Genomic DNA, 72,089 nt, shown 5'->3' with positions numbered 1-72,089 from the left:
TTCCTGGTTCTCCCTTAACTGTCATAGAGAGGGACAACTGATGTCTGGTCTGACACATGGTTCTCCCTTAACTGTCATAGAGAGGAACAACTGATGTCTGGTCTGACACATGGTTCTCCCTTAACTATCATAGAGAGGGACAACTGATGTCTGGTCTGACACCTTCCTGGTTCTCCCTTAACTGTCATAGAGAGGGACAACTGATGTCTGATCTGACACATGGTTCTCCCATAACTATCATAGAGAGGGACAACTGATGTCTGGTCTGACACATGGTTCTCCCTTAACTGTCGTAGAGAGGAACAACTGATGTCTGGTCTGACACATGGTTCTCCCTTAACTATCATAGTGAGGGACAGCTGATGTCTGGTCTGACACCTTCCTGGTTCTCCCTTAACTGTCATAGAGAGGGACAACTGAAGTCTTATCTGACACCTTCCTGGTTCTCCCTTAACTATCATAGAGAGGGACAACTGATGTCTGATCTGACACCTTCCTGGTTCTCCCTTAACTGTCATAGAGAGGGACAACTGATGTCTGATCTGACACCTTCCTGGTTCTCCCTTAACTATCATAGAGAGGGACAACTGATGTCTGGTCTGACACCTTCCTGGTTCTCCCTTAACTATCATAGCGAGGGACAACTGATGTCTGGTCTGACACCTTCCTGGTTCTCCCTTAACTGTCATAGAGAGGGACAACTGATGTCTGGTCTGACACATGGTTCTCCCTTAACTGTCATAGAGAGGGACAACTGATGTCTGATCTGACACATGGTTCTCCCTTAACTGTCATAGAGAGGGAAAACTGATGTCTGATCTGACACCTTCCTGGTTCTCCCTTAACTGTCATAGAGAGGGACAACTGATGTCTGGTCTGACACATGGTTCTCCCTTAACTGTCATAGAGAGGAACAACTGATGTCTGGTCTGACACATGGTTCTCCCTTAACTATCATAGAGAGGGACAACTGATGTCTGGTCTGACACCTTCCTGGTTCTCCCTTAACTGTCATAGAGAGGGACAACTGATGTCTGATCTGACACATGGTTCTCCCATAACTATCATAGAGAGGGACAACTGATGTCTGATCTGACACCTTCCTGGTTCTCCCTTAACTGTCATAGAGAGGGACAACTGATGTCTGATCTGACACATGGTTCTCCCTTAACTATCATAGAGAGGGACAACTGATGTCTGGTCTGACACATGGTTCTCCCTTAACTGTCATAGAGAGGGACAACTGATGTCTGATCTGACACCTTCCTGGTTCTCCCTTAACTGTCATAGAGAGGGACAACTGATGTCTGGTCTGACACATGGTTCTCCCTTAACTATCATAGAGAGGGACAACTGATGTCTGATCTGACACCTTCCTGGTTCTCCCTTAACTGTCATAGAGAGGGACAACTGATGTCTGATCTGACACATGGTTCTCCCTTAACTGTCATAGAGAGGGACAACTGATGTCTGGTCTGACACCTTCCTGGTTGTCCCTTAACTGTCATAGAGAGGGACAACTGATGTCTGATCTGACACCTTCCTGGTTCTCCCTTAACTATCATAGAGAGGGACAACTGATGTCTGGTCTGACACCTTCCTGGTTCTCCCTTAACTATCATAGAGAGGGACAACTGATGTCTGGTCTGACACCTTCCTGGTTCTCGCTTAACTGTCATAGAGAGGGACAACTGATGTCTGGTCTGACACATGGTTCTCCCTTAACTGTCATAGAGAGGGACAACTGATGTCTGATCTGACACCTTCCTGGTTCTCCCTTAACTATCATAGAGAGGGACAACTGATGTCTGGTCTGACACCTTCCTGGTTGTCCCTTAACTGTCATAGAGAGGGACAACTGATGTCTGATCTGACACCTTCCTGGTTCTCCCTTAACTGTCATAGAGAGGGACAACTGATGTCTGATCTGACACATGGTTCTCCCTTAACTGTCATAGAGAGGGACAACTGATGTCTGATCTGACACCTTCCTGGTTCTCGCTTAACTGTCATAGAGAGGGACAACTGATGTCTGGTCTGACACATGGTTCTCCCTTAACTGTCATAGAGAGGGACAACTGATGTCTGATCTGACACCTTCCTGGTTCTCCCTTAACTATCATAGAGAGGGACAACTGATGTCTGGTCTGACACCTTCCTGGTTCTCCCTTAACTATCATAGAGAGGGATAACTGATGTCTGGTCTGACATATGGTTCTCCCATAACTATCATAGAGAGGGACAACTGATGTCTGGTCTGACACCTTCCTGGTTCTCCCTTAACTATCATAGAGAGGGACAACTGATGTCTGATCTGACACCTTCCTGGTTCTCCCTTAACTATCCTAGAGAGGGACAACTGATGTCTGGTCTGACACCTTCCTGGTTCTCCCTTAACTATCATAGAGAGGGACAACTGATGTCTGGTCTGACACCTTCCTGGTTCTCCCTTAACTGTCATAGAGAGGGACAACTGATGTCTGGTCTGACACATGGTTCTCCCTTAACTGTCATAGAGAGGGACAACTGATGTCTGATCTGACACCTTCCTGGTTCTCCCTTAACTGTCATAGAGAGGGACAACTGATGTCTGGTCTGACACATGGTTCTCCCTTAACTGTCATAGAGAGGGACAACTGATGTCTGATCTGACACCTTCCTGGTTCTCCCTTAACTATCATATAGAGGGACAACTGATGTCTGGTCTGACACCTTCCTGGTTCTCCCTTAACTGTCATAGAGAGGGACAACTGATGTCTGATCTGACACATGGTTCTCCCTTAACTGTCATAGAGAGGGACAACTGATGTCTGGTCTGACACCTTCCTGGTTCTCCCTTAACTGTCATAGAGAGGGACAACTGATGTCTGGTCTGACACATGGTTCTCCCTTAACTGTCATAGAGAGGGACAACTGATGTCTGATCTGACACCTTCCTGGTTCTCCCTTAACTGTCATAGAGAGGGACAACTGATGTCTGGTCTGACATCTTCCTGGTTCTCCCTTAACTGTCATAGAGAGGGACAACTGATGTCTGGTCTGACACATGGTTCTCCCTTAACTATCATAGAGAGGGACAACTGATGTCTGGTCTGACACCTTCCTGGTTCTCCCTTAACTATCATAGAGAGGGACAACTGATGTCTGGTCTGACACCTTCCTGGTTCTCCCTTAACTGTCATAGAGAGGGACAACTGATGTCTGGTCTGACACATGGTTCTCCCTTAACTGTCATAGAGAGGGACAACTGATGTCTGATCTGACACCTTCCTGGTTCTCCCTTAACTGTCATAGAGAGGGACAACTGATTTCTGATCTGACACCTTCCTGGTTCTCCCTTAACTGTCATAGAGAGGGACAACTGATGTCTGGTCTGACACCTTCCTGGTTCTCCCTTAACTGTCATAGAGAGGGACAACTGATGTCTGGTCTGACACATGGTTCTCCCTTAACTGTCATAGAGAGGGACAACTGATGTCTGATCTGACACCTTCCTGGTTCTCCCTTAACTGTCATATAGAGGGACAACTGATGTCTGATCTGACACCTTCCTGGTTCTCCCTTAACTATCATAGAGAGGGACAACTGATGTCTGGTCTGACACCTTCCTGGTTCTCCCTTAACTGTCATAGAGAGGGACAACTGATGTCTGATCTGACACATGGTTCTCCCTTAACTGTCATAGAGAGGGACAACTGATGTCTGGTCTGACACCTTCCTGGTTCTCCCTTAACTGTCATAGAGAGGGACAACTGATGTCTGGTCTGACACATGGTTCTCCCTTAACTATCATAGAGAGGGACAACTGATGTCTGATCTGACACCTTCCTGGTTCTCCCTTAACTGTCATAGAGAGGGACAACTGATGTCTGATCTGACACATGGTTCTCCCTTAACTGTCATAGAGAGGGACAACTGATGTCTGATCTGACACATGGTTCTCCCTTAACTATCATAGAGAGGAACAACTGATGTCTGGTCTGACACCTTCCTGGTTCTCCCTTAACTATCATAGAGAGGGACAACTGATGTCTGGTCTGACACCTTCCTGGTTCTCCCTTAACTATCATAGAGAGGGACAACTGATGTCTGGTCTGACACCTTCCTGGTTCTCCCTTAACTGTCATAGAGAGGGACAACTGATGTCTGATCTGACACCTTCCTGGTTCTCCCTTAACTATCATAGAGAGGGACAACTGATGTCTGATCTGACACCTTCCTGGTTCTCCCTTAACTATCATAGAGAGGGACAACTGATGTCTGATCTGACACCTTCCTGGTTCTCCCTTAACTGTCATAGAGAGGGACAACTGATGTCTGGTCTGACACATGGTTCTCCCTTAACTATCATAGAGAGGGACAACTGATGTCTGATCTGACACCTTCCTGGTTCTCCCTTAACTGTCATAGAGAGGGACAACTGATGTCTGTTCTGACACCTTCCTGGTTCTCCCTTAACTGTCATAGAGAGGGACAACTGATGTCTGATCTGACACCTTACTGGTTCTCCCTTAACTGTCATAGAGAGGGACAACTGATGTCTGGTCTGACACCTTCCTGGTTCTCCCTTAACTGTCATAGAGAGGGACAACTGATGTCTGATCTGACACCTTCCTGGTTCTCCCTTAACTGTCATAGAGAGGGACAACTGATGTCTGGTCTGACACCTTCCTGGTTCTCCCTTAACTATCATAGAGAGGGACAACTGATGTCTGATCTGACACCTTCCTGGTTCTCCCTTAACTGTCATAGAGGGACAACTGATGTCTGATCTGACACCTTCCTGGTTCTCCCTTAACTGTCATAGAGAGGGACAACTGATGTCTGGTCTGACACCTTCCTGGTTCTCCCTTAACTGTCATAGAGAGGGACAACTGATGTCTGATCTGACACCTTCCTGGTTCTCCCTTAACTGTCATAGAGAGGGACAACTGATGTCTGGTCTGACACATGGTTCTCCCTTAACTGTCATAGAGAGGGACAACTGATGTCTGATCTGACACCTTCCTGGTTCTCCCTTAACTGTCATAGAGAGGGACAACTGATGTCTGGTCTGACACATGGTTCTCCCTTAACTATCATAGAGAGGGACAACTGATGTCTGATCTGACACCTTCCTGGTTCTCCCTTAACTGTCATAGAGAGGGACAACTGATGTCTGATCTGACACATGGTTCTCCCTTAACTATCATAGAGAGGGACAACTGATGTGTGGTCTGACACATGGTTCTCCCTTAACTGTCGTAGAGAGGAACAACTGATGTCTGGTCTGACACATGGTTCTCCCTTAACTATCATAGTGAGGGACAGCTGATGTCTGGTCTGACACCTTCCTGGTTCTCCCTTAACTGTCATAGAGAGGGACAACTGAAGTCTTATCTGACACCTTCCTGGTTCTCCCTTAACTATCATAGAGAGGGACAACTGATGTCTGGTCTGACACCTTCCTGGTTCTCCCTTAACTGTCATAGAGAGGGACAACTGATGTCTGATCTGACACCTTCCTGGTTCTCCCTTAACTGTCATAGAGAGGGACAACTGATGTCTGGTCTGACACCTTCCTGGTTCTCCCTTAGCTATCATAGAGAGGGACAACTGATGTCTGATCTGACACCTTCCTGGTTCTCCCTTAACTGTCATAGAGAGGGACAACTGAGGTCTGGTCTGACACATGGTTCTCCCTTAACTATCATAGAGAGGGACAACTGATGTCTGATCTGACACCTTCCTGGTTCTCCCTTAACTGTCATAGAGAGGGACAACTGATGTCTGGTCTGACACCTTCCGGGTTCTCCCTTAACTGTCATAGAGAGGGACAACTGATGTCTGGTCTGACACCTTCCTGGTTCTCCCTTAACTATCATAGAGAGGGACAACTGATGTCTGGTCTGACACCTTCCTGGTTCTCCCTTAACTATCATAGAGAGGGACAACTGATGTCTGATCTGACACCTTCCTGGTTCTCCCTTAACTGTCATAGAGAGGGACAACTGATGTCTGGTCTGACACCTTCCTGGTTCTCCCTTAACTATCATAGAGAGGGACAACTGATGTCTGATCTGACACCTTCCTGGTTCTCCATTAACTGTCATAGAGAGGGACAACTGATGTCTGATCTGACACATGGTTCTCCCTTAACTGTCATAGAGAGGGACAACTGATGTCTGGTCTGACACCTTCCTGGTTGTCCCTTAACTGTCATAGAGAGGGACAACTGATGTCTGATCTGACACCTTCCTGGTTCTCCCTTAACTATCATAGAGAGGGACAACTGATGTCTGATCTGACACCTTCCTGGTTCTCCCTTAACTGTCATAGAGAGGGACAACTGATGTCTGGTCTGACACATGGTTCTCCCTTAACTGTCATAGAGAGGGACAACTGATGACTGGTCTGACACCTTCCTGGTTCTCCCTTAACTATCATAGAGAGGGACAACTGATGTCTGATCTGACACCTTCCTGGTTCTCCCTTAACTGTCATAGAGAGGGACAACTGATGTCTGATCTGACACATGGTTCTCCCTTAACTGTCATAGAGAGGGACAACTGATGTCTGGTCTGACACCTTCCTGGTTCTCCCTTAACTGTCATAGAGAGGGACAACTGATGTCTGGTCTGACACCTTCCTGGTTCTCCCTTAACTATCATAGAGAGGACAACTGATGTCTGGTCTGACACCTTCCTGGTTGTCCCTTAACTGTCATAGAGAGGGACAACTGATGTCTGATCTGACACATGGTTCTCCCTTAACTGTCATAGAGAGGGACAACTGATGTCTGGTCTGACACCTTCCTGGTTCTCCCTTAACTGTCATAGAGAGGGACAACTGATGTCTGGTCTGACACCTTCCTGGTTCTCCCTTAACTGTCATAGAGAGGGACAACTGATGTCTGATCTGACACATGGTTCTCCCTTAACTGTCATAGAGAGGGACAACTGATGTCTGATCTGACACCTTCCTGGTTCTCCCTTAACTGTCATAGAGAGGGACAACTGATGTCTGGTCTGACACATGGTTCTCCCTTAACTGTCATAGAGAGGAACAACTGATGTCTGGTCTGACACATGGTTCTCCCTTAACTATCATAGAGAGGGACAACTGATGTCTGGTCTGACACCTTCCTGGTTCTCCCTTAACTGTCATAGAGAGGGACAACTGATGTCTGATCTGACACATGGTTCTCCCATAACTATCATAGAGAGGGACAACTGATGTCTGGTCTGACACATGGTTCTCCCTTAACTGTCATAGAGAGGGACAACTGATGTCTGATCTGACACATGGTTCTCCCTTAACTGTCATAGAGAGGGAAAACTGATGTCTGATCTGACACCTTCCTGGTTCTCCCTTAACTGTCATAGAGAGGGACAACTGATGTCTGGTCTGACACATGGTTCTCCCTTAACTGTCATAGAGAGGAACAACTGATGTCTGGTCTGACACATGGTTCTCCCTTAACTATCATAGAGAGGGACAACTGATGTCTGGTCTGACACCTTCCTGGTTCTCCCTTAACTGTCATAGAGAGGGACAACTGATGTCTGATCTGACACATGGTTCTCCCATAACTATCATAGAGAGGGACAACTGATGTCTGATCTGACACCTTCCTGGTTCTCCCTTAACTGTCATAGAGAGGGACAACTGATGTCTGATCTGACACATGGTTCTCCCTTAACTATCATAGAGAGGGACAACTGATGTCTGGTCTGACACATGGTTCTCCCTTAACTGTCATAGAGAGGGACAACTGATGTCTGATCTGACACCTTCCTGGTTCTCCCTTAACTGTCATAGAGAGGGACAACTGATGTCTGGTCTGACACATGGTTCTCCCTTAACTATCATAGAGAGGGACAACTGATGTCTGATCTGACACCTTCCTGGTTCTCCCTTAACTGTCATAGAGAGGGACAACTGATGTCTGATCTGACACATGGTTCTCCCTTAACTGTCATAGAGAGGGACAACTGATGTCTGGTCTGACACCTTCCTGGTTGTCCCTTAACTGTCATAGAGAGGGACAACTGATGTCTGATCTGACACCTTCCTGGTTCTCCCTTAACTATCATAGAGAGGGACAACTGATGTCTGGTCTGACACCTTCCTGGTTCTCCCTTAACTATCATAGAGAGGGACAACTGATGTCTGGTCTGACACCTTCCTGGTTCTCGCTTAACTGTCATAGAGAGGGACAACTGATGTCTGGTCTGACACATGGTTCTCCCTTAACTGTCATAGAGAGGGACAACTGATGTCTGATCTGACACCTTCCTGGTTCTCCCTTAACTATCATAGAGAGGGACAACTGATGTCTGGTCTGACACCTTCCTGGTTGTCCCTTAACTGTCATAGAGAGGGACAACTGATGTCTGATCTGACACCTTCCTGGTTCTCCCTTAACTGTCATAGAGAGGGACAACTGATGTCTGATCTGACACATGGTTCTCCCTTAACTGTCATAGAGAGGGACAACTGATGTCTGATCTGACACCTTCCTGGTTCTCGCTTAACTGTCATAGAGAGGGACAACTGATGTCTGGTCTGACACATGGTTCTCCCTTAACTGTCATAGAGAGGGACAACTGATGTCTGATCTGACACCTTCCTGGTTCTCCCTTAACTATCATAGAGAGGGACAACTGATGTCTGGTCTGACACCTTCCTGGTTCTCCCTTAACTATCATAGAGAGGGATAACTGATGTCTGGTCTGACATATGGTTCTCCCATAACTATCATAGAGAGGGACAACTGATGTCTGGTCTGACACCTTCCTGGTTCTCCCTTAACTATCATAGAGAGGGACAACTGATGTCTGATCTGACACCTTCCTGGTTCTCCCTTAACTATCATAGAGAGGGACAACTGATGTCTGATCTGACACCTTCCTGGTTCTCCCTTAACTATCCTAGAGAGGGACAACTGATGTCTGGTCTGACACCTTCCTGGTTCTCCCTTAACTATCATAGAGAGGGACAACTGATGTCTGGTCTGACACCTTCCTGGTTCTCCCTTAACTGTCATAGAGAGGGACAACTGATGTCTGGTCTGACACATGGTTCTCCCTTAACTGTCATAGAGAGGGACAACTGATGTCTGATCTGACACCTTCCTGGTTCTCCCTTAACTGTCATAGAGAGGGACAACTGATGTCTGGTCTGACACATGGTTCTCCCTTAACTGTCATAGAGAGGGACAACTGATGTCTGATCTGACACCTTCCTGGTTCTCCCTTAACTATCATATAGAGGGACAACTGATGTCTGGTCTGACACCTTCCTGGTTCTCCCTTAACTATCATAGAGAGGGACAACTGATGTCTGGTCTGACACCTTCCTGGTTCTCCCTTAACTGTCATATAGAGGGACAACTGATGTCTGATCTGACACCTTCCTGGTTCTCCCTTAACTATCATAGAGAGGGACAACTGATGTCTGGTCTGACACCTTCCTGGTTCTCCCTTAACTGTCATAGAGAGGGACAACTGATGTCTGATCTGACACATGGTTCTCCCTTAACTGTCATAGAGAGGGACAACTGATGTCTGGTCTGACACCTTCCTGGTTCTCCCTTAACTGTCATAGAGAGGGACAACTGATGTCTGGTCTGACACATGGTTCTCCCTTAACTGTCATAGAGAGGGACAACTGATGTCTGATCTGACACCTTCCTGGTTCTCCCTTAACTGTCATAGAGAGGGACAACTGATGTCTGGTCTGACATCTTCCTGGTTCTCCCTTAACTGTCATAGAGAGGGACAACTGATGTCTGGTCTGACACATGGTTCTCCCTTAACTATCATAGAGAGGGACAACTGATGTCTGGTCTGACACCTTCCTGGTTCTCCCTTAACTATCATAGAGAGGGACAACTGATGTCTGGTCTGACACCTTCCTGGTTCTATCTTAACTGTCATAGAGAGGGACAACTGATGTCTGGTCTGACACATGGTTCTCCCTTAACTGTCATAGAGAGGGACAACTGATGTCTGATCTGACACCTTCCTGGTTCTCCCTTAACTGTCATAGAGAGGGACAACTGATTTCTGATCTGACACCTTCCTGGTTCTCCCTTAACTGTCATAGAGAGGGACAACTGATGTCTGATCTGACACCTTCCTGGTTCTCCCTTAACTGTCATAGAGAGGGACAACTGATGTCTGGTCTGACACATGGTTCTCCCTTAACTATCATAGAGAGGGACAACTGATGTCTGATCTGACACCTTCCTGGTTCTCCCTTAACTGTCATAGAGAGGGACAACTGATGTCTGATCTGACACATGGTTCTCCCTTAACTGTCATAGAGAGGGACAACTGATGTCTGGTCTGACACCTTCCTGGTTGTCCCTTAACTGTCATAGAGAGGGACAACTGATGTCTGATCTGACACCTTCCTGGTTCTCCCTTAACTATCATAGAGAGGGACAACTGATGTCTGGTCTGACACCTTCCTGGTTCTCCCTTAACTATCATAGAGAGGGACAACTGATGTCTGGTCTGACACCTTCCTGGTTCTCGCTTAACTGTCATAGAGAGGGACAACTGATGTCTGGTCTGACACATGGTTCTCCCTTAACTGTCATAGAGAGGGACAACTGATGTCTGATCTGACACCTTCCTGGTTCTCCCTTAACTATCATAGAGAGGGACAACTGATGTCTGGTCTGACACCTTCCTGGTTGTCCCTTAACTGTCATAGAGAGGGACAACTGATGTCTGATCTGACACCTTCCTGGTTCTCCCTTAACTGTCATAGAGAGGGACAACTGATGTCTGATCTGACACATGGTTCTCCCTTAACTGTCATAGAGAGGGACAACTGATGTCTGATCTGACACCTTCCTGGTTCTCGCTTAACTGTCATAGAGAGGGACAACTGATGTCTGGTCTGACACATGGTTCTCCCTTAACTGTCATAGAGAGGGACAACTGATGTCTGATCTGACACCTTCCTGGTTCTCCCTTAACTATCATAGAGAGGGACAACTGATGTCTGGTCTGACACCTTCCTGGTTCTCCCTTAACTATCATAGAGAGGGATAACTGATGTCTGGTCTGACATATGGTTCTCCCATAACTATCATAGAGAGGGACAACTGATGTCTGGTCTGACACATTCCTGGTTCTCCCTTAACTATCATAGAGAGGGACAACTGATGTCTGATCTGACACCTTCCTGGTTCTCCCTTAACTATCATAGAGAGGGACAACTGATGTCTGATCTGACACCTTCCTGGTTCTCCCTTAACTATCCTAGAGAGGGACAACTGATGTCTGGTCTGACACCTTCCTGGTTCTCCCTTAACTATCATAGAGAGGGACAACTGATGTCTGGTCTGACACCTTCCTGGTTCTCCCTTAACTGTCATAGAGAGGGACAACTGATGTCTGGTCTGACACATGGTTCTCCCTTAACTGTCATAGAGAGGGACAACTGATGTCTGATCTGACACCTTCCTGGTTCTCCCTTAACTGTCATAGAGAGGGACAACTGATGTCTGATCTGACACCTTCCTGGTTCTCCCTTAACTATCATATAGAGGGACAACTGATGTCTGGTCTGACACCTTCCTGGTTCTCCCTTAACTATCATAGAGAGGGACAACTGATGTCTGGTCTGACACCTTCCTGGTTCTCCCTTAACTGTCATATAGAGGGACAACTGATGTCTGATCTGACACCTTCCTGGTTCTCCCTTAACTATCATAGAGAGGGACAACTGATGTCTGGTCTGACACCTTCCTGGTTCTCCCTTAACTGTCATAGAGAGGGACAACTGATGTCTGATCTGACACATGGTTCTCCCTTAACTGTCATAGAGAGGGACAACTGATGTCTGGTCTGACACCTTCCTGGTTCTCCCTTAACTGTCATAGAGAGGGACAACTGATGTCTGGTCTGACACATGGTTCTCCCTTAACTGTCATAGAGAGGGACAACTGATGTCTGATCTGACACCTTCCTGGTTCTCCCTTAACTGTCATAGAGAGGGACAACTGATGTCTGGTCTGACATCTTCCTGGTTCTCCCTTAACTGTCATAGAGAGGGACAACTGATGTCTGGTCTGACACATGGTTCTCCCTTAACTATCATAGAGAGGGACAACTGATGTCTGGTCTGACACCTTCCTGGTTCTCCCTTAACTATCATAGAGGGACAACTGATGTCTGGTCTGACACCTTCCTGGTTCTCCCTTAACTGTCATAGAGAGGGACAACTGATGTCTGGTCTGACACATGGTTCTCCCTTAACTGTCATAGAGAGGGACAACTGATGTCTGATCTGACACCTTCCTGGTTCTCCCTTAACTGTCATAGAGAGGGACAACTGATTTCTGATCTGACACCTTCCTGGTTCTCCCTTAACTGTCATAGAGAGGGACAACTGATGTCTGGTCTGACACATGGTTCTCCCTTAACTGTCATAGAGAGGGACAACTGATGTCTGATCTGACACCTTCCTGGTTCTCCCTTAACTGTCATATAGAGGGACAACTGATGTCTGATCTGACACCTTCCTGGTTCTCCCTTAACTATCATAGAGAGGGACAACTGATGTCTGGTCTGACACCTTCCTGGTTCTCCCTTAACTGTCATAGAGAGGGACAACTGATGTCTGATCTGACACATGGTTCTCCCTTAACTGTCATAGAGAGGGACAACTGAGGTCTGGTCTGACACATGGTTCTCCCTTAACTATCATAGAGAGGGACAACTGATGTCTGATCTGACACCTTCCTGGTTCTCCCTTAACTGTCATAGAGAGGGACAACTGATGTCTGGTCTGACACCTTCCGGGTTCTCCCTTAACTGTCATAGAGAGGGACAACTGATGTCTGGTCTGACACCTTCCTGGTTCTCCCTTAACTATCATAGAGAGGGACAACTGATGTCTGGTCTGACACCTTCCTGGTTCTCCCTTAACTATCATAGAGAGGGACAACTGATGTCTGGTCTGACACCTTCCTGGTTCTCCCTTAAATATCATAGAGAGGGACAACTGATGTCTGGTCTGACACCTTCCTGGTTCTCCCTTAACTATCATAGAGAGGGACAACTGATGTCTGGTCTGACACCTTCCTGGTTCTCCCTTAACTATCATAGAGAGGGACAACTGATGTCTAACTCTGTTGCCACTGCTTCAAGGCTCCTCGTCACATGTCCTCTGAAAAAGACCCGGAGTATCAGCATTTAATAACATTCAGATGAGACAGGTGTCTTCACACACTCAGCTGTGTGTCATCTCATCAAGCATCCACGTTGAGCGTGTGTGTGTGTGTGTGTGTGTGTGTGTGTGTGTGTGTGTGTGTGTGTGTGTGTGTGTGTGTGTGTGTGTGTGTGTGTGTGTGTGCGTGCGTGCGTGCGTGCGTGCGTGCGTGCGTGCGTGCGTGCGTGCGTGCGTGTGTGTGTGCGTGCGTGCGTGCGTGTGTGTGTGTGTCTGTTTGTACTGCATGTGTATGTATGTGTGTACTGTATGTGTGTGTGTATGTGTATGCATGTGTGTGTACTCTATGTGTATGTGTGTGTACTGTATGGGTGTATGTGTGTGTGTGTGTGCGTGTGTGTATGTATAAGCATGTGCCATCTCATCCAGTGGAAAGTGTGTGTTTTTGTGTGGGTGCTGTGATGGCGTAAATCATTGGAGATGAGTGGAAGGCTGGTGCAGCTCTCTCCATCTGTCTCTGTCTGCGGGGGTGAGGTATTTTACACTGGCGAAGGGTAGAGGGAGGAGGGAGAAAGTGAAGCATGCCTTTAGCTGCACGGGATGGGTGGAGGGAGGAAGGGAGTCTCTGAAAGATGAATGCTGTAGTATCAGTGGGCAGGGGCAGCATACTATTAGTACTAATGAGAACATAGTCTTTACCTCGTAGATTTATCCAGATCTAGATATGCAAATAAACAATGCCCCCTTGGCAACAGGCAGCCCACTCCGCCCCCATCATCTTCCCCCTCCCCTACTATGTAACATTAATGAATATGAATTGGGAGATGTGGTGTGATTTGGGTGGAAGCCAGCAGAGGAAGGAGATGTTTGGGGCCCTCAAGGCTCCATGCAGGAAAAGCTATAGCTAACTCCTGTCCTCCAGAGCAGTAGTGTCTGCTGGTTTCAGTTCTCATCTCCAGGCCAGGGACACCAGGTGGGAGCTCCCTCTGAGCAATTAGTGACATTAACAGACCAATTAAGAGCCAGAAGGAGCTGAGAAAACCAGCAGACCCTGCAGCCACCCAGGACTTCCCTCGTTCCCTAATGCCTTCCCCAGACATGTGATAGGTGATCCATCTCTTCTCTAATTTACCTTCACTTCATATCAGAGCATGTAATATGTGATTGGACAACCAGCAGAATCAGAAGCAGTGAAATCTGAGGTAAGCAGGTTGCAGCTATAGTCTCATACAGTAGCCCACCCTGAGACCTACAGTACAGGACTGGACCTCATCCACTACCAATGTGTAGCACCCAGCTAGGTCACTGACTCCATTCTGCAGCAGAAAGCAGTTCACCACATCACCATGGAGATGTGAGCAGAGAATCATACCAATTGACAAGCAGGGGAGAATTCCGCAACATTTGCCCCCCCCAAACCACAAAGGCTGAGAAAAACAATTAAAAAGTTGAATCCCGACCCACGTCTTGTTTTCAACATAGCAATAAGGATTATTGAGTATCTCAGGGACTGAATTGGAATGAAAGAGTCTTCTTTGGTCTGTCTTGCATGGCTTGGTTCTTTGATAAGGTTGCCTTAGCATGACGACTCTCCACGTAACTATTCCGGAACAGAACTTAGAATGACTGAGGAACAGAGGAACAGAACAGTGGAACGGGTGGGTAGAACCCTGCTAGATGTCAACATCACAAATATCTTTATGGGCCGGAAAGAGTTACATTTAGCAAATACAACATATTCCAAATGATCTCGGTACACATCGAGCAACACGGGGAAAAGAGACCGTCGGGACCATGTCATGTAACATTATTACTACAAAGACTGTTCAACATCTCCATCTCTGTCTTCTGTGTAGGATCGGTGTGTTTCCCTGCAGTCTCTCCAGTACAGTGATGTGTAGACAGATTCCTCAGAGCCTCTATCTAATCTGCTTGATCCTAACATCTGAACCTCTCAGCTCAGTCTGCTGTGAAGGTTGTGAGCTTCCTAGGAGGCCAACACTAGCTCCCTCTAAATATACATGCTGCAGGCATAAAAGAAACATGGCGGCGAGATAATTCCCCCCTCTATCGCTGTGTCTATACTGATGTCTGTACTGCGGAGTATGTTCTACATGTATAGGAACAGTGATCATAGAGTCGTACAATAAGGATGTAAATGAAATGTCCTGTGTCTATATTGATGGATTTACAACCCTAGGAGACTCGAGGCCTAAGGTCCGGTTTGCTCCTAGCAGAACTCGGCTACGCGAAGCGAATGTCTGTTCCTGGCAATAATCCCTTAAAAAGCAGGAATATTGCTGTTTGTTCCTCTTGAGATGGGCGGCAGGTAGCCTAGTGGTTAGAGCGTTGGACTAGTAAACGAAAGGTTGCAAGATCGAATGCCTGAGCTGACAAGGTAAAAATGTGTCATTCTGCCCCTGAACAAGGCAGTTAACCCACTGTTCCTAGACAAGTTAACCCACTGTTCCTAGACCAGTTAACCCACTGTTCCTAGACCAGTTAACCCACAGTTTTCCTAGACCAGTTAACCCACTGTTCCTAGACCAGTTAACCCACTGTTCCTAGACAAGTTAACCCACTGTTCCTAGACCAGTTAACCCACTGTTCCTAGACCAGTTAACCCACTGTTCCTAGGCCGTCATTGAATGTAAGAATTTGTTCTGAACTTAACTGAATAAAGGTTAAAAAAATATAAAAAATATAAAAAATAATGCCGTAGCAACAACATAGCCGGTATATGTCTTCAAAATAGTCCGAATTAATCTACGATAAATCAAGAAATCTGTAATTGTTTTTGACATTTTCGCAGAGGAGGTCTAACTAAGATGTTTGGTGCAATGTTTCTCAAGTGAACATAATGTGCATGGAAACTAGTAGTTTCTCGTTGAATGACAACAAACCCTTTATTGAAGAATCCCATCCATAGTTCCCACTCCTACTAGGGATAGTACTGTTGACCAATCACCAATAAAGGGGCGTAGACTTCGGCAGCTGAACTTCAACTTGCCTCAAGAAAATAATCTGCAGAACGACTGCAGAACAACAAAACAAACAAAAGCAGAACAAAATGTTATGATAATATATGTTGGGACTGTTTCGACTAGGAAGCATGCGACAGACATAGCACTTTCACCTCATGTACAGTGAGGGAAAAAAGTATTTGATTCCCTGCTGATTTTGTACGTTTGCAAACTGACAAAGAAATGATCCGTCTATAATATTAATGGTATGTTTATTTGAACAGTGAGAGACAGAATAACAACAAAAAAATCCATAAAAACACATGTCAAAAATGTTCTAAACTGATTTGCATTTTAATGAGGGAAATAAGTATTCTTATTAAGACATGCATTCTCTGTCTTCAGCTCCTCCACTGACTGTCCCTCTGTTCTCTGTCTTCAGCTCCTCCACTGACTGTCCCTCTGTTCTCTGTCTTCAGCTCCTCCACTGACTGTCCCTCTGTTCTCTGTCTTCAGCTCCTCCACTGACTGTCCCTCTGTTCTCTGTCTTCAGCTCCTCCACTGACTGTCCCTCTGTTCTCTGTCTTCAGCTTCTCCACTGACTGTCCCTCTGTTCTCTGTCTTCAGCTCCTCCACTGACTGTCCCTCTGTTCTCTGTCTTCAGCTCCTCCACTGACTGTCCCTCTGTTCTCTGTCTTCAGCTCCTCCACTGACTGTCCCTCTGTTCTCTGTCTTCAGCTCCTCCACTGACTGTCCCTCTGTTCTCTGTCTTCAGCTCCTCCACTGACTGTCCCTCTGTTCTCTGTCTTCAGCTCCTCCACTGACTGTCCCTCTGTTCTCTGTCTTCAGCTCCTCCACTGACTGTCCCTCTGTTCGCTGTCTTCAGCTCCTCCACTGACTGTCCCTCTGTTCTCTGTCTTCAGCTCCTCCACTGACTGTCCCTCTGGTCCCAAGTCCTAGGATATCATGTAACAATACAAATAAATAGTTGATGACTTCAACAAACCATGTCTTTGTTGATGAAAGTAATCAAATGACATGTAGCTGTCTTACTTTCCCTCTGTTCTCTGTCTTCAGCTCCTCCACCTGGCTCTCACTGGCTGTCCATCTGTTCTCTGTCTTCAGCTCCTCCACCAGGCTCTCACTGGCTGTCCATCTGTTCTCTGTCTTCAGCCCCTCCACCTGGCTCTCACTGGCTGTCCATCTGTTCTCTGTCTTCAGCTCCTCCACCTGGCTCTCACTGGCTGTCCATCTGTTCTCTGTCTTCAGCTCCTCCACCTGGCTCTCACTGGCTGTCCATCTGTTCTCTGTCTTCAGCTCCTCCACCTGGCTCTCACTGGCTGTCCAACTGTTCTCTGTCTTCAGCTCCTCCACCTGGCTCTCACTGGCTGTCCATCTGCCATCTAGTGCTAAAATGTCATGTAAAGAAAATGCAAATGAAGTGTTGATGAATTTAAACAGCTTCTTTCTACATCAAAGTAATAAGGCTAGAGGTAACTTCTGGGCTTTACCTGTCTTCTCTCTCCAGTTCCTCCACCTTGTTCTTGGAAGTGCAGTTCAGTCTTAGTGACTCATCTCCACTCTCTGGTTCACAACCTTTCTGCAGCTCCTCCACCTCTCCTCTCAGCTCCTCCACCTCTCCTTTCAGCTCCTCCACCTCTCCTCTCAGCTCCTCCACCTCTCCTTTCAGCTCCTCCACCTCTCCTTTCAGCTCCTCCACCTCTCCTTTCAGTCCCTCCATCTCTCTTTTCAGCTCCTCCACCTCTCCTTTCAGCTCCTCCACCTCTCCTTTTAGCTCCTCCATCTCTCCTTTCAGTTCCTTCACCTCTCCTTTCAGCTCCTCCACCTCTCCTTTCAGCTCCTCCATCTCTCCTTTAAGCTACTTCACCTCTCCTTTCAGCTCCTTCACCTGGCTCTCACTGGTGCTCAGTCTAGCCCCCATGGCTGATCGTTCAGCTGCGTGGACTGGAATTACAGGAAATGCTCTTTCGTGTTCAGATGCCAACACTTATATGGACCAGGTGAGAAAAATAAAATACCTTTACGCAGTAATTTAGTACAGCAACCTCACCTGCATACTCTCTCTTCAACCCCTCCACCTCTCCTTTCAATTTGTCCACCTGGCTGTCACTAGCTGTCAGTCTGGCTCCCATGTTCCTCAGCTCCTCTCTCTCTTCCATCACCATGTTCCTCAGCTCCACTCCCTGGTCCATCATCATGTTCCTCAGCTCCACTCTCTGTTCCACCACCATGTTCCTCAGCTCCACTCTCTGTTTCACCACCATGTTCCTCAGCTCCACTCTCTGTTCCACCACCATGTTCCTCAGCTCCACTCTCTGTTCCACCACCATGTTCCTCAGCTTCACTCTCTGTTCCACCACCATGTTCCTCAGCTTCACTCTCTGTTCCACCACCATGTTCCTCAGCTCCACTCTCTGTTCCACCACCATGTTCCTCAGCTCCACTCTCTGTTCCACCACCATGTTCCTCAGCTTCACTCTCTGTTCCACCACCATGTTCCTCAGCTTCACTCTCTGTTCCACCACCATGTTCCTCAGCTCCACTCTTTGGTCCACCACCATGTTCCTCAGCTCCACTCTCTGTTCCACCACCATGTTCCTCAGCTCCACTCTCTGTTCCACCACCATGTTCCTCAGCTTCACTCTCTGTTCCACCACCATGTTCCTCAGCTTCACTCTCTGTTCCACCACCATGTTCCTCAGCTTCACTCTCTGTTCCACCACCATGTTCCTCAGCTCCACTCTTTGGTCCACCACCATGTTCCTCAGCTCCACTCTCTGGTCCACCACCATGTTCCTCAGCTCCACTCTCTGTTCCACCACCATGTTCTTCAGCTCCACTCTGTTACACCACCATGTTCCTCAGCTCCTCTCTCTGTTCCACCACCATGTTCTTCAGCTCCACTCTGTTACACCACCATGTGCCTCAGCTTCACTCTCTGTTCCACCACCATGTTCCTCAGCTTCACTCTCTGTTCCACCACCATGTTCCTCAGCTCCACTCTTTGGTCCACCACCATGTTCCTCAGCTCCACTCTCTGTTCCACCACCATGTTCCTCAGCTCCACTCTCTGTTCCACCACCATGTTCCTCAGCTTCACTCTCTGTTCCACCACCATGTTCCTCGGCTTCACTCTCTGTTCCACCACCTTCTGTAGCTCAGTTGGTAGAGCATGGCGCTTGTAACGCCAGGGTAGTGGGTTCGATCCCCGGGACCACCCATACGTAGAATGTATGCACACATGACTGTAAGTCGCTTTGGATAAAAGCGTCTGCTAAATGGCATATATACCATGTTCCTCAGCTTCACTCTCTGTTCCACCACCATGTTCCTCAGCTCCACTCTTTGGTCCACCACCATGTTCCTCAGCTCCACTCTCTGGTCCACCACCATGTTCCTCAGCTCCACTCTCTGTTCCACCACCATGTTCTTCAGCTCCACTCTGTTACACCACCATGTTCCTCAGCTCCTCTCTCTGTTCCACCACCATGTTCTTCAGCTCCACTCTGTTACACCACCATGTTCCTCAGCTCCTCTCTCTGTTCCACCACCATGTTCCTCCGCTTCAGTTGGTTTTTCATAGCTGATCATTAAGAGTATCTCTACCACTTCTGGTGTCTCTAGAGAGTTGAAAACAGCAGGTCTGGGACAGGTAGCACGCCCGTTGAACAGGTCAGGATTCCATAGCTGCAGGCAGAACAGTTGAAACTGGAGCAGCAGCATGGCCAGGTGGACTGGGGACAGCAAGGAGTCATCATTCCAGGTAGTCCTGAGGCATGGTCCTAGGGCTCAGGTCCTCTGAGAGAAAGAGAGAAAGAGAGAATTAGAGAGAGCATACTTAGTTGCTAGTAGTTTGACAGTTTTGAACAATTGTATTTCTTCCAAAATGAAGGAGAAGCAAGAGGGAGAGAGAGAGAGATTTATTTTCTTTTTTTCACTTTGAGTTTCACTTACTTAACCTTTTTGGGATAGGGGGTAGCATTTTCACTTTTGGATGAATAGCGTGCCCAGAGTGAACTGCCTCCTACTCTGTCCCAGATGCTAATATATGCATATTAGTATTAGTATTGGATAGAAAACACTCTGAAGTTTCTAAAACTGTTTGAATTATGTGTGACTATTACATAACTCATATGGCAGGCGAAAACCTGAGAAAAATCCAACCAGGAAGTGGGAAATCTGAGGTTTGTAGTTTTTCAAAGCTTTGCCTACTGAATACACAGTGTCTATGGAGTCAAGTTACACGTCCTACGGCTTCCACTAGATCTCAACTGTCTAAGTGCTCACGCCTCATGAAGATGGATTACTGGGCTGAACACGCTAACAACAAGTGCCTATTTGGACATAAATTATGAACTTTATGGAACAAATCAGTCATTTATTGTCGAACTGGGATTCCTGGGAGTGTCTTCTGAAAAAAAAATTAAAGTAAGTGAATATTTATAGTGTTATTTCTAACTTCTGTTGACTCCAAAATGGTGGATATTTCTCTGGCTGGATTGGGCTCTGAGCGCCGTTCTTAGATTAGGCTTTTTCCGTAAAGTAAAAAAAAGATCCGATACAGTGGTTGCATTAACGAGAAGTCTATCTTTAATTCTGTGAATAACACTTGTGTCTTTTATCAATGTTTATTATGAGTATTTCCGCAAAATCACTGGATGTTTTGGAATCAAAACATTACTGCATGTAACGCACCAATTTAAACTGAGGTTTTTGGATATAAATATGCACATTATCGAACAAAACATACATGTATTGTGTAACATGATGTCCTATGAGTGTCATCTGATAAAGATCATCAAAGGTTAGTGATTAATTTGATCTATATTTCTATTTTTTGTGAAAAATTGAAAAAAATGGCTGTGTGTTTTTTTGACTTGGCGGTAATCTAACGTAATAATCATATGTTGTGCTTTCACTGTAAAGCATTTTTGAAATCGGACATGGTGGGTAGATTAACAAGAAGTTTATCTTTCATTTGCTGTGTTGGACTTGTTATTGTGTGAAAGCATATTTCAAAAAAATATATTTGAATTTTGTGTGCTGCCTTTTCAGTGGAATGTTGTAGAGGGGTTCCTCTAGTGGAACACCTGCGCCAGAAAGGCTAGATAATTTAGCTAGCTAGTTTAGCCTACTGAAACACCCTGCTCAAACAGAGAGATGCTATGTTAGCTAGCTGGCTATGACTATCCAACCCAACACTAGAACTCTTCCAAGTCAGGGTAAGCTTTTGGTTTTTGCCACTGGGGCCCACCGGTGTAAGTGCTAAACTCCTTACTGACTATACACTGTAACTTTACTGCATGACTGAAGTGGGTTTACTAACACATTAGTCATATTAGCTATGTTGACGATGACATTACTTTGGCTAATATGGTGACAACGATGTAGGCTGTGTGTAGCGGTTATGATATGGTTTGGCTTGGAAAGTTTTTTTTGCCTAGTTACATACAGCTGATGTGTTGTACAATGAAGTCCACAAGCGAAGGGAAAAGGTGCGAGGAGGAGAGCACATAGATGCGAGAAGGAATACAACGTGGCTGCTATGAAAGTGAACTGTTGTTTCGGGAGTGTATTTATTCTGCCCATTTCTTAAACGGAAGCAAATGTAACAAAATGGGGATAAACATACCTGAATTTGTTCAATAGAAACTCTCATTTGCAACTGTTGGACTAATGATTACACCCTATATCAGTTAGATACAAAGCGGTATTGAATGTGTCACTGTCTGTCACCTCAAATTTTCTTGACCTGTGTGCACCTATGTTGCAAACTTTAATTTATAGGCTGGGTTGTAGCAACCTCATGATGGGTATAGGGAACATTTGAGTACCATGTAGTGGCCTAAACCTATCGCTATTACTTTGAACCTTGGGAATAGAATATGAATGACATACATCCAATATGCTGTAATAGAAATAAGAAAAGAAATAGTCTCCCCTCATCTTAAACGGCACTGCACTGCAACTCAACCATACCCTAGAAGCATCTAGAAAAAATACCTATGTAAAAATAAATTAAATTAAACAACACCTAATCCACCCAGGGGTAAAAGTGTGTGTGTGTGTGTGTGTGTGTGTGTGTGTGTGTGTGTGTGTGTGTGTGTGTGTGTGTGTGTGTGTGTGTGTGTGTGTGTGTGTGTGTGTGTGTGTGTGTGTGTGTGTGTGTGCACGTGCACGTGCAAGCGTGTGAGCGTGTGTGTGTATTCACATGGGTAAGACCAAAGCTGTGACCAGGGTGTAATGAAAGATATTGAAGGATCTTGATTATGGCCTCTCTCGTCTTTGCTCTCCCTCTGGGCATCCTGTGATAACCGTTTCCTGTCCTGGGAATTAAAAAGAGAAAGGTGCTTCATATGTAAAGCAGCCAGTGCTGTCGAGGTGGGAGATGAACTATGTGGATTCCCTCCCTTACTCTGTCTTCTCTTCTCTCTTCGTTATCTCTTTCCTTCTCATCGGGGACTGGTAAGATGTGGGCTCAGGCTTTGATCATTGGCGGAAGGCCGCTGCGGTACGATTTCTGTGGCGCTCCAGCGAGAGGGTTGCTGTGCAATTATAACCCCTGGAGGAGAAGCAGGAGGTAGGCTAATTGCTCAAAGCCACAGTCGTACTAGTCTGTATCTTACAGCCAGCCAACATCAATACTCTTTACTCTATAGGGTACAGAATGGCAGATCAGTAGCTGAGTAGCCTGTATCATATGGCCTTATGGAATAGAAACAGTCCACATCAATACTCTTTAACACACAGAATGGTGGTTCACTACTACAGTAGCATGTGTCTTATGATCTAATGGACCAGATCCTTTCTTGTTGCTATGCTATGGCCTCTAGTCCATATCGAACCATTCAAGATAATATTGATTATTCTTCAGGGCTCCGAATGACGTTCCTGACCCCTAGTTTGTACATGGTACAGCCTTAGCCATACTGAAAAACACATACTGTATCATTGTGGTGGTGGTGGTGGGAAACAGCTGTTCTGAGGGGAGAGTTGTCTTTGGAATGTTTGACCCCTGACCTTCTGCTTGCCCTGACCAGCTGTGGCAGAGGAGGAAAATGCTGAGCTGACTGAAAGAACAGAGACAGAGGTAGCTCACCCTGCCCTGGCTCCAGCTGACTGGGATATCACACTGCAACGCTGTCCCTTCATTTTAAGAAACGATCCAATGTACCAATTTCACATGCTGTGTAGATAGGTCAATGTAAAAAAAGAAGGCTCTAGCCTGTCTGTAAAACAGTCTGTGTATGGGTCTGTGACCAGAGGGCTCCAGGTCTCCAGCTCTGCCCTTGAGTATCTAACTAGCCTCAGGTTATCTAAACTTAAACATGAGTTATGTATGAGATACAAGTAGGGCACTCTGTGGGATACTCTTTGTGTAAATGTGGTGAAGATGCAAAGGCTAATTAGGCTAATTAGCGATGTTCCCTCTTAGCTGCGTGTGTGCGCGCGGCCGCGCTCTTCCTCCAGGACTGCAGCACAGAAGAAATGCTGCGCAGAGATGCACCACATTGAACTTCACTGAGTTCGCCCCATTAGTTTGCACTATAGATCAAAGTTGTTTCTGTGATCGAATCAACATCAGGCCCTTTTCAACGCAACATAGAAAAAAAGAAAAAAAAAGAAGATTGAGGTTGTGATTTTGTTGTAGGCAGAACCAGAGGGCAACTGAGTATAATTCTAGTCTTTCAATCACCAGCGAGTGAATGCGCTTTTCAGATCAGTGCACAGATCCCTTGATATTCTTGCTAGTTAGTGAGTTATTTACCCAGTTATAGATAAGTAATAAGTCATGTTATGGGATTTGCTCCATTGGTTTGGTTGGTAGGCCTACATTATTCTCAAATAGCCACATTATGCTCAAATAGCCTATTGGCTACTGTCTAAAGCTGTAAGGGTACAGCCTCAGTGTTCACTGTATAATTCTCACAATGTTCAGGTTTCCGCTCACCAGACCTAAAATTTGCTCAGCGCCCCAAAAGGGATCATTGCTAATGAAATATCGATGACTTATTGAGCCATGATACTGTGTGAGATACTGTGTATTCAGCCACTCTTGGAGGACAATGGAGGTTACACATAAAATGCATCTTTGTTATTATAAACCAACTTGTGTCCTTATTGCAGTATATTAGGGTATTTTCTGCTCTGTCATTCAATCTTTATTGAATGAATTTCCATGAACACTGAATAAATAAACTGCTCTGTTGTGTGATTCTGTCAGAGGGAAGACTGTTTGGGTTTGTTCACACACAATCAGCAGGCTAAGTGAAATGGATATCTATGCCTGTATAAATTGCTCACACACACACACACACACACACACACACACACACACACACACACACACACACACACACACACACACACACACACACACACACACACACACACACACACACACACACACACACACACACACACACACACACACACACACACACACACACACACACACACACACACACACACAGGCAGGCATGTGCCTGAGTGAAACAGAGCCATAGTCTGCTTACTATCCATTTAACAGCCAGAATAAACAAGGAGGAAGGTTGATGAGACATTCATTTCCCCCGAAGACAACCTTGGCTGGGGACAGCTGCACAGCAAGCGCATGACTTGGATGTCCGAATGCTTCAATGCTCTAGCTACAGGTGATTCTATACCCCTCGGTTCTCTCCATCTGTCTACCTCTCTGTTAGTTCACAACAGGTGGTTACAGTCTTGGCAGCTCCTCTCACACTTACATTCATAATTAACTCACATTTAGTCACTGTTGTAACAAGAGCCCAGGAGTGAAATCACCCTACAGACCAACATTTCCAGGTTTTTATTGTCAAATGCCCCTCAGTGGTAGGTGTTGGAGAACAGATATTCCCTGTGCCTGCATTACATGGGGTGAAAGGGGGGTCAGACCTTCCTTTCACGGAGTAGTTTACGCCCTACCACAAGGTAAAAAACGAAACTCATCTCCCTTCCCGTTTTACCACTTTACCACTCAAAAGACTGACACTCTCAGCCAATCATCATTCCTGACTCACGTGTTACGGGGGATTATCAGCAAGTCTTCCAGGCGCCAGAGTTTATCGGCTATTCAGAATGAGAATATAGTCAAATTGACTGGATTATATTGTTGATACAGTAATTAATGGTATAACGTTTAAATACTACTACTGATAGAGTTAATTAAAGGGTTTCTCTACATCCAACCCTTAATAATGGTGCCCCTCTAATTCATTTGGATAGGATAACCAAATTAACCAAATAAATCAGATCAATTAACCATTCCAGTAATTAATCAATACATTATCTTGAATATTAATTAGCCAAAAGTCACAACATAACTGTGTATTATGGTGTTTGTGTTGAATATAGGCCCACTGTATGTTGTTACTGAATGAGCATCTGTCAGTGGTGGTTTTCATAAGGTTGTCTAAGTTAAACCATAGTGCTACAGAGCGAAATGTTACGAAGCTTTACATCAGAGGAGGCTGGTGGGGGGAGCAATAGGAGGAAGGGCTCCTTAAAACGGCTGAAATGGTATCAAACACGTCTAACATATGGAAACAACACGACTTTGTTCCATTCATTCCATTCCAGCCATTCCAGCGCACCCGTCCTCCTCTAGCTGCTCCCAGCAGCCTCCTCTGTATTATGGTAAAAGGAAACATTTCAGAGCGTTGTGATCTTGAATGTAGCCCAGGCCTGTGTGTGTGTCATGGTGCAGCTGCTCCCCACAGAGGAACAGAGCTACATCTGAAGGACACAGCTGAGCTCTTACAAATCTACCTCCTTCCTCTCTCTCTCTCTCTCTTTCTCTCTCTCTCTCTCTCTCTCTCTCTCTCTCTCTCTCTCTCTCTCTCTTTCTCTCTCTCTCTCTCTCTCTCTCTCTCTCTCTCTCTCTCTCTCTCTCTCTCTCTCTTTCTCTCTCTCTCTCTCTCTCTCTCTCTCTCTCTCTCTCTCTCTCTCTCTCTCTCTCTCTCTCTCTCTCTCTCTCTCTCTCTCTCTTTCTTTCCTTCTTTTCCTTTTTTCTCTCTCTTTCTTCAAAAGCGCTAACTCAAAATCTCCTTCCCTCACTTACTCAACACCATTCATCAGATCTGTAGAATTTAAAAAATGTGCAGATCTTTTCCTAAACGAAATTCAACACTGAGAGTAAATGATGCAAAAATACTTTTATTTTTTATACAGAAACAATTAGATCTCAGAGTAGCCCATGTCCAGGCATCATTTTGCATCATTACATAGGGAAGACCAATGAAGATGTTGTGTTTTTTTGAGTCATCATGTAATCTGTAAGTAGAGAAGAGGCGCGGTAGACCAAATCCACCTCCTCCAGCTCTAGAGTTACAGCACTGGATACAGTGGATGGCTGCAAAAATTATACTTTTAAACTCAGACAAAACAGAGATGCTTGTTCTAGGTCCCAAGAAACAAAGAGATCTTCTGTTGAATCTGACAATTAATCTTGATGGTTGTACAGTCGTCTCAAATAAAACTGAAGAACCTCGGCGTTACTCTGGACCCTGATCTCTGTTTTGACGAACATATCAAGACTGTTTCAAGGACAGCTTTTTACCATCTATGTAACATTGCAAAAATCAGAAACTTTCTGTCCAAAAATTATGCAGAAAAATTCATCCATGCTTCCAGGTTAGACTACTGCAATGCTCTACTTTCCGGCTACCCGTATTTAGCACTAAATAAACTTCAGTTAGTGCTAAATACGGCTGCTAGAATCCTGACTAGAACCAAAAAATCTGATCATACTACTCCAGTGCTAGCCTCCCTACACTGGCTTCCTGTTAAGGCAAGGGCTGATTTCAAGATTTTACTGCAAACCTACAAAGCATTACATGGGCTTGCTCCTACCTATCTTTCTGATTTGGTCCTGTCGTACATACCTACACGTACGCTACGGTCACAAGACGCAGGCCTCCTAACTGTCCCTAGAATTTCTAAGCAAACGGCTGGAGGCAGGGCTTTCTCCTATAGAGATTTTTATGGAATGATCTGCCTACCCATGTGAGAGACGCAGACTCGGTCTCAACCTTTAAGTCTTTAGTGAAGACTCATCTCTTCAGTAGGTCATATGATTGAGTGTAGTCTGGCCCATGAGTCTGGAGCAACGAACAGCCCTTGCTGTCTCTGCCTGGCCGGTTCCCCTCTCTCCACTGGGATTCTCTGCCTCTAACCCTATTACAGGGGCTGAGTCACTGGCTTACTGGTGCTCTTCCATGCCGTCCCTAGGAGGGGTGCGTCACTTGAGTGGGTTGAGTCACTGACGTGCTCTTCCTGTCTGGGTTGGCGCCTCCCCTTGGGTTGTGCCGTGGCGAAGATCTTTGTGAGCTATACTCGGCCTTGTCTCAGGATGGTAAATTGGTGGTTGAAGATATCCCTCTAGTGCAACCAAGCTTTAACTTCCTGACTGAGGTATTGAGATGATGCTTCAATATATCCACATAATTTCCCTTCCTCATGAAGCTATCTATTTTGTGAAGTGTACCACCAGTCCATCCTGCAGCAAATCACCCCCACAACATGATGCTGCCACCCCTGTGCTTTACGGTTGGAATGGTGTTCTTCGGCTTGCAAGCATCCCCCTTTTTCCTCCAGACATAACGATGGTTATTATGGCCAAACAGTTCTATTTTTTCATCACACCAGAGGACATTTCTCCAAAAAGTACGATCTTGTCCCCATGTGCAGTTGCAAACCGTAGTGTGGCTTTATTATGGTGGTTTTGGAGCAGTGGCTTCTTCCTTGCTGAGCGGCCTTTCAGGTTATGTTGATATAGGTGTCACGCCTTGGTCATTGTATTTTGTGTTTTTGTTATATGTTTGGGTAGGCCAGAGTGTGACATGGGTTTATATGTTGTTTTTCGTATTGGGGTTTGTAGTATTTGGGATTAGGGGTGTTGTATAGGCTTGGCTGCCTGAGGCGATTCTCAATCAGTCAGGTGATTCTCGTTGTCTCTGATTGGGAACCGTATTTAGGCAGCCTGAGTTTCACTTTGTATTTCGTGGGTGATTGTTCCTGTCTCTGTGTTGTAGTCACCAGATAGGCTGTAATTAGTTTCACGTTCCGTTCTGTTGTTTTTGTATTTAGTATTCAGTTACTTCATGTACCGCGTTTTCTTTCTTTAAAGTTATGAGTAACCAATGCGCTGCATTTCGGTCCGACTCTCTTCTTTCAACAGACAAACACAGTTACAGAATCACCCACCACTCACGGACCGAGCAGTGTGTAAACTGGCTGCGCCAGCGACAGCTTCAGCAGCGAAAGGAGGACGTTATGGACGGTAGAGGCATGGAGTATACGACGTGGGAAGAAATCGACAGGTGGGCGGCCAACCCAGAGAGAGTGCAGGCGCCCGCCTGGGATTCGCTTCAGCAGTGCGAAGAGGGCTATAGGCGAATGGAGTCAATAAAAAAGAGAAGGCGGCGCAGAGCGAAAACCGAAAGTCACCGCAAAAAAATATTGGGGGGGGGCCTCAGGGAGAGTATGGCTGAGTCAGGAGATAGAACTGAGCCAACTCTCCTTGTTTATCGTGAGGAGCCAAGGAGGAGACCAGAACCAGAGCCAGTGTTAGAGGTAAGCGAAGCAGAGACTGTGAAGGAGTTAATGGGGAAAGTGGAGTGGAGAGTAATGAGGGATTTGCTAGCTTGGTGCTATAGATACAATATTCGTCTGACGGATCGTGTCGGGGATTTGATAGCACCTGAGTTAGCGCTCTATACTCAACCTGAGGTGCGTGTTAGTCGGCTGGTGAAGTTGGTGCCAGCCTCACGCACCAGGCCTCCTGTGCACATCACTAGCCTTGCACGTCCTGTGCCCACACTGCTCTCAAGATCTCCTGTACGCCTTCACGGTCTAGCCTATCCTGTGCCACCTCCACACTCCAGTCCTCCGGTAGCAGCTCCCCGCACCAGGCTTCCTGTGCGTGTCCTCGATCCAGTACCACCAGTTCCAGCACCACGCACCAGGCCTCCAGTGCGCCTCGCCTGTTCAGCGCAGCCAGCGCTTTTCTCCTCTCCTGCGCTGTCGGAGTCTCCCGCCTGTTTAGCGCAGCCAGAGCCTTTCTCCTCTCCTGCGCTGCCGGAGTCTCCCAGTCTGCCCAGCGCCGCCAGTGCTCCCAGTCTGCCCCGCGCCACCAGTGCCGCCAGTCAGCCCAGCGCCGCCAGACAACCAGTTTCTTCCAGATCTGCCAGACAACCAGTCTCTTCCAGATCTGCCAGACAACCAGTCTCTTCCAGATCTGCCAGACAACCAGTCTCTTCCAGATCTGCCAGACAACCAGTCTCTTCCAGATCTGCCAGACAACCAGAATCTTCCAGATCTGCTTGTCAACCTGAATCTTCCAGTTCCGCCAGCCAGCCAGGATTTACCAGAGCCTACTACCTGCCTGAGCTTCATCTCAGTACTGGGCTTCCTCTCAGTACTGGGCTTCCTCTCAGTACTGGGCTGCCCCTCAGTCCCGGGCTGCCCCTCAGTCCCGGGCTGCCCCTCAGTCCCGGGCTGCTTCTGTCCCGAGCTGCCCCTCTGTCCTGAGATGCCCCTCTGTCCTGAGCTGCCCCTCTGTCCCGAGCTGCCCCTCTGTCCCGAGCCACCCCTCTGTCCCGAGCCGCCCCTCTGTCCCGAGCTGCCCCTCTGTCCCGAGCTGCCCCTCAGTTATGTGGGGATCTGGGTGAGGACTATTAGGCCATGGTCGGCGGAGAGGGTGGATTATCCCAGGACGCGAAGGGGAGGAACAAGGACATTAATGGAGTGGAGTCCACGTCCCGAGCCGGAGCCGCCACCATGGACAGACGCCCACCCGGACCCTCCCTATGGTTTGAGGTGCGTCCGGGAGTCCGCACCTTAGGGGGGGGTTCTGTCACGCCTTGGTCATTGTATTTTGTGTTTTTGTTATATGTTTGGGTAGGCCAGGGTGTGACATGGGTTTATATGTTGTTTTTCGTATTGGGGTTTGTAGTATTTGGGATCGCGGCTGATTAGGGGTGTTGTATAGGCTTGGCTGCCTGAGGCGATTCTCAATCAGTCAGGTGATTCTCGTTGTCTCTGATTGGGAACCGTATTTAGGCAGCCTGAGTTTCGCTTTGTGTTTCATGGGTGATTGTTCCTGTCTCTGTGTTGTAGTCACCAGATAGGCTGTAATTAGTTTCACGTTCCGTTCTATTGTTATTTAGTATTCAGTTATTTCATGTACCGCGTTTTCTTTCTTTAAAGTTATGAGTAACCAACACGCTGCATTTCGGTCCGACTCTCTTTCTTCAACAGACGAACGCCGTTACAATAGGACTCGTTTTACTGTGGATATAGATACTTTTGTACCTGTTTCCTCTAGCATCTTCACAAGGTCCTTTGCTGGTGTTCTGGGTGTCACGCCCTGACCTTAGTTATCTTTGTTTTCTTTATTATTATGGTTAGGTCAGGGTGTGACGAGGGTGATATGTGTTTTTGTCCTGTCTAGGTTTTTTGTATGTTTATGGGTTTCCCCAGTCTAGGTGTTTTCATGTCTATGGTTGCCTAGATTGGTTCTCAATCAGAGGCAGCTGTTTATCGTTGTCTCTGATTGGGAACCATATTTAGGTAGCCATATGCTTTGGATAGTTTGTGGGTTATTTTCTATGTGTAGTTGCCTGTGTATCCACTCGTTGTGCATAGCGGCACGGTCGTTTTGTTTAAATGTTCTTCCTTCATTAAAAGAAGAATGTATTCTTTTCACGCTGCACTTTGGTCTCCTCTTTACGACGAATGTGACACTGGGATTGATTTGCACTTTTCGCACCAAAGTACGTTCATCTCTAGGAGACAGAACGCGTCTCCTTCCTGAGCGGTATGACGGCTGTGTGGTCCCATGGTGTTTATACTTGGGTACTATTGTTTGTACAGATGAACATGGTACCTTCAGGCGTTTGGAAATTGCTCCCAAGGATGAACCAGACTTGTGGATGTCTACAATGTTTTTTTCTGAGGTCTTGGCTGATTTCTTTTGATTTTCCCATGATGTCAAGCATAGAGGCACTGAGTTTGAAGGTAGGCCTTGAAATACATCCACAGGTAACCCTCCAATTGACTCAAATGGTCAATTAGCCTATCAGAAGCTTCTAAAGACATGACATAATTTTCTGGAATTTTTCATGCTGTTTAAAGGCACAAGTCAACTTAGTGTATTAGTGTACTTCTGACCCACTGGAATTGTGATACAGTGAAATAATCTGTCTGTAAACAATTGTTGGAAAAATGACTTGTCTTGCACAAATTAGATGTCCTAACCGACTTGCCAAAACTATAGTTTGTTAACAAGAAATTTGTGGAGTGGTTGAAAAACGAGTTTTAATGATTCCAACCTAAGTGTATGTGAACTTCCAACTTCAACTGTACGTTCACATGACTAACTGATGACTGAACATTCTGGATCATAATCAATCTGTGTGGAAGTCATACATTTTTCATGGCTTTTTAAATATAATTTATTAGTGGGCCTATCAATAAAACAAAAATAAATTCTCTGTTTGGCTTCAACCTCACGATCAACTCTAAATGTAGATGATCTACTTACCTGGGTGAGTTGTAATCAGAGTTATGTGTGTGTGTGGAAGCTTCATTAAAATGCCCAGAAATATTATTAACTTTGTATTACCAGTCACATTGCGACTGATTTAGAATGAGCAAATGATTAAGTTAATATTCTCTTCTCCTGAGCAATGTAGCTTCCATTGGTTACAATTCATGATCCCTTTTCCTTATCAATAATTTGCCATCAATCACCTCCATTAAGGGCCTTTACTGGGACATCCTGATCTGACACAAGACAACGAGACAGTGGATGGGAAATCTATTAAGACTTTTAATTTCTTTATGTTTTTTACAATACAATTTGAACACGTATTGATAACATTTTGCCTGAATAAGTTACATATTAAATAAATACAATTTAAATACTGATTTATTTTTGCCATTGGGTCATCCCCACACTATCTGGTTACAGTACTAGGATGAGATGAAGAAAGATTAGACAGTGATGTTATCAATCTGAAGATTATTCAGGAAGTTATCAGCATTGGAAGACCTATTGAACTCCCAATGAATGGAGCTGACTGAAACAATGGCAACTGTTGGCTCCGATACTTCCTGATCTTGATTATGACAACGTCTCAGTCTCATTCCTCTTTGTCTCATTCTGGCTATAGAAAGCCTCAAGGGGGAAAGAAATACCTTCACAACACAGACAGACAGGAAGGGGGAAGGATCAGGCATTTGCAGCATAGCTTCACCTAGTCTCCTGTTGCTTTTCCTGGAATAACCTAGCATAGACAGTTCTCCCAACCAACCCACCAACCTCTCCACTGGAATAACCTAGCATAGACAGTTCTCCCAACCAACCCACCAACCTCTCCACTGGAATAACCTAGCATAGACAGTTCTCCCAACAAACCCACCAACCTCTCCACTGGAATAACCTAGCATAGACAGTTCTCCCAACCAACCCACCAACCTCTCCACTGGAATAACCTAGCATAGACAGATCTCCCAACCAACCCACCAACCTCTCCACTGGAATAACCTAGCATAGACAGTTCTCCCAACCAACCCACCAACCTCTCCACTGGAAAAACCTAGCATAGACAGTTCTCCCAACCAACCCACCAACCTCTCCACTGGAATAACCTAGCATAGACAGTTCTCCCAACCAACCCACCAACCTCTCCACTGGAATAACCTAGCATAGACAGATCTCCCAACCAACCCACCAACCTCTCCACTGGAATAACCTAGCATAGACAGTTCTCCCAACCAACCCACCAACCTCTCCACTGGAATAACCTAGCATAGACAGTTCTCCCAACCAACCCACCAACCTCTCCAATGATTCTGAAAGTGATGCACTCCTAACATAGGTCAGGTGATATCAGCACAGATGTAGGGGAAGAGAATGATTCAGATGAAAACCAGCGTACACAGTGGTTGTCCAGGACCAGACAGAGTACAGTAGGCCGAAAGCATCTCCATTCACAAGAGGTAGCATGTTATTCTCCCGCGTTTCTCTCTCTCGTCATCCTAAGTGCAGCAGACAGAGAACGTGTTTGACCACCGGTTGTCCAGGACCAGACAGAGTACAGTAGGCCGTAAGCATCTCCATTCACAAGAGGTAGCATGTTACTCTCCCGCGTTTCTCTCTCTCGTCATCCTAAGTGCAGCAGACAGAGAACGTGTTTGACCACCGGTTGTCCAGGACCAGACAGAGTACAGTAGGCCGTAAGCATCTCCATTCACAAGAGGTAGCATGTTACTCTCCTGCGTTGCTCTCTCTCGTCATCCTAAGTGCAGCAGACAGAGAACGTGTTTGACCACCGGTTGTCCAGGACCAGACAGAGTACAGTAGGCCGTAAGCATCTCCATTCACAAGAGGTAGCATGTTACTCTCCTGCGTTGCTCTCTCTCGTCATCCTAAGTGCAGCAGACAGAGAACGTGTTTGACCACCGGTTGTCCAGGACCAGACAGAGTACAGTAGGCCGTAAGCATCTCCATTCACAAGAGGTAGCATGTTACTCTCCTGCGTTGCTCTCTCTCGTCATCCTAAGTGCAGCAGACAGAGAACGTGTTTGACCACCGGTTGTCCAGGACCAGACAGAGTACAGTAGGCCGTAAGCATCTCCATTCACAAGAGGTAGCATGTTACTCTCCTGCGTTGCTCTCTCTCGTCATCCTAAGTGCAGCAGACAGAGAACGTGTTTGACCACCGTGATTATCACGGTCGTCAGTCTGTCCCATTGTCACCATTCAACATGGTTTTCTACAGTTCTACGGTGAAATCTGCTCGTGAAATGCTTCAACATGAAAGCTTGGCAGATGATTGGTAACTTTGCTTAGAAGCACCTGCTGCTAACCTGTTGTTCCCTACAAGTGCTGTTTTGAATTCAAATACATTTGTACCTACACACTGAATAAGGCTGTGAAGCCGAAACGTCTGTGTATGCTATCCCTGATGCAGTGAAAACTAAGCTTTATGCGACATCTTGTTGAGTGAGGACCCATTACACCATTTTGTTTAGAGTAACGACAAGACAGAGATATGGGGGCCTGGTATTTCCCAATGGCTGTGCCCTTCACATACACCATATTGCACTTAGCGTAGTGGTTATTATTCAGAGACTGGGTGGGGAACATCAGAACCATATAAATAAATGTCTCTGGGGAACATTAGTAAGATCACAGTTTGTTGTTCACACAATGGTCTTTAAGAAGGGTGTCGAGTCAGCTAGGAGGTTAGGAAAGCACACTGTGTTGTATTCTCCCAATGAACATAACACAGGCCTGGTCCAAAAACAACCCCTAGCCCCTACACCCCTTTGGTTTTCTAATCTACATGAACCAGATAGGCAGAAGAAATATGGCAGAAGTTCCCCTAAGCCCATTGGGAGGCTAGGTGGAGAAGTAACCATACTGCTAACAGAGGCTGTGGGTTGCTCTCAGACCAGGCCATAATCAGTGCTCACATACTTCACTAATTGACAGGCCATACAACTAATCGGAATCACAACAGCTGAATTAAGTCTGTCATGACCTCAGAACCATTGGATCTGGTAGAACATCATGTGGAATGGAGAATAATATCTGCTCTGTAAATACTGAACGTTCTGACCCTGAGAATAAGCCCTTGGACTGCCTTGTCAATCACTGATAGCACGGAAACACAGACCACTTCATCATGATCCATGTTCGGGAGAAGTACAGTATTCACCTCCTCAGCTCTTTACTGATGGGATACCCCTGGTGGTAATTTAAAATGAATATGGCCAATCCCATACGGACCCCTAGCCTTTAGCCCCTCGTACCAGGGCACAACTTCTAGTAGGCTGGATAGCTGTGAGCGATATGGGGAAAGTTCCACATAGCCTATCAGGGGAATGGTGGAGCTATTACCATATTGATTATATCTATCCATAACTATCCTCAAGTGCCTAGGGGCTAGAGGTTGATTTGGAACTGGCCAAGAGAAATATTGTGGTCTCAGGGAACACCTGTGTCATTTCCTGCAATCAGAACAGCCTCTCTTTGGGACAGATTTATTTCCTGATTCTACATGTTTTTACAGTATGGGATAAAGCACTGAAAATATCTTAAGCTAAAATCATGAAATTGTTTCATGAAATTAATTGCCATTGTTATCCTGCGCATAACCTTTATTTGACCTTTTTATCTCCATAACAACAGGTGTAAACAGTGACTGTGGCCCTTACAGTGTGTAGAGCACCAAGCTGTTTCCTCCAAACACTGTGGGAGGTCCTCATAAAACAGTGGCCACCTGTTCTCATACACTGATGAAAACATACACTCTGGTAATATGGTGGTGTTGCAGGCTCTGAAGCCTCTCAGAGTGATTGCTATTTATCTTTGGCTTAATAGGATGTTTACCAGTTTTTTTTTCTTCTCTTAAATAAAAAAAAAGACAAGCATTGAATTGAACATAGTGGTTCATTAGGTTTTAGTGACCCCCTCACAGTGTTATATATTGCAGCAACAGACTAGTGTTGAGACCACAATTAAAATAGGCACAAAATGTGGAAGTGGCTTTGCTCTCGGTCTCTCTCTCTCTCTCTCTCTCTCTCTGTCTCGCTCTCTCTCTCTCTCTCTCTCTCTCTCTGTCTCTGTCTCGCTCTCTCTCTCGCTCTCTCTCTTGCGCTCTCTCTCGCTCTCTCTCTCGCACAGATCAACCGTACAAAATCAATACTCAGAGGCATTGTACACTTAGTCTACACAAAGTAGGAGCTACAAGTATATTTGCAACAATTCAGATAAATATACAATGTGTGTGTGTATTAAAAAACATTGTATATTTATCTGAATCGTTGCCAATATACTTGTATTAACACACACACCTACACAAACAGAAGCAGCCAGGCGTGCACATACCACACAACCCTTACAGGGAAGTGTGTCTGCCAGCTCTCTCTCTCCACATGCCGACTGTGTGTCTGGCACTAGGGGAAAGGTCTGGAGACATGGACAAGCTGTGTGCCCTGTCTGTCTGCCCAGTCTGGCTTCAATGGCCTTTATGAATGACTCGGACTCAATGACTGTGGCTGGGGGAGCAGTAGGGGCCCTGTTCAACTGGGTGTCTTTGTTTACAGTGGGAAACAATGTGTTGGATTGTGTGTGACTCCAAATATGCATTGTTCATTTGTTGTATTTGGCCATTTTTTATTTAACAGGACAACTCAAGGTGTGTGTGTGTGTGTGTGTGTGTGTGTGTGTGTGTGTGTGTGTGTGTGTGTGTGTGTGTGTGTGTGTGTGTGTGTGTGTGTGTGTGTGTGTGTGTGTGTGTGTGTGTGTGTGTGTGTGTGTGTGTGTGTGTGTGTGTGTGTGTGTGTGTGTGTGTGTGTGTGTGTGTGTGTGTGTGTGTGTGATTCCCTCTGCCAGTTATTGTTCCACCAATGCAACTCAATCTTTTTTCATCTCTTCCAATGCAGTAGCATCTGTCTTTCGACATTGCGTGGGGTACAGACCTGCAGTCACCTCGCTCAAACAGACAGAGGGGATGGATGGATAAACTGATGGATGGACATTCACAAATCTGTTCCCATTGTTTGGGAGGTGTATGTTGAAGTCCGACTAACACACACACACATACATATACAAACACACCTAAGACCTTCACCACTGCTCCACCATGAGATCCAACGCTCGGTTGACGTTCAGATCCGAATTGAGGCCAAAGTCGGTCTCAACGAATGGGGCAGATGGAGGACTGAGAGGGCGGAGTCCAGAGGCTTGCGACCCCAACCAATCAGCAGGGTCAAAGGTTGCCTGAACCCGTCTCTTCCGTGAGGTTACAGTGGGAGGCAGGGGGGAAGTACAGATGGGGGGAGGGAGAGGGGGTGGGGCGGCTTGGCGGGGAACCATCGTCGAAGGCGACGGCGGGAGCTCAAGCAGGAGGGAGGAGCAGAGAGGAGAGGATAGGAAGTCGTCATCCTTTGAATGACAACGGAAAGGCTGGGACTGGTCTGGTTGGGGAGGAGAGGAGGGGCCGGGGAGGATAGTGACAGGGGATTGGAGGTCTGAGACAGAGGAGGAGTGGGAGTCTAGAAGAGAGGGGTAAGGCAATACAAACAAACAAACAAACAAACAAAAGCTTGTAATTATCCATGACCAGTCTTGGTGACTACAGAACTATAAATTGTCATTGAGAGGCCAGAGAGCTATCCACTCACCCACACAGGTGGTAGGTTCCTCCAGAATGTCCTCTATTGACTGACTGGGGTCCATCTAAGGAGGGCAGAACAGAGACAGGGAAATCACCCAAGGGTTTACCGTTCACTGCCCACACCCGCTCGCCTGACTAACATCACCACCCTGGACGGTTCCGACCTAAAATATGTGTACAACTATAAATACCTAGGTGTCTGGCTAGACTGTAAACTCTCCTTCCAGACTCATATTAAACATCTCCAATCAAAAATCAAATCTAGCATCGGCTTTCTATTTCGCAACAAAGCCTTCTTCACTCACGCCGCCAAACTTACCCTAGTAAAACTGACTATCATACCCATCCTCGACTTCGGCGATGTCATCTACAAAATAGCTTCCAACACTCTACTCAGCAAACTGGATGCAGTCTGTCACAGCGCCATCCGTTTTGTTTCCAAAGCCCCTTATACCACCACTGTGACCTGTATGCTCTAGTCGGCTGGCCCTCGCTACATATTCGTCACCAGACCCACTGGCTCCAGGTCATCTACAAGTCCATGCTAGGTAAAGTTCCGCCTTATCTCAGTTCACTGGTCACGATAACAACACCCACCCGTAGCACACGTTCCAGCAGGTATATTTCACTTGTCACCTCCAAAGCCAACACCTCACTTGGCCGCCTTTCCTTACAGTTCTCTGCTGCCAGTGACTGGAACGAATTGCAAAAATCGCTGAAGTTGGAGACTTATTTCCCTCACTAACTTTAAACATCAACTATCTGAGCAGCTAACCGATCGCTGCAGCTGTACATATTCCATCTGTTTTTATTTTATTTACTTTTCTGCTCTTTTGCACACCAGTATCTCTACTTGCACATCATCATCTGCTCATTTATCACTCCAGTGTTAATCTGCTAAATTGTAACTATTCGCTCCTATGGCCTATTTATTGCCATACCTCCTCATGCCTTTTGCACACAATGTATGTAGACTTTATTTGTTTATTGTGTTATTGGCTTGTTTATTGTTTACTCCATGTGTAACTCTGTGTTGTTGTCTGTGTCACACTGCTTTGCTTTATCTTGGCCAGGTCACAGTTGCAAATGAGAACTTGTTCTCAACTAGCCTACCTGGTTAACGGTGAAATAAAAAATAAACACACACATACACACTGACCAGTACTCTGTTAATGGCCTCCTGCAACTCCTCCTCCAGACTGCGGACGCTGGGTGGGGCTTGAATGGGACTGGCTGTGATCTGCATTGGCAGCTCAAAGTCCTGGCCAATCATGTCCCACGGCTGGCAGCAGAACGCCTGATTGGACAGTGGAGGAGGTTAAATTGTACATACTGTATGAAACTATACAGTATTTAACGGTGAATATTGTAAATGGTAAGATAAAATCACAGTGATGTGTTGCACTGTCTCAGCTAAATCTTGTGGATGATATAGTTGTGTACCTGTGTGAAGTTTGTTGGGGAGAGATGAGTCAAGTATAGGAGAGACTATGGTGTACCTGTCTGTCTGAGTCAAGTATAGGAGAGACTATGGTGTATCTGTCTGTCTGAGTCAGGTATAGGAGAGACTATGGTGTATCTGTCTGTCTGAATCAGGTATAGGAGAGACTATGGTGTATCTGTCTGTCTGAGTCAAGTATAGGAGAGACTATGGTGTATCTGTCTGACTGAGTCAGGTATAGGAGAGACTATGGTGTATCTGTCTGTCTGAGTCAGGTATAGGAGAGACTATGGTGTATCTGTCTGTCTGAGTCAGGTATAGGAGAGACTATGGTGTATCTGTCTGACTGAGTCAGGTATAGGAGAGACTATGGTGTATCTGTCTGACTGAGTCAGGTATAGGAGAGACTGTGGTGTATCTGTCTGACCGAGTCAGGTATAGGAGAGACTATGGTGTATCTGTCTGTCTGAGTCAGGTATAGGAGAGACTATGGTGTAACTGTCTGTCTGAGTCAGGTATAGGAGAGACTATGGTGTATCTGTCTGTCTGAGTCAGGTATAGGAGAGACTATGGTGTATCTGTCTGTCTGAATCAGGTATAGGAGAGACTATGGTGTATCTGTCTGTCTGAGTCAGATATAGGAGAGACTATGGTGTATCTGTCTGTCTGAATCAGGTATAGGAGAGACTATGGTGTATCTGTCTGTCTGAGTCAGGTATAGGAGAGACTGATGTGTCTGTCAGGTATAGGAGGGACGGATGTATGTATCTGTCTGTCTGTCAGATACAGGAGAGACTGGTGTATCTTTCTGTCTGAGTCAGGTATAGGAGAGACTGGTCTGTCTGTCTGAGTCAGGCGTGTTAGTTTACCTGTGTGAACAGGATCTCTGTCTGTCCTTCCCTCTCTGGTGTCCCTCTGGGCCATCCTGGATCCTGTTGCAGGAAGGGATGGCGGGAACCCCCACAGGATAGAGACAGTGGAGGAGATAGCCTCTCCCTGGGCCTGCTCCTCATCCTATCCCTCATCTCCAGCTCCAGGCTCAACTCCTGCTGCTCCTGCTCCGACCGCCAGGGGGCGCCAGTCAGTGGCAAAGAGGAGCATGGGGGGAGACCGGGGCTGGGTGTCGACGATGGGGTTAACGCAGCGGCCAGGAAGCCACACTGCTCCCCCACCACACTGACCCCTATTCCATTAGTATTACCATTCGGAATGCCATTAACAATTCCGTTTGGAACCCCGCTCAGAATTCCAGTGGACTGGATGTAGACCTGATGGTTAGGGCTGTTGGTGGGGGAGTCAGTTCCAGAGCTGGGGCTGGAGCTGGGGTAATGGCTGGGGGTGAGCAAGGAGGTGGGGGTAAGGGGTTCCTGGCTGGTATCCAGCTGGCAGAGGGACACAGGGGTCAAGCACAGGTGGGGCAACTGGAAAGGGCGGAGCCTCTGGAGGAGGGCGGGCTTGGTGCCGGAGACAGGAAGACCTCGCTCACGCAGCTGCTGTCGCAACTCAGACACCTGGGAGAGAAGGAGGACGGGGTGTGACAGAGGAGAGTGTCAGGGACAGCAAATAGAGAGGGATGAGAGAAAGAGGTCAGAGAATGAAGAGAAGCAAGCAAGGACAAAAGAAGGAAGAGAAGGTACAGATAAATAGGAAGTGAGAAGTGCTATAAACAGTCAAATGTTCAAGTGATTGTCCTGCCCATATTACCGTTAGGTCGACCAGGTTAGGTGGGAGGAGCTCAGACTTGTTGGAGGGACTTGTGTCCACAGAGGTGTTGTTTGTTACCATGGATACAGGCTGAGGGTTCTGGTGCATGGCTCCAGAGAACCTCACCATTTGGTTGGTGTCTCCACTTTGATAAAAACAAAACATTCATGCTAGTTGTCAGAGCTCATGTAATGGTTAACCAACTTTAAATGGTCTGATGAACAGTATAACATCTGAATGAAACCACAGTTCTTGAGAGAAGGCCCAGGGGGAGGGAGGTTTGGTGTATGTAGTGCTACCTACCTGGGTGTGACGGTGAGCTGCTGCTGGTCCTGTTGCTGCTGATTCTGCTGTTGTTGTTGTTGGTTCTGGAGGATCTGCAGCTGGAGGAACACCTGCTGTTGCTGCAGGAGGCTGGAGTAGGCGGGGTCTAAGAGCTGGGCTGGTGTGGGGCTCCTCTGACTGGCCCCTCCCCCTGAGCACAATGTTAATAATGATCAACTTCCCTGCTATTTAGTGGACTCATTTTTACATTACAATTTGTCATGTAAAGCACATTGGGCTGCAAGTACTGTATGAAAGGTAAAATATACATAAAAGATCATCATGATTTTTTAAGTATAGACTATTACCGGCAGTCCCGGCCGTGCCTCTCTGGTCGGGGGGAATGTACTGATGGTATTTGAGTTTCCTCATCTTGGGCTGTGAATCCCGTGGTTTCCGCGGGCGGGGGGGGCGAGAGGAAGTCAGGGAGGGAGTAAGGGAGGAGGAGGAGTCGGAGGGAGGTGTGAGCGACCGGGCTGTCTGAGAAAGGAAGAGGGAGAGGGGAGAGGGGGGAGACAGAGAATGAATCAAAGTAATTTCTCATATCCATATTTTTTTTAGAAATGTATTATTCAAGCATTGTCAAAATACATAAACAGTATAACCTGAGAGAGGTCAGATCAATTCTGATTAGTACAGCCAGTTCTGAAATTACTGCCATGTTATGAGTTCCTAAGGCAAAGTTAAGAACAGTATGTATACAATATGTCATGTAACATATGTGATCCTTTCAGGTTGTAATGGTTGAACAGTCAGTATCTTAGCTGAATCCTGCCATTAAACATGTGTGAAACCGTGACAACTGACAGTGTGTCCAGTCAGCTGTGACATCGAGCAGGTGTGTGTTTGTGTGTGTGTGTGGGTGCCTAAATCCATAGGGCATAGTGTAGTAGTGACTGTCGACACTAATAAATGTGTAACACCAGAGTGAGTGTGTACATTATGCTATGTGGTTGAATACCTGTCAGGAGACACCGGGAGAAGAAGAGACTGATATACTGTGTCTGACCCTCACAGTCAGAACATGTCTGTCTCTCTATGCAGACAATGCATTAACATCTGTAATACCGTATATGCATGGGATTATTTTTGATTGACTTTACCACCAATCAATCAATAAATCAATCAATCCATTGTTACTGCTTCAGTCAATTCATTATTAATTTCTTGAATGCTTTTTACAGATGCATTTACACATTGTTCTGGATGTGTGTTTGGTCTATTTCTGAGTAACCCTGTTCCAATACCTTTGGCAGCAGGGACGTGGCATGGGAGGTCAGATACATCCCCTTTGGTCTCCCGGTCGTTGCCATGGAGTTGGAGTCGCCCACGGTCATGCTCATTGACTGGCTGATGCCCTCGGTTGCTGGGAGCAAAGCCAAGATAGACTGCAGGAAAGCAGGACAGAAATATAAACAGCTAATAGCAAAGGATCTGATCCAAACATGACTTGCAGTTCTAAAGTCAGTTTTGTGTTTCCCGTGTTGATGGTTGAGGTTAGGATTTAGGGGAAAGTAATCTCACTTGATGGTTAGGTTTTAGGGGAAGGTAATCTCACTTGATGGTGAGGATTAGGGGAAGGTAATTTCACTTGATGGTTAGGTTTTAAGGGAAGGTAATCTCACTTGATGATTAGGATTAGGGGAAGGTAATCTCACTTGATGGTTAGGTTTTAGGGGAAGGTAATCTCACTTGATGGTGAGGATTAGGGGAAGGTAATCTCACCTGATGGTTAGGTTTTAGGGGAAGGTAATCTCACTTGATGGTTAGGTTTTAGGGGAAGGTAATCTCACTTGATGGTTAGGTTTTAGGGGAAGGTAATCTCACTTGATGGTGAGGATTAGGGGAAGGTAATCTCACTTGATGGTTAGGTTTTAGGGGAAGGTAATCTCACTTGATGATTAGGATTAGGGGAAGGTAATCTCACTTGATGGTTAGGTTTTAGGGGAAGGTAATCTCACTTGATGGTGAGGAGTAGGGGAAGGTAATCTCACTTGATGGTTAGGATTTAGGGGAAGGTAATCTCACTTGATGGTTAGGTTTTAGGGGAAGGTAATCTCACTTGATGGTTAGGTTTTAGGGGAAGGTAATCTCACTTGATGGTGAGGATTAGGGGAAGGTAATCTCACCTGATGGTTAGGTTTTAGGGGAAGGTAATCTCACTTGATGATTAGGATTAGGGGAAGGTAATCTCACCTGATGGTTAGGATTTAGGGGAAGGTAATCTCACTTGATGATTAGGATTAGGGGAAGGTAATCTCACCTGATGGTTAGGTTTTAGGGGAAGGTAATCTCACTTGATGGTTAGGATTTAGGGGTAAGTAATCTCACCTGATGGTTAGGATTTAGGATGAGGTAATCTCACCTGATGTTAGGATTTAGGGGAAGGTAATCTCACTTGATGGTTAGGATTAGGGGAAGGTAATCTCACTTGATGGTTAGGATTAGGGGAAGGTAATCTCACTTGATGGTTAGGATTTAGGGGAAGGTAATCTCACTTGATGGTTAGGATTAGGGGAAGGTAATCTCACTTGATGGTTAGGATTAGGGGAAGGTAATATCACCTGATGTTAGGATTTAGGGGAAGGTAATCTCACTTGATGGTTAGGATTTAGGATGAGGTAATATCACCTGATGTTAGGATTTAGGAGGAGGTAATATCACCTGATGTTAGGATTTAGGGGAAGGTAATCTCACTTGATGGTTAGGATTAGGGGAAGGTAATCTCACTTGATGGTTAGGATTTAGGATGAGGTAATATCACCTGATGTTAGGATTTAGGAGGAGTTAATATCACCTGATGTTAGGATTTAGGGGAAGGTAATCTCACTTGATGGTTAGGATTTAGGGGAAGGTAATCTCACTTGATGGTTAGGATTTAGGATGAGGTAATATCACCTGATGTTAGGATTTAGGGGAAGGTAATCTCACTTGATGGTTAGGATTTAGGGGAAGGTAATCTCACTTGATGGTTAGGATTTAGGGGAAGGTAATCTCACTTGATGTTTAGGATTTAGGATGAGGTAATATCACCTGATGTTAGGATTTAGGAGGAGGTAATATCACCTGATGTTAGGATTTAGGGGAAGGTAATATCACCTGATGGTTAGGATTTAGGATGAGGTAATCTCACCTGATGTTAGGATTTAGGGGAAGGTAATCTCACTTGATGGTTAGGATTAGGGGAAGGTAATCTCACCTGAACATGGGCGGGACTATGGTTAGGGGGCAAAACCTCAGGGGACAGGTCACTCAGCGATTGGTCGTCTAAGAACCCCAGCGACGAGGAGAGGGCTGGTGATTGGAGGACCCCGAGTTGCTCGGGAGACAAGGAGGAAGAGCAGGAAGAGATGTCATCTTGGAAGACATCTGAGGAGAGAGGGAAGGAGACTGGGCCTAAGGGAAGAGGGGGAGGAGGAATAGGTTAATTAGTAATGACATCTGGACTGTTTCATAACATCTATAGTTACTTCGTGCGTGTGTGAGTTAACTCACGGTTCTCCGGAGGCAGTATGTGTTTGTGTATTAGGTCCAGAGGTCCGGGCCACTGCTGGACCTTCTCTCCAAGGTTGTTAGCCAGCCGAGCCTTCTTCTGCCTTCCGGTCCCACATACACTCCTGTCTATTAGAGAGAGAAGCAACACACTCCTTTCTGTTAGAGAGAGAAGCAACACACTCCTTTCTGTTAGAGAGACTATAACTGTGTTGACGTGGGCACTCAATCCCAGTTCAACCCAGCAGGGTTACCCAAAATGTCTGCCTTAAAGGAACCACATACCCCTGGAGACACATAAATAACAACACAACCAGAAATGCAACAATAATAGTGGTATTTTAATCACAATGGAAAATGAGAAGAATAGGGGGAGAGGATAGAGAGTAGAAGAGGATAGAGAGTAGAAGAGAGAGGAGGAGAGGATAAAGATGAGATGAGAGGATAGAGTAGAAGAGAGAGGAGGAGAAAGAGAGGATGAGAGGATAGAAAGGAGAAGAGGATAGAGAGTAGAAGAGAGAGGAGGAGAGGATAAAGATGAGAAGAGAGGAGGAGAGGATAGAGAGTAGAAGAGAGAGGAGGAGAGGATAGAGAGTAGAAGAGAGAGGAGGAGAGGATAGAGAGTAAAAGAGAGAGGAGGAGAGGATAGAGAGTAGAAGAGAGAGGAGGAGAGGATAAAGATGAGAAGAGAGGAGGAGAGGATAGAGAGTAGAAGAGAGAGGAGGAGAGGATAGAGAGTAGAAGAGAGAGGAGGAGAGGATAAAGATGAGAAGAGAGGAGGAGAGGATAGAGAGGAGGAGAGGATAGAGAGTAGAAGAGAGAGGAGGAGAGGATAGAGAGGAGAAGAGAGAGGAGGACATGAAAAAAGAGAGGAGGAGAGGATAGAGAGTAGAAGAGAGAGGAGGAGAGGATAGAGAGTAGAAGAGAGAGGAGGACATGAAAAAAGAGAGGAGGATCTGTCCATCACTGCTTGGTTTGACAGGTTGTATCCAATGAAACCTGCCTGTAATGGAGAGCAACATGGTTCATGTCTATGTGTGATTGACAGCCAATGGAATACCAATTCCATCATAGGGCTCTGAACCTTCATTTCATGAGAGAGAGAGAGAGAGAGAGAGAGAGAGAGAGAGAGAGAGAGAGAGAGAGAGAGAGAGAGAGAGAGAGAGAGAGAGAGAGAGAGAGAGAGAGAGAGAGAGAGAGAGAGAGAGAGAGAGAGAGTGTGTGTGTACCCAATTGTCATACTTGAGTAGAAGTAAAGATACCTTAATAGAAAATGACAAGTAAAAGTAACCCAGTAAAATACTATTTGAGTAAAAGTATTTGGTTTATTAAATATTCTTAAGTATTAAAAGTAAATGACATACATCATTTCAAATTCCATATTAAGCCCATTAGATAGCACAGTTTTCTTTTCTTTTTTTTATGGATAGCCAGGGGCACAATGCAACACTCAGACATAATTTACAAACATGTGTTTAGTGAGTCCGCCAGATCAGAGGCAGGGATGAACACCACGTATTTCCTTGATAAATGTGGCATTGGACCATTTTCCTGTCCTGCTAAGCATTAGAAATGTAACAAGTTTTGGGTTTCATGGAAAATGTATGATAGTAAAAAGTACTAGAGAGAGAGAAAGGGGAAGAGAAGACAGAGGTAGGTGATGAGGATTATTATGCTTTGCTGGGAGCATACTAAATGAGTCAGACAACAGACAGCAACAATACAGTGGACAGACAGACGGGGCATCATCACCTTGTGCAGTTTTAATGTTCAGACGACACAGGGGCGACTTCTGAGTGGCGCCATCGTCAGTTAGACGCTGCATTGGGAGACAGCAGGTCAAACCAACAAGCCAGTTTTGGGGTCAGTTTCAATTCATTTAAATGACATGGCCTAAATTATCATTATTTCTTTATGTAAAATGATTTTGATTACATAGGGTTTTCTTTTGTCATTGTAACAAAATCTGTATTGTTACTATTTGCATTTATTGTAGCCTACGGTAACAGTGGGACAACAAGTCTCTTCTTTAGTTTGAGAGAAACAGTGAGCTACTTACCAAAGCTTTACTCTGGTCTTTCTCTCCTTTGTGAGAGGAACAGGCAGTTTTCAACCCTAGAGGGAGAGAGGGAGAGAGGAGAGAGAGAGAGAGAGAGAGAGAGAGAGAGAGAGAGAGAGAGAGAGAGAGAGAGAGAGAGAGAGAGAGAGAGAGAGAGTCAGTCTCATTAGAAGGTAGTGTAAAGAAGAGAGAACACCCAACCCTGTCAGTAAACATTAACAGTAACTCCACTCACCAGAGTCGATTTCATTTTGCCTTCGGTTCTGAATCCTCAACTGCAAGACTGAAAGACAAGGAGTAGAGAGGTGGTGAGGTAGATGTATGAGAATACCTGGAATAACCTGAAAGGTAACTCTGGGTAAAAGGTACTGTCCTATGTTCTGTTGTACAATATCCTTCTGTAACATGTGACTGAGCAATCTCTGCACAAAGACAACCACTCCATCCACACACACATACACTGCACACACACCTTCACACTAAGAGGTTCATTGGGGGAGGGGCTGATAGGTTTGGCGATGTTTCCCACAATGCATTCCAGTGCTGAGTTTTGAGATCTGAGAGAAATGGAGGGAGGGATGGAGGGAGGGGACAGCAGGATGAGAAGGGTTTGGGGGGGGGCTGTAACTATTTATCCGTCAGTATGTCTATTTCTGTCACCCCCATCCCCCCTTCAGCTGTCCCTCTCTCTCCAGAACTCTCTACCTCCCTCCCTTCATGCACACTAAGTCAATTCTTCTTCCCCTATTTCCTGTCAGCCGACTGCCACTCAGAAAGAGACCCCATTACATTACTTCAGTAAAAACACCACTTAGCCTGGTTCTACAGTAAACAGCCACCTCTTAGCCTGGAAACACCTACCTCTTAGCCTGGTTCTACAGTAAATAGCTACCTCTTAGCCTGGTAACACCTACCTCTTAGACTGGTTCTACAGTAAACAGCTACCTCTTAGCCTGGAAACACCTACCTCTTAGCCTGGTTACTGCACCTCTTAGCCTGGTAACAGCTACCTCTTAGCCTGGTAACTGCCACCTCTTAGCCTGGTAACACCTACCTCTTAGCCTGGTTACTGCACCTCTTAGCCTGGTAACAGCTACCTCTTAGCCTGGTAACAGCTACCTCTTAGCCTGGTTACTGCACCTCTTAGCCTGGTAACAGCTACCTCTTAGCCTGGAAACACCTACCTCTTAGGCTGGTAACTGCCACCTCTTAGCCTGGTAACTGCCACCTCTTAGCCTGGTAACGGCCACCTCTTAGCCTGGTAACTGCCACCTCTTAGCCTGGTAACACCTACCTCTTAGCCTGGTAACTGCCACATCTTAGCCTGGTAACAGCTACCTCTTAGGCTGGTAACTACCACCTCTTAGCCTGGTAACTGCCACCTCTTAGCCTGGTAACTGCCACCTCTTAGCCTGGTAACTGCCACCTCTTAGCCTGGTAACTGCCACCTCTTAGCCTGGTAACTGCCACCTCTTAGCCTGGTAACTGCCACCTCTTAGCCTGGTAACACCTACCTCTTAGCCTGGTAACTGCCACGTCTTAGCCTGGTAACACCTACCTCTTAGCCTGGTAACTGCCACCTCTTAGCCTGGTAACACCTACCTCTTAGCCTGGTTACTGCACCTCTTAGAATGGTAACAGCTACCGCTTAGCCTGGTAACTGCTACCTCTTAATACCGTATTGGACTGGCTACTCTGACTCACATAGGCCTCCATGCTGACTCGGTCATGGCACTGTATGTGTAATCGGTTGTGAGGTGGAATAATTGATTGGAATCTCAGAGGTGAAATTTGACCAGATTTGTGTACCGGACCCAACTAAAGTTCCAGACATAGGCCCTGGCCCGCTCCAGGGAACTAACACATGCAATCATCACTTAAAAGGTACCCAGAAGAGTTGATTGACTACTTATAAACCATTTATAAGCCCTGTACAGATGGTAGGTCAATTTAGTTTACCGTTAACAATTAACCATCTGTAACTGAGTGGAAACAAATGAAGTCAGAATCTTGATGACAGATAAGAGCAGGGAGGTGACTGTGTAAACTACTGAAGTTGGATTTAGCTCTGTGAGATTATCTTCCCGCTTTGGGCAAGCATTCATGGACAGAGAGAAATAACAGAGATTGGATTGAGGTTATAATCGTCTCCTCAACCGTCTATAATGTGAAGTAAGCTCATAGTGAACCGTATAGGTTATCAATGATCATTGAGTTGTATTCAAGGTTTAAAAAGGCTTCTAAAGTTTGTAATTTTCCCTTTAAAATGTATCAACCCCTACAAAAATGTCACATTTTTACCGTCCAATAACACACATTTCCTGTTAGTGCAGGATTATTTTCCTGTCATGAGAAACTGATCTAATAAAATGGTTGACTATCACCACCACTGTCCACGGGCACAGCACACCTACCGCTTTTCAGCTTTGACCACAGTCATGGTAGCATACTCAGGGTATAGTAGTACATCTTCCTCAACACAAGTTACACAACCCATATTGCCATCCTTCCATCCATAGGCGATTAATTCAACATCAACCAAGGTCCTTCATAGCCTCAACTATTTCCTCCATAGCTGAAGAGATAGTGGGCTCGAAGCAGCAGGACAGCTGATACTTAGTTAGCCAGTCTAACTCATTTAAATGTCTCTTCTAATGAATCCAATCTGGAAACCTCAAGACACTTCCTGGTATTTAAATAAATAAATAAATAAACACATCAAATCTAATCTGAACCTCCAGCTACCCAAGACAGGCCTGGTAATGAACAGCTGTTGGAACAAACAGCAGGAATGTCTCTATGACCTCATTTCCTGTCCCTACCAAGCCTCTTTATGACAGCAGCAGACTGATAACAACAGCGGCGGCCATTTTTAAGGGGCAGGTTCCAATTCTAGAACACAACTGCTGCTAGTTAAAGGACAGTAACCTATGGCTGATGGACCTAACACAAAACATAAAGCCCCACTCCAACAGGCCTGGCCCGATGCAGCCCCACCCCAACAGGCCTGGCCCGATGCAGCCCCACCCCAACCGGCCTGGCCCGATGCAGCCCCACCCCAACCGGCCTGGCCCGATGCAGCCCCACCCCAACCGGCCTGGTCTGATGCAGCCCCACCCCAACCTGCCTGGCCCGATGCAGCCCCACCCCAACCGGCCTGATGCAGCCCCACCCCAACCGGCCTGGCCTGATGCAGCCCCACCCCAACCGGCCTGGCCGGATGCAGCTCCACCCCAACCGGCCTGATGCAGCCCCACCCCAACCGGCCTGATGCAGCCCCACCCCAACCGGCCTGGCCTGATGCAGCCCCACACCAACCGGCCTGGCCTGATCCAGCCCCACACCAACCGGCCTGGCCTGATCCAGCCCCACACCAACCGGCCTGGCCTGATGCAGCTCCACCCCAACCGGCCTGGCCCGATGCAGCCCCACCCCAACCGGCCTGGCCCGATGCAGCCCCACCCCAACCGGCCTGGCCCGATGCAGCCCCACCCCAACCGGCCTGGTCTGATGCAGCCCCACCCCAACCTGCCTGGCCCGATGCAGCCCCACCCCAACCGGCCTGATGCAGCCCCACCCCAACCGGCCTGGCCTGATGCAGCCCCACCCCAACCGACCTGGCCTGATGCAGCTCCACCCCAACCGGCCTGATGCAGCCCCACCCCAACCGGCCTGATGCAGCCCCACCCCAACCGGCCTGGCCTGATGCAGCCCCACCCCAACCGGCCTGATGCAGCCCCACCCCAACCGGCCTGGCCTGATGCAGCCCCACACCAACCGGCCTGGCCTGATCCAGCCCCACACCAACCGGCCTGGCCTGATCCAGCCCCACACCAACCGGCCTGGCCTGATGTGGTCCTTCTGTAGCTCAGTTGGTAGAGCATGGCGCTTGTAACGCCAGGGTAGTGGGTTCGATCCCCGGGACCACCCATACGTAGAATGTATGCACACATGACTGTAAGTCGCTTTGGATAAAAGCGTCTGCTAAATGGCATATATTATATTATTATTATTATTATGCAGCTCCACCCCAACCGGCCCAGCCAGATCCTCACCTGAGCGGAATTTGTTCCGGATGAGAAGCGACCTCTCAGAGGCCAGCAACGTCATGACGGAGAGGAGGAGGGGAAGGAGGGATGAGAGGAGGAACAGAAAGAAAGAGTGGAATCCTGTTTTTATTCCCACTTGGGTGGGAATCAGGAGGAATGGACTCTTCTGATTCTGTCTCTCTCTGTGTGGAAAGCAGAGAACAGATAGAGGGAGAGATGGAACAGGGGAGGTCAATGCTTTTGTTTATCCCTTGAGAAAAATATATTGACACTGAGTACAAAACACAGACCAGAGCAGTAGACAGAAGAGAGTTATGGAGTGGAAAGCAGTAGAGACACACCATCTTACACACACAGGATAGAGTGGACAGTAGTAGAGACACACCATCTGACACACACAGGATAGAGTGGACAGTAGTAGAGACACCATCTGACACACACAGGATAGAGTGGACAGTAGTAGAGACACCATCTGACACACACAGGATAGAGTGGACAGTAGTAGAGACACCATCTGACACACACAGGATAGAGTGGACAGTAGTAGAGACACCATCTGACACACACAGGATAGAGTGGACAGTAGTAGAGACACCATCTGACACACACAGGATAGAGTGGACAGTAGTAGAGACACCATCTGACACACACAGGATAGAGTGGACAGTAGTAGAGACACCATCTGACACACACAGGATAGAGTGGACAGTAGTAGAGACACCATCTGACACACACAGGATAGAGCGGACAGTAGTAGAGACACACCATCTGACACACACAGGATAGAGTGGACAGTAGTAGAGACACCATCTGACACACACAGGATAGAGTGGACAGTAGTAGAGACACCATCTGACACACACAGGATAGAGTGGACAGTAGTAGAGACACACCATCTGACACACACAGGATAGAGTGGACAGTAGTAGAGACACCATCTGACACACACAGGATAGAGTGGACAGTAGTAGAGACACCATCTGACACACACAGGATAGAGTGGACAGTAGTAGAGACACCATCTGACACACACAGGATAGAGTGGACAGTAGTAGAGACACCATCTGACACACACAGGATAGAGTGGACAGTAGTAGAGACACCATCTGACACACACAGGATAGAGTGGACAGTAGTAGAGACACCATCTGACACACACAGGATAGAGTGGACAGTAGTAGAGACACCATCTGACACACACAGGATAGAGTGGACAGTAGTAGAGACACACCATCTGACACACACAGGATAGAGTGGACAGTAGTAGAGACACCATCTGACACACACAGGATAGAGTGGACAGTAGTAGAGACACCATCTGACACACACAGGATAGAGTGGACAGTAGTAGAGACACACCATCTGACACACACAGGATAGAGTGGACAGTAGTAGAGACACCATCTGACACATACAGGATAGAGTGGACAGTAGTAGAGACACCATCTGACACACACAGGATAGATTGGACAGTAGTAGAGACACCATCTACATTGACTAGACCACGCCTCTCACGGCAGACTGCCACAATCACAGAAAGAGAGGAGAGACACACACATACCATAGATATAACGAGAAGAAAGAGGAAGAGACAGTAGGAAGCATTTAGAACGACAGAGGAAAAGGAGGAGAGGCGAGGAGAAGAGAGAGACAGGGTGAGTTAGGCCATATGAGTGACAGAGACAGAGGCAGTGACAGATACCCAGATGCCAAACAGTGAGTGCACAGGGGACACGTATTATAATGGACACATAAAAAACCACAACACCTATCACAGAGGACACAACTGTGCAGAGGCTGGATGCACAGATTTAAAAGTGAAAGAAAGTGAAAACTGCCACAGAGAAATATATGTTTTTATCTACACACAGAGAACCATGGGAGAGAGACAGAGGTTATTACCACTAATTCACACACACACTTCATTAATGCACACACACCATTTATTGACTATATTGACTATGCCGCTGGCTTCCCATAAGACAAATTGGGAAAGCCTGAACAGCATGAAAGTGGACACACACCGAGTGACTGAGATTATTTACACAAAATCACTGAGCTGGTTGGTGTTCATTAACACACAATCACACACACACACAGTTATTTACAAACTAGATTAGAGCAATACCCATACAGTAGGATATTGATGAGCTTTCATATCACACAGTAGGGCACTGAGAGAGAGAGAGAGAGAGAGAGAGAGAGAGAGAGAGAGAGAGAGAGAGAGAGAGAGAGAGAGAGAGAGAGAGAGAGAGAGAGAGAGAGGTAAATACGGTAGAATGAAAGTTAATACTTACTGAAATAGAGAGAGAAGTCCCTTGGGGGAACTTGGAGTGGGTTTAAGATTAAATTAGAGAGAGGTGCAAGAAGGAAGAGAGAACTTCAAGTGCGTTTAATGACGATTTCTTTCATGTTCCTTTTCTTGTTATATTGTTTCTCTCTCTCTCTCTCTCTCTCTCTCTCTCTCTCTCTCTCTCTCTCTCTCTCTCTCTCTCTCTCTCTCTCTCTCTCTCCACACTCGTTAATCCCCTGGAAAAGAGTTCTAAAGGTGGACTTGGAGAGGAAAGAATCTGATGTTTGTTCCTTCCTTATCATAGAATTAACCTTATCCTTCTCTCGCTCTTTCTCTCTGGACCTGTCCCTAAAGCGTCCTGGTCACTCCCCCTCTCCCCTGTCTCTCTCTCTACCCCTCCCTCACCCCTCTCCCCTGTCTCTCTCTCTACCCCTCCCTCACCCCTCTCCCCCTCCTTCACCCGTCCCAGCGACATACATCTGTTGACTGATTGGCTGATTGATGGAGAGATCGAGTGACGATAAGTGGTTGTGTGTTTGTGTCTTTGTCAAAAGTATTCACAAAATGGATGACTCATGTAAACATGCACTTGGCATTGTTACAAATTTTGGCCAGATACACAACACTAGTCTGAGGCCTATACTTTTTCCTCCCTTATGTATTTAAAAGCAAATAATGATTAGGGATATTGGATATTGCTGAGGTGTGAAATGGTGTGGTAGGTATGTGTAGAGTTCCATCTGATAATGTTCTATGTAAATCAAGGAATGCAACTTTAGTAAGTCAGCGTGCCTGTCTAAATACCTACGTCAACCTCTTACACATGATGTATTCTGTGTGTCCGTGCGCGTGTGCTTCAGTTTACGTCAGTGGATATATCTGAATATGAGGTGATACTGTACCTGACTGTATCCAATGCATTTTATCAACTGGCACTGCTAGCAGTAAAACTGTGTGTGTGTGTGTGTGTGTGTGTGTGTGTGTGTGTGTGTGTGTGTGTGTGTGTGTGTGTGTGTGTGTGTGTGTGTGTGTGTGTGTGTGTGTGTGTGTGTGTGTGTGTGTGTGTGTGTGTGTGTGTGTGTGTGTGTCAGTAGGCTTGGCAAGGGGGGGGGACATGTGGTACGGGAAGGGTGGTCTTTGCAGGAGCACCTGTTCTGTTAGTTTGACAGACAGGCCGGTGTGTGCTGGTTCAGCAGTGTAGTGCGAGGGGGGGGAGTAATGGGAGAGTGAGGTAGAAGGAGAGAGAGGTATGGAGTCAGGACTAGAGGAGGAGAGGAAGGAAAGAGAGGAGAGGAAGGAAAGAGAGGAGAGGAAGGAAAGAGAGGAGAGGAAGGAAAGAGAGGAGAGGAAGGAAAGAGAGGAGAGGAAGGAAAGAGAGGAGAGGAAGGAAAGAGAGGAGAGGAAGGAAAGAGAGGAGAGGAAGTTACAGCTAATTAATTATGTTATCTGGAGAAAAGCACATATTGATCCACAACCTGGAGACACTGAGCACAGCTAGGAGAGACTGACTGCAGCAGACAAGACATTGGTACAGACACCATCCAGATAACCACCAGTCACAGTCACAGTCAGAGCCACTGTATGGTGAATTGTGGTTGTATAGATTTAGATGACAATAAATGATGAGGTTTACTCCTAAATCCAAACTTGGCAGACGTTCTACAGTGGTCTAATGTGAGAGGAGTCCCTTTCCACACCATATGTTGTGTAATGTAGATCCACCTCTAAGTTATATGTCTCACTCCCTTTAATTATTTTTTCATTGGCAAGATTAGAAAATGTAGGCATGACATGCCAGCAACAAATTCTGAACTGACACATTCACGCATAACTGACCAAATTATGAGAGACAAGCATTGTCATTTTGAATTCCGTAAAATGAGTGTAGAAGAAGTCAAATTTGTATTGTTGTCTATCAACAATGACAAACCACCTAGGACTGACAACTTGGATGGAAAATTACTAAGGATGATAGTGGATGATATTGCCACTCTTATTTGCCATCTCTTCGATCTAAGCCTACAATAAAGTGTTTGCCCTCAGACCTGGAGGGAAGAAAAAGTCATTCTGCTACCCAGGAATAGTAAAGCACCTTTTAAAGGCTCAAACAACTGACAAATCAGCCTGTTACAAACCCTTAGTAAACTTTTGGACCAATGCTATTTCACAGTAAACAAATGAAAAACAGGCTTTCAGCATGCTTATAGAGAAGGGCATTAAACATGCACGGCACTTACACAAATGACTAATGATTGACTGAGAGAAATTGATACTAAAAATATTGTGGGAGCTGTTTGGTTAGTCTTCAGTGCAGCTTTTAACATTATTGATCATATTGTTCTGCTCAAAAAACATCTGTGTTATGACTTTACACCCCCTGCTATACTGTGGATTAGAGGTACCTGTCTAACAGAACACAGAGGGTGTTCTTTAATGGAAGATAGAGCTGATGACATAAGGGGGAACTTCTTAGCAACTCCGCAATAGAAGGGCCAACATAATCCAGGTAGAGTCAGGCATTCCCCAGGGCAGCCGTCTAGGCCGCTTACTTTTTTCAATCTTTATTAATGACCTGCCACTGGCTATGAGTAAAGCCAGTGTGTCTATGTATGCGGATGATTCAACACTATGCATGTCAGCTACTTCAGCGAGTGGAACACACACACTGATGGCATTGGAAGAAAGATGATGTAATCGTTGTTTCCTCTGGTTGCCCCCTCCCCCCCGTCTGGGACTCCCTTTCTGATTAGCACCTGTTACCCTCATCCTTTCTCTCGCTCCCTCTCTCTCTCTCACTCTGAGTGTTAATCCTATACTGTGTCTGGTGCAGCCTTGGTGCAGGGACGTAACCTTTCTCTGTTACTGGTGATGTGAACAGCTTCTCTCACACACACTGACACCATAGACTGACACCACACACTGACACTACACACTGACACCACACACTGACACCACACACTGACACAGACACCACACAGGCACACACACACAGACACCACACACACACACACAGACACCACACACACACCACACACACACCACACACACACCACACAGACACCACACAAACACACAGACACACTCAGACACCACACAGACATACACTCTGACACACACTGACACCATACAGACAATCAGAATCACATACACTTAATCAGACACATACACAAATACATGCATGTGCACACACACATTGCAGACCTAATTGTGCACTGTAGTAACCTTGTTATGCTTCTGCATACAGAAAGGCCTTCACATCTCTTTCTCTCTCTCTCTCTCTCTCTCTCTCTCTCTCTCTCTCTCTCTCACACACACACACACACACACACACACACACACACACACACACACACACACACACACACACACACACACACACACACACACACACACACACACACACACACACACACACACACACACACACACACACACACTTTCTCTCTTCTCTCTCTCTCTCTCTCTCTCTCTCTCTCTCTCTCTCTCTCTCTTTCACACACACACACACACACACACGCACACACACACACACACACACACACACACACACAGTCTGCAGATGTAAACTAATCCTGTCCTGAAGCCCTCGCTGGCCTTAGCAGAGTAATGCATAATGTGGGTACAGCAAAGTGTATTATCAGAATAAGTGTGCCCACAAGTGGCCACAGTCTGCAATGACAGGTATTACCGATATACTATCACCATGGCAACCTAGACCAATCCTGCAGGCACTGAGTAGAAGAGACCTAAACCTTGGCCATTCTAACCTCAACCACGTGTGTGTTAGTGGACTTTAATACAAGGTAACAGACAACCTTCTATCCTGTGAGTTCTATCCATAGAGCCTGATCGTACTTCCGGCGTACTTCCGGCGCCGACTGAGATGGCCGCCTCGCTTCGCGTTCCTAGGAAACTATGCAGTTTTTTTTTTTTTTTTTACGTGTTATTTCTTACATTAGTACCCCAGGTCATCTTAGGTTTCATTACATACAGTCGAGAAGAACTACTGAATATAAGATCAGCGTCAACTCACCATCAGTACGACCAAGAATATGTTTTCCGCGACGCGGATCCTGTGTTCTGCCTTACAAACAGGACAACGGAATGGATCGCATGCAGCGACCCAAGGAAACGACTCCGAAAAAGAGGGAAACGAGGCGGTGTTCTGGTCAGACTCCGAAAAAGGGCACATCGCACACCACTTCCCAGCATTCTTCTTGCCAATGTCCAGTCTCTTGACAACAAGGTTGACGAAATCCGAGCAAGGGTGGCATTCCAGAGGGACATCAGAGACTGCGACGTTCTCTGCTTCACGGAAACATGGCTTACTGGGAAGACGCTATCCGATGCGGTGCAGCCAACGGGTTTCTCCACACATCCCGCCGACAGAAACAAACATCTCTCTGGTAAGAAGAGTGGCGGGGGCGTATGCCTCATGACTAACGGGACATGGTGTGATGAAGGAAACATACAGGAACTCAAATCCTTCTGTTCACCTGATTTAGAATTCCTCACAATCAAATGTAGACCGCATTATCTTCCAAGAGAATTCTCTTCGATTATAATCACAGCCGTATATATCCCCCCCCAAGCAGACACATCGATGGCTCTGAACGAACTTTATTTAACTCTTTGCAAACTGGAAACCATTTATCCGGAGGCTGTATTCATTGTAGCTGGGGATTTTAACAAAGCTAATCTGAAAACAAGACTCCCTAAATTTTATCAGCATATCGATTGCGCAACCAGGGGTGGTAAAACCTTGGATCATTGTTACTCTAACTTCCCCTTTCGGGAAAGCTGACCACGACTCCATTTTGTTGATCCCTGCCTACAGGCAGAAGCTAAAACAAGAGGCTCCCACGCTGAGGTCTGTCCAACGCTGGTCAGACCAAGCTGACTCTACACTCCAAGACTGCTTCCATCACGTGGACTGGGACATGTTTCGTATTGCGTCAGATGAATATATTGACGAATACGCTGATTCAGTGTGCGAGTTCATTAGAACGTGCGTCGAAGATGTCGTTCCCATAGCAACGATAAAAACATTCCCAAACCAGAAACCGTGGATTGATGGCAGCATTCGCGTGAAACTGAAAGCGCGAACCACTGCTTTTAATCAGGGCAAGGTGTCTGGTAACATGTCCGAATATAAACAATGCAGCTATTCCCTCCGCAAGGCTATTAAACAAGCTAAGCGTCAGTACAGAGACAAAGTGGAATCTCAATTCAATGGCTCAGACACAAGAGGCATGTGGCAGGGTCTACAGTCAATCACGGACTACAAGAAGAAACCCAGCCCAGTCACGGACCAGGATGTCTTGCTCCCAGGCAGACTAAATAACTTTTTTGCCCGCTTTGAGGACAATACAGTGCCACTGACACGGCCTGCAACGAAAACATGCGGTCTCTCCTTCACTGCAGCCGAGATGAGTAAGACATTTAAACGTGTTAACCCTCGCAAGGCTGCAGGCCCAGACGGCATCCCCAGCCGCGCCCTCAGAGCATGCGCAGACCAGCTGGCCGGTGTGTTTACGGACATATTCAATCAATCCCTATACCAGTCTGCTGTTCCCACATGCTTCAAGAGGGCCACCATTGTTCCTGTTCCCAAGAAAGCTAAGGTAACTGAGCTAAACGACTACCGCCCCGTAGCACTCACTTCCGTCATCATGAAGTGCTTTGAGAGACTAGTCAAGGACCATATCACCTCCACCCTACCTGACACCCTAGACCCACTCCAATTTGCTTACCGCCCAAATAGGTCCACAGACGATGCAATCTCAACCACACTGCACACTGCCCTAACCCACCTGGACAAGAGGAATACCTATGTGAGAATGCTGTTCATCGACTACAGCTCGGCATTCAACACCATAGTACCCTCCAAGCTCGTCATCAAGCTCGAGACCCTGGGTCTCGACCCCGCCCTGTGCAACTGGGTACTGGACTTCCTGACGGGCCGCCCCCCAGGTGGTGAGGGTAGGCAACAACATCTCCTCCCCGCTGATCCTCAACACGGGGGCCCCACAAGGGTGCATTCTGAGCTCTCCTGTACTCTCCTGTACTCCCTGTTCACCCACGACTGCGTGGCCACGCACGCCTCCAACTCAATCATCAAGTTTGCGGACGACACAACAGTGGTGGGCTTGATTACCAACAACGACGAGACGGCCTACAGGGAGGCGGTGAGGGCCCTCGGAGTGTGGTGTCAGGAAAATAACCTCACACTCAACGTCAACAAAACTAAGGAGATAATTGTGGACTTCAGGAAACAGCAGAGGGAACACCCCCCTATCCACATCGATGGAACAGTAGTGGAGAGGGTAGCAAGTTTTAAGTTCCTCGGCATACACATCACAGACAAACTGAATTGGTCCACTCACACTGACAGCGTCGTGAAGAAGGCGCAGCAGCGCCTCTTCAACCTCAGGAGGCTGAAGAAATTCGGCTTGTCACCAAAAGCACTCACAAACTTCTACAGATGCACAATCGAGAGCATCCTGGCGGGCTGTATCACCGCCTGGTACGGCAACTGCTCCGCCCTCAACCGTAAGGCTCTCCAGAGGGTAGTGAGGACTGCACAACGCATCACCGGAGGCAAACTACCTGCCCTCCAGGACACCTACACCACCCGATGTTACAGGAAGGCCATAAAGATCATCAAGGACATCAACCACCTGAACCACTGCCTGTTCACCCCGCTATCATCCAGAAGGCGAGGTCAGTACAGGTGCATCAAACCTGGGACCGAGAGACTGAAAAACAGCTTCTTCTATCTCAAGGCCATCAGACTGTTAAACAGCCACCACTAACATTGAGTGGCTGCTGCCAACACACTGTCATTGACACTGACCCAACTCCAGCCACTTTAATAATGGGAATTGATGGGAAATGATGTAAATATATCACTAGCAACTTTAAACAATGCTACCTTATATAATGTTACTTACCCTACATTATTCATCTCATAAGAGCGTCTGCTAAATGACTTAAATGTAAATGTAATATGCATATGTATATACTGTACTCTACATCATCGACTGCATCCTTATGTAACACATGTATCACTAGCCACTTTAACTATGCCACTTTGTTTACTTTGTCTACACACTCATCTCATATGTATATACTGTACTCGATACCATCTACTGTATGCTGCTCTGTACCATCACTCATTCATATATCCTTATGTACATATTCCTTATCCCCTTACACTGTGTATAAGACAGTAGTTTTGGAATTGTTAGACAGATTACTTGTTGGTTATCACTGCATTGTCGGAACTAGAAGCACAAGCATTTCGCTACACTCGCATTAACATCTGCTAACCATGTGTATGTGACAAATAACATTTGATTTTTGATTTGATTTTCTGTTCACATTTAATGTGGAACAAGGTGAAGTAACAGTCAGAGGAGGCTGGTGGGATGAGCTACAGTAGAACAGGCTCATTGCAATGGCTGGAATGGAATAAATGGAACGGAGTCATAAACTTTGATGTGTTTGGTACCCTTCCATTCTAGCCATTACAATGAGGCGTCCTCATAGCTCCTCCCACCAGCCCCTTCTGGTAACAGTGTATGTGCTGCTGCTAAATCTTTTAAATGTTCTTTTGTTTGAGTTTGTGAGTGGTAACGTAAAGAGCTTTAAAATTCAACTCTGTCATTGAAAGTTCATTGGAATCTGTGCGGGTAACTGGACGGTTAGGATGAGGTAATTCAGCAATAAGGTTCCATAGGAATTCAAAATGAAGCAGAACGGAGTCATTTAGGATCAGAACCATTCATCATAAGGAGGATACATATATATCGATCAGTTATTCAATCTATCATCTCCATCAGTTTGACATCAGAATTCATCAGTTCAGCAAACAATAATTACGTTTCATATTTCATCCTTTTAGGTTTGTCTTTATATGTACATTTCATTATATAGTAACCATATATCAATGGCATAATTGGCCTGTGATGATCTGTAGGGCCATGATCATTGTCTATTTACATAACACAATGGGTTTGAAGTGTGCGCTCCAAGCCGCGCTCCGCGGTATTAACCATAAACAATAACTGACAGATCGCTCTCCCGATCGCAACAGATAGTTCAGATGAAAGGTAACAGATTCGGTGGATTTACGTTGATTCATGGACGCACAAAATGTCTGGATTAGATGGAGTTGAGGAAAGAAAGCAGCGAGGTCTGGTGGTGGTGATTTCCTCCTTTTAATGAGTTGAGATCTGTCAAACATCTCCACCTGACCTAATTAAAGCACCCTGAGCCCAGCTGAGCAAGTGGCCATGATTTATAGGACGATTCCACCAACTCCATGGGCCTTTCTACAGTCATCCTGCTGCCATGTGTATCTCTTCAATCGCTTGGCTTTGAACCCTGGGTCATTCAGAGGCCACAGCCTGTCACTGCTCTCTCTCTCTCACACACACACACACACACACACACACACCACAGCTCTCTGTGTCATTTGTCTGTCTATCACTTCTCTTTGAGAACCAGACGCGCACACCTACACACAGCTGTACTGAGGCTTTCACACACCTACACACAGCTGTACTGAGGCTTTCACACACCTACACACAGCTGTACTGAGGCTTTCACACACCTACACACAGCTGTACTGAGGCTTTCACACACCTACACACAGCTGTACTGAGGCTTTCACACACCTACACACAGCTGTACTGAGGCTTTCACACACCTACACACAGCTGTACTGAGGCTTTCACACACCTACACACAGCTGTACTGAGGCTTTCACACACCTACACACAGCTGTAGTGAGGCTTTCACACACCTACACACAGCTGTAGTGAGGCTTTCACACACCTACACACAGCTGTAGTGAGGCTTTCAGACACCTGCACACAGCTGTAATGAGGCTTTCACACACCTACACACAGCTGTACTGAGGCTTTCACACACCTACACACAGCTGTACTGAGGCTTTCACACACCAACACACAACTGTAGTGAGGCTTTCACACACCTACACACAGCTGTAGTGAGGCTTTCACACACCTACACACAGCTGTACTGAGGCTTTCACACACCTACACACAGCTGTACTGAGGCTTTCACACACCTACACACAGCTGTACTGAGGCTTTCACACACCTACACACAGCTGTAGTGAGGCTTTCAGACACCTGCACACAGCTGTAATGAGGCTTCCACACACCTACACACAGCTGTACTGAGGCTTTCACACACCTACACACAGCTGTACTGAGGCTTTCACACACCAACACACAACTGTAGTGAGGCTTTCACACACCTACACACAGCTGTAGTGAGGCTTTCACACACCTACACACAGCTGTACTGAGGCTTTCACACACCTACACACAGCTGTACTGAGGCTTTCACACACCTACAAACAGCTGTACTGAGGCTTTCACACACCTACACACAGCTGTACTGAGGCTTTCACACACCTAGAAACAGCTGTACTGAGGCTTTCACACACCTACACACAGCTGTAGTGAGGCTTTCACACACCTACACACAGCTGTACTGAGGCTTTCACACACCTACACACATCTGTACTGAGGCTTTCACACACCTACACACAGCTGTACTGAGGCTTTCACACACCTACACACAGCTGTACTGAGGCTTTCACACACCTACACACAGCTGTACTGAGGCTTTCACACACCTACACACAGCTGTACTGAGGCTTTCACACACCTACACACAGCTGTAGTGAGGCTTTCACACACCTACACACAGCTGTAGTGAGGCTTTCAGACACCTGCACACAGCTGTAATGAGGCTTTCACACACCTACACACAGCTGTACTGAGGCTTTCACACACCTACACACAGCTGTACTGAGGCTTTCACACACCAACACACAACTGTAGTGAGGCTTTCACACACCTACACACAGCTGTAGTGAGGCTTTCACACACCTACACACAGCTGTACTGAGGCTTTCACACACCTACACACAGCTGTACTGAGGCTTTCACACACCTACACACAGCTGTACTGAGGCTTTCACACACCTACACACAGCTGTAGTGAGGCTTTCAGACACCTGCAAACAGCTGTAATGAGGCTTCCACACACCTACACACAGCTGTACTGAGGCTTTCACACACCTACACACAGCTGTACTGAGGCTTTCACACACCAACACACAACTGTAGTGAGGCTTTCACACACCTACACACAGCTGTAGTGAGGCTTTCACACACCTACACACAGCTGTACTGAGGCTTTCACACACCTACACACAGCTGTACTGAGGCTTTCACACACCTACAAACAGCTGTACTGAGGCTTTCACACACCTACACACAGCTGTACTGAGGCTTTCACACACCTAGAAACAGCTGTACTGAGGCTTTCACACACCTACACACAGCTGTAGTGAGGCTTTCACACACCTACACACAGCTGTACTGAGGCTTTCACACACCTACACACATCTGTACTGAGGCTTTCACACACCTACACACAGTTGTACTGAGGCTTTCACACACCTACACACAGCTGTACTGAGGCTTTCACACACCTACACACAGCTGTACTGAGGCTTTCACACACCTACACACAAAAAAATGCATCTTCATCATCAGACTTTACAAACTGTCTGATTCATTCGAAAGCGTTATTACAGCCCAGTGGCGTCAACAAAGTGAGAGACTCTTCTGAATTAATTTGTCCTTTTTATGGTAGGGTCACATTGAATTAATGACGACATATGACCTCAGTTTCTGTACCTGACAGAGGCCTAACATCAGAGAAACCCCAGTACAGCGTGTCTCCGAAATGGAGGGCCTGGATGCCTCATGGGCTTGTGCCTTATGGGTAAATACAGGGTCAAGATGTGAAAATAAAATTGATTCTGTACTTTATACATTTGGTGAATCACCAGAAAAGTTAAGGTGGATTGTAATAATCTTGAGGAACACAGTATTGGAGAACAGTGCTGTCGTGTAATAATCTAGATTAACACAGTATTGGAGAACAGTGCTGTAGTGTAATAATATAAAGTAACACAGTATTGGAGAACAGTGCTGTAGTGTAATAATATAGAGTAACACAGTATTGGAGAACAGTGCTGTAGTGTAATAATCTAGAGTAACACAGTATGGGAGAACAGTGCTGTAGTGTAATAATATAGAGTAACACAGTATTGGAGAACAGTGCTGTAGTGTAATAATCTAGAGTAACACAGTATTGGAGAACAGTGCTGTAGTGTAATAATATAGAGTAACACAGTATTGGAGAACAGTGCTGTAGTGTAATAATCTAGAGTAACACAGTATTGGAGAACAGTGCTGTAGTGTAATAATCTAGAGTAACACAGTATTGGAGAACAGTGCTGTAGTGTAATAATGTTATTGGAGAACAGTGCTGTAAGTAACACAGTATTGGAGAACAGTGCTGTAGTGTAATAATCTAGAGTAACACAGTATTGGAGAACAGTGCTGTAGTGTAATAATCTAGAGTAACACAGTATTGGAGAACAGTGCTGTAGTGTAATAATCTAGAGTAACACAGTATTGGAGAACAGTGCTGTATTGGAGAACAGTGCTGTAGTGTAATAATCTAGAGTAACACAGTATTGGAGAACAGTGCTGTAGTGTAATAATCTCGAGAACAGTGCTGTAGTGTAATAATCTAGAGTAACACAGTATTGGAGAACAGTGCTGTAGTGTAATAATCTAGAGTAACACAGTATTGGAGAACTGTGCTGTAGTGTAATAATCTAGAGTAACACAGTATTGGAGAACAGTGCTGTAGTGTAATAATATAGAGTAACACAGTATTGGAGAACTGTGCTGTAGTGTAATAATATAGAGTAACACAGTATTGGAGAACTGTGCTGTAGTGTAATAATCTAGAGTAACACAGTATTGGAGAACAGTGCTGTAGTGTAATAATATAGAGTAACACAGTATTGGAGAACTGTGCTGTAGTGTAATAATATAGAGTAACACAGTATTGGAGAACTGTGCTGTAGTGTAATAATCTAGAGTAACACAGTATTGGAGAACAGTGCTGTAGTGTAATAATATAGAGTAACACAGTATTGGGGAACAGTGCTGTAGTGTAATAATCTAGAGTAATACAGTATTGGAGAACAGTGCTGTAGTGTAATAATCTAGAGTAACACAGTATTGGTGAACAGCTCTGAAGTGTAATAATCCGTCAGTTATACAGTATTGGAGAACAGTGCTGTAGTGTAATAATCTAGATTAACACAGTATTGGTGAACAGCTCTGGAGTGTAATAATCCATCAGTTATACAGTATTGGAGAACAGTGCTGTAGTGTAATAATCTAGATTAACACAGTATTGGTGAACAGCTCTGGAGTGTAATAATCCATCAATTATACAGTATTGGGGAACAGTGCTGTAGTGTAATAGTCTACATTAACACAGTATGGGAGAACAGTGCTGTAGTGTAATAATCTAGAGTAACACAGTATGGGAGAACAGTGCTGTAGTGTAATAATCTAGATTAACACAGTATTGGGGAACAGTGCTGTAGTGTAATAATCTAGGTTAACACAGTATTGGAGAACAGTGCTGTAGTGTAATAATCTAGAGTAACACAGTATTGGAGAACTGTGCTGTAGTGTAATAATATAGCAAAAACACAGTATTGGAGAACAGAGCTGTAGTTTAATAATCTATCAGTAATACAGTATTGGAGAACAGTGCTGTAGTGTAATAATCTAGAGTAATACAGTGTTGGACAACAGCACTGTAGTGTAATAATCTAGAGTAATACAGTGTTGGAGAACAGCACTGTAGTGTAATAATCTAGAGTAACACAGTATTGGAGAACTGTGCTGTAGTGTAGTATTCTATCAGTAACATAGTATTGGAGAACAGTGATGTATAGTGTGTCATAATCCTTCTATTAATTGGTCTAGTAATTCTATCCTATCCTGGAACGTTTCTTGTCATGTGAAGTGTTTAATGTCTGCTATCCCTCCTGTTTCTTCTGCCCCCTCTTCACAGGAGGAGCCTGGTGATTTGACAGGGGTGCCGGAGGAATATCATGATCTGCGCACGGTCTTCAGTCGGTCCAGGGCCACCTCCCTTCCTCCTCACCGGTCGTATGATTGTAGTATTGATCTCCTTCCGGGGACCACTCCCCCCCGGGGTAGACTATACTCTCTGTCGGCTCCCGAACGTAAGGCTCTCGAAGATTATCTGTCTGTTGCTCTCGACGCCGGTACCGTAGTCCCTTCTTCCTCTCCCGCCGGAGCGGGGTTTTTTTTGTTAAGAAAAAGGAAGGTACCCTGCGCCCCTGCGTGGATTATCGAGGGCTGAATGACATAACGGTTAAGAATCGTTATCCGCTTCCCCTTATGTCGTCAGCCTTCGAGATTCTGCAGGGAGCCAGGTTCTTTCCTAAGTTGGACCTTCGTAACGCTTACCATCTCGTGCGCATCAGGGAGGGGGACGAGTGGAAAACGGCGTTTAACACTCCGTTAGGGCATTTTGAATACCGGGTTCTGCCGTTCGGTCTCGCTAATGCTCCAGCTGTCTTTCAGGCATTAGTGAATGATGTACTGAGAGACATGCTGAACATCTTTGTTTTCGTTTACCTTGACGATATCCTGATTTTTTCACCGTCACTCCAGATTCATGTTCAGCACGTTCGACGTGTTCTCCAGCGCCTTTTAGAGAATTGTCTTTATGTGAAGGCTGAGAAGTGCGCTTTTCATGTCTCCTCCGTCACATTTCTCGGTTCTGTTATTTCCGCTGAAGGCATTCAGATGGATCCCGCTAAGGTCCATGCTGTCAGCGATTGGCCCGTCCCTAAGTCACGTGTCGAGCTGCAGCGCTTTCTCGGTTTCGCGAATTTCTATCGGCGTTTCATTCGTAATTTCGGTCAAGTGGCAGCTCCTCTCACAGCCCTTACTTCTGTCAAGACGTGCTTTAAGTGGTCCGTTTCCGCCCAGGGAGCTTTTGATCTCCTCAAGAAGCGTTTTACATCCGCTCCTATCCTTGTTACTCCTGACATCACTAAACAATTCATTGTCGAGGTTGACGCATCAGAGGTGGGCGTGGGAGCCATTCTGTCCCAGCGCTCCCATTCTGACGATAAGGTCCACCCTTGCGCGTATTTTTCTCATCGCCTGTCGCCGTCGGAACGTAACTATGATGTGGGAAACCGCGAACTGCTCGCCATCCGCTTAGCCCTAGGCGAATGGCGACAGTGGTTGGAGGGGGCGACCGTTCCTTTTGTCGTTTGGACTGACCATAAGAACCTTGAGTACATCCGTTCTGCCAAACGACTCAATGCGCGTCAGGCTCGTTGGGCGTTGTTTTTCGCTCGTTTCGAGTTCGTTATTTCTTATCGTCCGGGCACTAAGAACACCAAGCCTGATGCTTTATCCCGTCTCTTCAGTTCTTCTGTAGCCTCTACCGACCCCGAGGGGATTCTCCCTGAGGGGCGTGTTGTCGGGTTGACTGTCTGGGGAATTGAGAGACAGGTAAAGCAAGCACTCACTCACACTCCGTCGCCGCGCGCTTGTCCTAGGAACCTTCTTTTCGTTCCCGTTTCTACTCGTCTGGCCGTTCTTCAGTGGGCTCACTCTGCCAAGTTAGCTGGCCACCCCGGCGTTCGGGGTACGCTTGCTTCTATTCACCAGCGTTTTTGGTGGCCTACTCAGGAGCGTGACACGCGCCGTTTCGTGGCTGCTTGTTCGGACTGCGCGCAGACTAAGTCAGGTAACTCTCCTCCTGCCGGTCATCTCAGACCGCTTTCCATTCCCTCTCGACCATGGTCTCACATCGCCTTAGACTTTATTACCGGTCTGCCTTCGTCAGCGGGGAAGAATGTTATTCTAACGGTTGTCGATAGGTTCTCTAAGGCAGCTCATTTTATTCCCCTCGTTAAGCTTCCTTCCGCTAAAGAGATGGCACAAATCATCATTGAGAATGTGTTCAGAATTCATGGCCTTCCGTCAGACGCCGTTTCGGACAGGGGTCCGCAATTCACGTCTCAGTTTTGGAGGGAGTTTTGTCGTTTGATTGGGGCTTCCGTTAGTCTCTCTTCCGGTTTTCATCCCCAGTCTAACGGTCAAGCAGAACGGGCCAATCAGACTATTGGTCGCATCTTATGCAGTCTTTCCTTTCGAAACCCTGCATCTTGGGCAGAACAGCTCCCCTGGGCAGAATACGCTCACAACTCGCTTCCTTCGTCTGCGACCGGGCTATCTCCTTTTCAGAGTAGCCTTGGGTACCAGCCCCCTCTGTTCTCGTCCCAGCTCGCCGAGTCCAGGGTTCCCTGGTTCCCCAGGTTTTTGTCCAACGTTGTGAGCGCACCTGGAAGAGGGTCAGGTCTGCACTTTGCCGTTATAGGGCGCAGACTGTGAGAGCCGCTAATAAGCGTAGGACTAAGAGTCCTAGGTATTGTCGCGGTCAGAGAGTATGGCTCTCCACTCGTAACCTTCCCCTTACGACAGCTTCTCGCAAATTGACCCCGCGGTTCATTGGTCCGTTCCGTATTTCTCAGGTCGTTAATCCTGTCGCAGTGCGACTTCTTCTTCCGCGACATCTTCGTCGCGTCCACCCAGTCTTCCATGTCTCCTGTGTCAAGCCTTTTCTTCGCGCCCCCGTTCGCCTCCCCCCGTCCTTGTCGAGGGCGCACCTATCTACAGGGTCCGGAAGATTATGGACATGCGTTCTCTGGGACGTGGTCACCAGTACTTAGTGGATTGGGAGGGGTACGGTCCTGAGGAGAGGAGTTGGGTTCCATCTCGGGACGTGCTGGACCGTTCGCTGATCGATGATTTCCTCCGTTGCCGCCAGGTTTCCTCCTCGAGTGCGCCAGGAGGCACTCGGTGAGTGGGGGGGTACTGTCATGTATTGTCATGTATTGTCATGTCTTGTCCCTGTGCTTTCTCTTCTCTTCGTTTCCCCCTGCTGGTCGTATTAGGTTTCTTTCTCTCTCTCTATCCCTCTCTCTCTCTATCGTTCCGTTCCTGCTCCCAGCTGTTCCTCATTCTCCTAACGACCTTGTTTACTCTCTCACACCTGTCCCCTATTTTGCCCTCTGATTAGGTCTCTATTTCTCTCTCGGTTTCTGCCTCTGTCCTTGTCGGATTCTTGTTTGCTGTGTCCTTGTTCCGTCCTGTCGTGTTTTGCCTTTTCATCAGATGCTGCGTGTGAGCAGGTGTCTCTGTCCGCTACGGCCCGCGCCTACCCGAAGGGACCTGCAGTCTGTTGCCGCTTGTCCTGCAATTCTCCTCAACAACTAGAGGATTTATGTTTTCCCTGTTTGGACATCTCCTGTAAAGGATTGAGGATTATGTTTTCCCTGTTTGGACTTTAATAAACTCAGTTTCTGTTAAGTCGCTTTTGGGTCCTCACTCACCTGCATAACACACTCTTTCTTTCTCTCTCTTGGAGGACCTGAGCCCTAGGACCATGCCTCAGGACTACCTGACATGAGACTCTTTGCTGTCCCCAGTCCACCTGGCCGTGCTGCTGCTCCAGTTTCAACTGTTCTGCCTGTGATTATTATTATTTTACCATGCTGGTCATTTATGAACATTTGACCATACGTAGAATGTATGCACACATGACTGTAAGTCGCTTTGGATAAAAGCGTCTGCTAAATGGCATATATTATTATTATTATTAACATCTTGGCCATGTTCTGTTATAATCTCCACCCGGCACAGCCAGAAGAAGACTGGCCACCCCACATAGCCTGGTTCCTCTCTAGGTTTTTTCCTAGATTTTGGCCTTTCTAGGGAGTTTTTCCTAGCCACCGTGCTTCTACACCTGCATTGCTTGCTGTTTGGGGTTTTAGGCTGGGTTTCTGTACAGCACTTTGAGATATCAGCTGATGTAAGAAGGGCTATATAAATACATTTGATTTGATTTTGATTATCAATGGTATGGTCCTGGTCATTAGAAATGGTATGGTTCCAGTCAGTAGTAATGGTATGGTCCTGGTCAGTAGTAATGGTATATGGTCCTGGTCAGTAGTAGTGGCATGGTCCTGGTTAATAGTAATGGTGTGGTCTGGGTCAGCAGTATTGGTGTGGTCCGGGTCAGCAGTAATGGTATGGTCCTGGTCAGTAGTAATGGTATGGTCTTAGTCAGTAGTAATGGTATGGTCCTGGCCAGTAGTAATGGTATGGTCCTGTTCAGTAGTAATGGTATGGTCCTGGCCACAGTAGTAATGGTATGGTCCTGGTCAGGAAGAATGGTATGGTCCTGGTCAGTAGTAATGGTATGCTTCTGGTCAGTATTAATGGCATGGTCCAGGTCAATAAATCAAATCAAATCAAATCAAATGTATTTATATAGCCCTTCGTACATCAGCTGATATCTCAAAGTGCTGTACAGAAACCCAGCCTAAAACCCCAAACAGCAAACAATGTAGGTGTAAAAGCACGGTGGCAAGGAAAAACTCAATAATAATATAATATATGCCATTTAGCAGACGCTTTTATCCAAAGCGACTTACAGTCATGTGTGCATACATTCTACGTATGGGTGGTCCCGGGGATCGAACCCACTACACTGGCGTTACAAGCACCATGCTCTACCAACTGAGCTACAGGACCACTCCCTAGAAAGGCCAAAACCTAGGAAGAAACCTAGAGAGGAACCGGGCTATGTGGGGTGGCCAGTCCTCTTCTGGCTGTGCCGGGTAGAGATTATAACAGAACATGACCAAGATGTTCAAATGTTCATAAATGACCAGCATGGTCGAATAATAATAAGGCAGAACAGTTGAAACTGGAGCAGCAGCACAGTCAGGTGGACTGGGGACAGCAAGGAGACATCATGTCAGGTAGTCCTGGGGCACGGTCCTAGGGCTCAGGTCCTCCGAGAGAGAGAAAGAAAGAGAGAATTAGAGAGAGCAAATGTGGGGTGGCCAGTCCTCTTCTGGCTGTGCCGGGTGGAGATTATAACAGAACGTGGCCAAGATGTTCAAATGTTCATAAATGACCAGCATGGTTGAATAATAGTAAGGCAGAACAGTTGAAACTGGAGCAGCAGCATGGCCTGGTGGACTGGGGACAGCAAGGAGTCATCATGTCAGGTAGTCCTGGGACATGGTCCTAGGGCCCAGGCCAGTTGAAACTGGAGCAGCAGCATGGCCAGGTGGACTGGGGACAGCAAGGAGTCATCATGTCAGGTAGTCCTGGGGCATGGTCCTAGGGCTCAGGTCCTCCGAGAGAGAGAAAGAAAGAGAGAAGGAGAGAATTAGAGAACGCACACTTAGATTCACACAGGACACCGAATAGGACAGGAGAAGTACTCCAGATATAACAAACTGACCCTAGCCCCCCGACACATAAACTACTGCAGCATAAATACTGGAGGCTGAGACAGGAGGGGTCAGGAGACACTGTGGCCCCATCCGAGGACACCCCCGGACAGGGCCAAACAGGAAGGATATAACCCCACCCACTTTGCCAAAGCACAGCCCCCACACCACTAGAGGGATATCTTCAACCACCAACTTACCATCCTGAGACAAGGCCGAGTATAGCCCACAAAGATCTCTGACACGGTATAACCCAAGGGGGGGGTCCAACCCAGACAGGCTGACCACAACAGTGAATCAACCTACCCAGGTGACGCACCCCCCCCCAGGGACGGCATGAGAGAGCCCCAGCAAGCCAGTGACAGCCCCCGTAACAGGGTTAGAGGTAGAGAATCCCAGTGGAAAGAGGGGAACCGGCCAGGCAGAGACAGCAAGGGCGGTTCGTTGCTCCAGAGCCTTTCCGTTCACCTTCCCACTCCTGGGCCAGACTACACTCAATCATATGACCCACTGAAGAGATGAGTCTTCAGTAAAGACTTAAAGGTTGAGACCGAGTTTGCGTCTCTGACATGGGTAGGCAGACCTTTCCATAAAAATGGAGCTCTATGGGAGAAAGCCCTGCCTCCAGCTGTTTGCTTAGAAATTCTAGGGACAATTAGGAGGCCTGCGTCTTGTGACCGTAGCGTACGTGTAGGTATGTACGGCAGGACCAAATCAGAGAGGTAGGTAGGAGCAAGCCCATGTAATGCTTTGTAGGTTAGCAGTAAAATCTTGAAATCAGCCCTTGCTTTGACAGGAAGCCAGTGTAGAGAGGCTAGCACTGGAGTAATATGATCACATTTTTTGGTTCTAGTCAGGATTCTAGCAGCCGTATTTAGCACTAACTGAAGTTTATTTAGTGCTTTATCCGGGTAGCCGGAAAATAGAGCATTGCAGTAGTCTAACCTAGAAGTGACAAAAGCATGGATTAATTTTTCTGCATCATTTTTGGACAGAAAGTTTCTGATTTTTGCAATGTTACGTAGATGGAAAAAAGCTGTCCTCGAAATGGTCTTGATATGTTCTTCAAAATAGAGAT

At 46.4% G+C, this 72,089-nt stretch overlaps 1 protein-coding gene across 1 annotated transcript; it reads right to left on the bottom strand.

The window, feature by feature from the left end:
- Positions 1-31,987: 31,987 nt before the first annotated feature.
- LOC124006454 (myocardin-like) lies at positions 31,988-53,094 on the bottom strand. The gene is made up of 15 exons (XM_046316477.1): positions 52,733-53,094; positions 50,442-50,617; positions 46,622-46,669; positions 46,387-46,442; positions 46,080-46,146; positions 44,331-44,456; positions 44,035-44,231; positions 42,083-42,223; positions 41,144-41,315; positions 40,815-40,986; positions 40,512-40,656; positions 39,677-40,318; positions 38,526-38,663; positions 37,374-37,428; positions 31,988-37,244 (listed from the first exon to the last, which is right to left on the bottom strand). Exons 2-15 carry the CDS (start codon positions 50,494-50,496, stop codon positions 36,817-36,819), a joined length of 2,442 nt encoding a protein of 813 aa, XP_046172433.1. The 5' UTR covers positions 50,497-50,617; positions 52,733-53,094; the 3' UTR covers positions 31,988-36,816.
- Between the last annotated feature and the right edge of the window lie 18,995 nt (positions 53,095-72,089).

This window comes from Oncorhynchus gorbuscha, linkage group LG19 (assembly GCF_021184085.1).
Source record: "Oncorhynchus gorbuscha isolate QuinsamMale2020 ecotype Even-year linkage group LG19, OgorEven_v1.0, whole genome shotgun sequence".
NCBI classification, from domain to species: Eukaryota; Metazoa; Chordata; class Actinopteri; order Salmoniformes; family Salmonidae; genus Oncorhynchus; species Oncorhynchus gorbuscha.
The sequence above is the reverse complement of the archived record's forward strand: the minus strand, read 5'-3'. Positions and strand labels throughout refer to the sequence as shown.

What these genes read in the sequence shown, in the direction of transcription:
- LOC124006454 (XM_046316477.1), bottom strand. Translation starts at nt 50,496, where the DNA reads ATGACGTTGCTGGCCTCTGAGAGGTCGCTTCTCATCCGGAACAAATTC. An exon ending in AGGCACGGCCGGGACTGCCG is followed by an intron (nt 40,987 to 41,143) that starts GTAATAGTCTAT and finishes CATTGTGCTCAG; the next exon opens with GGGGAGGGGCCAGTCAGAGG. An exon ending in CTAACCTGGTCGACCTAACG is followed by an intron (nt 40,319 to 40,511) that starts GTAATATGGGCA and finishes CTTCTCTCCCAG; the next exon opens with GTGTCTGAGTTGCGACAGCA.